Source organism: Mus musculus, chromosome 7, assembly GCF_000001635.26.
Source record: "Mus musculus strain C57BL/6J chromosome 7, GRCm38.p6 C57BL/6J".
NCBI lineage: Eukaryota > Metazoa > Chordata > Mammalia > Rodentia > Muridae > Mus > Mus musculus.
In genome coordinates, this window is record NC_000073.6 from 126780896 (window position 1) to 126837767 (window position 56872).

Below are 56872 nucleotides of genomic sequence, written 5' to 3' on the forward strand. Positions count from 1 at the left end.
TGAGACTTGGAGGCTTTTCAGACTATAAACCAGGGAGGACTCTAGGCTTTAGTCCTCTGCCTCGGTCTCTTGAAGATGCCCAGTGTCTGGCGTATCAGCTCAGACATCAACCCTGCACTTGTCCTCGCGTTCACTTCGCAAGGCTAGTCCTCCAAGTGAAAAAAAGGGAGGGGGTCACCTTCCAGAAAGTCTGGGGCTTTAGGGTCTAACCCGGGATCCTAGGCTCGGTGCCAGGATCCAGATCCCACCCCTGCCCCCTAGCCGGTCTGCCCCCACCGTGGGAACGGAGACCAGCTGGCCGGAAGCGCCAAACTGCGTCCCTGTCTTAGCCCTAGGGATCAATCAGACCGAGGAGTTAATTATGTAATGAGGGGGTAGGGGGTCGGGACTAGTGAAGCTGCGAGGGAGAGGGGAGGGTACCCAGGTATCCGGCCTCCTCTTGGACCCCTTCTAGGCCCCAGGGGTCTCCATTCCAGCCCACCTCCAGGGCCCCAAGGAGGGGAGGGGCTGTGATCTCTGGTTTGGAAGGGGCTGTGCTGTGAGCTATAAAGGGGGCATCCCTTAGACCCCGGATTCTAGCAACGGGACACAAGGCCAGAAGAAACTACAACATGTACCATCCACGAGAGTTGTACCCCTCCCTGGGGACTGGCTACCGTCTGGGACACCCCCAGCCTGGGGCAGACTCCACCTTCCCACCTGCCCTGACAGAGGGTTACCGCTACCCTGGTGAGCGGTTGGATTGGCTCTGGGTAAGGGGCAGGAAACTGGGAATATGTGGCCCTCCCCTGGATCCTCATTCTTCCCACATCTCCAGATTTGGATACTTCTAAACTGGATTGCTTCCTCTCTGGGATCGAGGCAGCTCCCCACACTCTGGCTGCAGCCGCTCCTTTGCCCCTTCTCCCATCTGCTCTGGGCCCCGAGACAGCACCGCCACCCCCAGAGGCCCTTCACTCGCTTCCTGGGGTCAGCCTGAGCTTGGAGAACCAGGAACTGTGGAAGGAATTCAGCGCTGTGGGGACAGAGATGATCATCACCAAGGCTGGCAGGTGAGGGACGGCCAAGTCAGCTTTTAGAAAAGAGAATTCCTGGGACAGAGCTAGGGTTAGGGGCCCCTTCAGGGCTAGGACAACCCAGACAGCAGAATCTAACTATGGCCTGACACTGTGACCCTGGACTAACAGGAGTTACACTGTGTCGAGGTTTAAGGATCAGGCTGGCGAGTTTGTGACTGGGTTTAGGAGCCATTCTATCAAGGGTCAGAAAGGTCAGCCTGGCTGGGTTGTAGATTGGCATGTGGCCTAACTCAGAAGCAGACAGCCTATGAGAAGGGTCAAGGACCAGTCAGTGACCAGTGTGGGAGAATCTGTCCAGGATCAGGGGCCGTGTGTGACTAAGTCCCAGCTCACCCTGAAGGAAGGTGATTGCCTACCGTGTGAGCTCTGGCAAGGTCTCTAAGGCCTGAACCCCAGGCTAAATCCTGTCCCCAGGGCCCAGCACCTATTATTTCTGAAGAAAGTTAGTCTTTGCTGCCACAGAGGTCAGTGCTGCACCAAGGTGGGGAGCAAGAGGCTCCTAAGGCTTCAGGAAGAAAATAGTTACCACTGTTTCTGCAAAGAGAGTTACAGGGGGCAGGGGGCAGGAGCCTGGACAGGATGTGGCAAGGGCTCGGAGACAGAATTGTACCATGTTGTAACTAGGATGGAGAGAGTGAAGGGGCAGGTGGGGAGATTAACCTGCTCCGGCCTGTCAGAACCCCTAACCTGTCTGTCCCCTTTGCCCATCTGTACAATGGCTCTTAGACTCTGCTGGAGAACCTAGTTACACCTCTCTGGCTTTACCGTGCCAAAACTGAGGTGCCTATTGCTAGTTCCTTCACTGATGCTGGGCTCACAGCTGTTAGAGGGTAGCTCCAGGCCTCTCCTCCTTCCCCTTTCCCTGCGCAGGCGCATGTTCCCTGCTTGCCGAGTATCAGTCACTGGCCTGGACCCAGAGGCCCGCTACTTGTTTCTTCTGGATGTGGTTCCAGTGGATGGGGCCCGATACCGCTGGCAGGGCCAGCACTGGGAGCCAAGTGGCAAGGCTGAACCCCGCCTACCCGACCGTGTCTACATTCACCCTGACTCTCCTGCCACTGGTGCCCACTGGATGCGGCAGCCCGTATCCTTCCATCGTGTTAAGCTCACCAACAGCACACTGGACCCCCATGGCCACGTGAGGCCCAGGCTGGGACTCCTTGGTGGGGTGTTAGGGTGGTAATGGGAGGAAGGTGACGGCTGGGAGTCACCTCGTTTCTTCCCTCCCAGCTGATCTTGCACTCGATGCACAAGTACCAGCCTCGCATCCACCTGGTGAGAGCCACCCAACTATGCAGCCAACACTGGGGGGGTGTGGCCTCCTTCCGATTTCCTGAGACCACATTCATCTCTGTGACAGCCTACCAGAACCCTAGGGTGAGTGGCCTTGCTTGAGGGAGGGTCAGTGACTGTCGCCCAGGCTACAGGGGCTTTGACCTGCGTGTGTGTCCTCAGATCACACAGCTGAAGATCGCAGCCAATCCCTTTGCCAAAGGTTTCCGAGAAAATGGCAGAAACTGTAAGAGGTGGGCATCATTCATTCAGGGAATGCTTACTAATTATTGTGTGCCGGGTACTGTGCCAGGGTACCAGGAACATGATGGTAAGTAAAAACATGTGTCCACTCTTTTTTTTTTTCCAAGACAGGGTTTCTCTGTGTAGCCCTGACTGTCCTAGAACTCACTCTGTAGACCAAGCTGGCCTCGAACTCAGAAATCCACCTGCCTCTGCCTCCCAAGTGCTGGGATTAAAGGTGTGTGCCACCACCACATGGCTCTATTCACTCGATTCAACAATTACTTAAGCTTGCTCAGTCCTCATACAATTGATAAGACTAGCCGGCAGAGCAGACAAAAATGAGAAACTATACAATTCTAGCAGCAATAAAGCCTGCAAAAGATGGCAAGGCCTGGAGGGAAACTGGAGAAAAGGCGCCGAAGGACATGGATAAAGACCTTTGGGAAGGGGAGGGAAAACTAAGTGTCTGGGAAAAAGACATGTGCAAAGGCCCTGAGGCAGACGTGTCCTACAGTGAGGCTGCAGAGTGAAGGGAGACCAGCCAATGCTTACCAAGGAAGGACTTGGGCATCTCTTCCAAGTACAGCCCCTGAGAGCTGACCTAGCCCTGCTAGTCTATCCCAACAGTGACTGGTTCACTAGCTCAAATACGGAGAGAGCTATGACATGCTGTGAGGAAGGTGTGTGATGCCACAGGTCAGGGAGGCCTTCCTGAAAGGAGTATAGATTGTCAGGTGCCAAAGGGCTGTGGGGCAGCTATGAAGTTGGGCGGATACTGGACTTTGCTGCCGGGAAGGGGCTTTCTCAGATTCTAAATACCCAACGAGGAAAGAAAGCACTAAAGAACCAAGTTACAAGTCTGAGAGGAACCTCCGCTCTGCTGCTTTTTAGTGGCTTCTCTGGTCTTCAGTTCCTTATCTGTAAAATGGGTATAATATAGCACCTGCCCACAGGGTGCCTGGGAGGGTGGAATGCCTGGCACCTGGTAAGTACTATTAGTGCCATCATCATCACATCATCATCGTCACCACCATCATTCCCCAGGGAGCGGGATGCCCGTGTGAAGAGGAAACTTCGGGGCCCAGAGCCAGTGGCCACAGAGGCCTGTGGGAGTGGGGGTGAGTGCTGTCCTGGTGGCATGGGGCCAAAACTGAGACATGGAACCTCCCCTAACCAATCTGTGCTTTTTTTCTCCTTAGATACACCAGGGGGTCCCTGTGACTCCACCCTGGGTGGGGACATTCGGGACTCAGATCCAGAGCAGGCCCCAACCCCCCAGGAAGCTGCTTCTGCCTCAGCTCCTCCATGTGGGGGCCCCAGTGCTGAGGCCTACCTTCTACACCCTGCCGCTTTTCATGGCGCCCCCAGTCACCTACCAGCCAGGTAAGGTGAAGGGTAGAGGGCTGGGTTGTCCAGGAGGGGGTGGCCTTCTTCCGTTCTCATACCTGTCTCCTGTGACTAGGACCCCCAGCTTCGCTGAGGCTCCAGACCCTGGGCGCCCAGCCCCCTACTCAGCTGCATTTCTGGACCTACAGCCTGGACCAGGGGGCTCTGCCTATCAGGCAGCTCCATCTGTACCATCCTTTGCCCCACACTTCATCCAAGGGGGTCCCTTCCCTCTACCGTACCCAGGACCTGGAGGTTATCTGGACATGGGATCCAAGCCAATGTACTGAGCCTCGGTGTAGTAACCCTATGCCATCTTCCCTTGATCCTCCAGCTCCCTTCCCCCAGCCTGGTAGCATCCGCATTGAAGTGGTATCCCCCTCCCCCCCACCAAATGGCTGGCTTGGGCCTCTCTTCCACCCTTTAGTTCACACCTTGATTTCACTCCACCCCCTCTGGCTTCAAAGCTCAGGCAAGGCAGCTCTGAGTCCAGCTGGGGCCTGCTTCCCCTCAGCTCTCACCTTAGTGCGAATGGAGGGAGCCTCTGCCTGGCCAAATGGGGCTCCCAGCCCAGTACCCCCACCTCCTGGGGGCCTTGTTACTAGTGCAAGCCATGCCAATTTGTTCTCAGGATCAGAGTATTTTTGTTAATAAAACTCCAAAGACATTAGTGCTCAGGAAACTTGAGCTAATGGTGTTGGCCCTGGGTGGGGCTGGGGGAGCCACAGCTTTAAGGTCCAGCTGCTTGCCCTGCCCTTGTGGCTAGGAAAGGGCCTGCTCTGGGCTGTCCCCTTCAAGATGGAAAAGCTTCCTCACAATGGTTGCTTTAAGAATCAAGGCTGTCCATGAACCTAGATTTCATGAAGCACTAAGGAAGCCTTTGGGAAAGATTAGAAGATTAGCAGATGGAGCCTCAAGGCTCCGGGCCCAACGGACAAGCAGAGCAGGTCTCCATGTCCACCCCAATCAAACCTGACAGAACCTAAGTCTATTTTTCTTCTTTTATTAGAATTTTTTTCTTTTTTTCTCAAAATGTTTTATCTAAAAACAAAAACAAAAAGAAAAAAGAAAGGAAAAAAAAGGAAAAAAGAAAAAAAAAATGACTGAAAACTTCATGGATCAAGTGGGAGAAAGGAGAGGAAGCCAGGAGCCAAGGCTCCACCTCTCCAGAGCAAGTCCGCACCCTGGGGCAAGCAAAGCCAGGCAGCCCCTCAGACCCAGCCTCCGACTGGGCAGAGGGCAGTCACAGTGGTCCAAGGGCCAGAGGGGCTGGGGCCAAGGAGTCACAGGAAATAGTCGGCCACTGGCTTTTTGGAGGGGATGCCACGTGTCTCTTGGGGTGCAGCCTCGAAGATGATGAAATCTTTCTGGAGGTGCTCATCCAGTTCTAAGATGGCTGCCACATTGCCACAGCTGGATTTAAGAAAAGTAGAGTTAACAATGGTTGGCGCAGATACCTACCCTCACCCGGGCTCCTGGCCTTGCCAGCTTACCGGTAGCAGTAATTAGGCGCTGACCACACAGTAAGCACGGTCTCATTGAAGTGCCACTTGTAGCCTTCCATCACTAATTGGTGGGCACGGCAGATCATATCAATGTCGTTGGCTGCATTGAACTGGGCGACCACGTCACTGCCAAACAGGTAACCTGCCCCGCGGGGGCTCACTCCCCAGCCTGTTGTGTCTGAGACAAGACAAGGACAGTGTGTGGGCTCCTCTGGTTGTCTATTATACCAAGGAATTAAAAGCCCGTGCATCTTTCCTCATTAAGCAGAGGCTTGTTCTAGGGGATCTGGGAGACAGGATAGCAAATGCTAGAACAGAGAAGCTCTAAGGAGAAAAAAATGCCCAGAGAACCATTATGATCAAGGTTTGTCCTGGCAGTAAGGTCATTTTCTGCCACATAGGGCAGTCTGGAAAAACACTGATGGGATTAGAGGGCATGCTTAGGACTGGTACTCAGAAAGCCTGGCTTTAAATCTCTATTCTGCCAGAACTAGAGGGGAACTTCCATACAAAGGAACCCTCAGGGCCATCATTCTAGGGGACCAGGCTCACCTGCAAAGAAGCTATTGTCAAGTCTATGACCTTTCCCACCCAGGGAGCCAATGACTTCACCCTGAACAGATCTTCTGAGCCACGAAAACTCATGAGCCAAGCTACTATAGGCCTGAGCACACCAGCATCCAGTCAGGCAGGAGGAAGGAAAAAGCCAGTGTGGACCAACTTTGCCCTCCTCTCCCCAAGCTATCCTGGCCTGACTCTTCTTTCTTCATACACTTGCTTAATTAAATCCCATCCCCACAAGCTAAAGGTAACACCAGCTCAGGTACTGCCCTCACCTTCAGGGTCAGACCACAGGAGGTCGCACATGGGTCCATCATGGGGTACCTCTTGCTTTCGGTCAATTGTCCGGATCTGGTCCAAGGTCTGGATGGAAGGGGAAAGACCTCCATGCACACAGAAGATCTACGAGGGAAAGTAGTATCAGAGAAAGGGAGGTGGAAGCCCAGAGACCCATTACTGCCCCACCCCTGAGGAGATCCACAGCCAACCTACCTTGCCATCAATGATGGCAGACAGGCTGAGGTAGTCAAAGATCTCAGTACAGTAGCGCCATACAGTCACTGAACCATATTTCCGTAAGCACTCATCATAGAACCCATAGACCTGGGTAATCTGGCGACTCTCATGATTGCCCCGGATCAAAGTGATTCTGTCAGGATAGCGAACCTAGGGGGTGCATCAAGCCAGGGCTGGTTCTAGTTTGTTTCCCACTTAACCCCTCCCAATTGTCTATCAGCCTCACTCAGCCCTCACCATGCTCTGTGTAGCCCAGACTCCTGCTGCCTCTGACATAATCAGGACATCCCTGCCTCACAGGCTCCTGGAGCTTTTTCTAGAGATGTACTCACTACAAGGCTAGTGATTCCTCACTGCTGGACTCAGGCTCCAAGCCTTGCACCCTATCCCCACCCCACTGTGGCCCCTCACCAATGAATTCTCCCAGTTTATTCAATTTCTGCTGCTTCCTGAACACAGCCTCTGTCTACTTCCCAGAACTCACATCACCAGCCTCTTCAAGGGCTCAGGAGATGGCCCCACTCATGGCAGCAGTCATGACCAGCCCCGCTAAGCACACAGTCCACAGCCACAGCAAAGTTCCAAGGTGACAGGAAAGGTGATGAGGGCAGCAAGTAGTGGCCAAGGCTCAGGCTCCAGGGGCCAAGGGTCCTCACCTTAAGAGCCAGCAGGAGGAGGAAGGTTTCAACACTGTAGAAACCACGGTCCACAAAGTCTCCCATGAAGAGGTAGTTGGTCTCAGGGACATCGCCACCTACCTGGGAGGAGGGATATGGCTCTGCTTGGCCCCAAACTATCTCCTCCCACTGCAAGGCCAAAGAACTGAGCCCCTCTGTCACCCAAAGCCCATGCAACCTAAGTCCTGTCAATGATCATATCTTCTACTCGTCCCCAGTTTCCAGCCGCAGTGCTCCCCAACTCACTCTGAACAGCTCCTTGAGGTCATAGAATTGTCCATGGATGTCACCGCATACCTGGAAAAGATGAATGTGGGTTGTCAGAGTAAACAAAGACATAAACCCTGTGTTCCTAGAGACCACTCTTCAAAACACCTGTTACTTTCCATGCCAGCCAAGGCTGTATCACTCCATCTCAGGACTAAAATTCCACCCTCTAGCCCCAAATGAGCCTGTTGTGGTGTCATCTATCATCCTACCCTGCTCTGGTGCAGGAGATGTGTGTTTCCTGGGAGACTCCCAGCTTCATAGGACTGACTTCATCTCTGTTTGCCCATATGCCCAGCAGATTTACCAGCACACAGCCATTGAGCCACAGACTAGAATCGTTTACCAAATCAAATTCTTCCTCCTTGGCCATGAGCATCCCCATGATAAATCAAAATTCCTTCAGCACCCTTTCTTTTCTTGTAGTCTTGAGGTTAAAGCCCAGGGTCTCTCTCATACACACTGGGAAAGCATCCAACTGCTAAGCTGCAAGCTCCGCTCACCATCTAATTCTTGTATCGAGGCTCACCTGAAGACTGAGGAGCAGCAGAGACCTGGAGGTTCTAGCCTCTCATAAACTTAGGACTAAGTCAGGCTCCAAAGGACACAGAGTACTCACTGTGACTGGCGAGTCCACCCTCTGCACGTTGCTCTCTTCTACCAAGATTTCTCTGGAGACAGGAGAAGACCAGGGTCACCACAGCCAGGCCAGCCCAGCCCAATTCCTGACCTTTTTTGGAGGGAGGGAGGACATGAGGTAGTCCTTGAACCTCCGTGGGACAGAAGTATGCACTGTCCCCATGATTTTGGTCAAAAGCACTGACTTCTACCACTCAACCCCTGCTCATGGCTCCTTGTTGCCAACTGGACAGAGTCCAAGTTCTCACCCCTACCCCCAGTTAAGCCCTTCCAAGCAGGCTGGGCCATTTTCAGCCTAGATGGTCCCCGTGGTCACTTCTCATGAGCACAGCACACAGTCCTGAGAGGGTCCCTCCCCTCAGAACACTGAGCCTGGCCTCACTCCCCATAGTGAGGGTGAGACCTCCGGCACAAGGATCCCAGATGACCTTCAAAGGTGTTCCTTCCCTGTCAGCATTGTATTCATTTGTTCTGGAGACGGAGCCTCATTATGTATCCTTGGCTTGCCTGGATATGTAACTTGATGTGTAAACCAGGCTAGTCTCAAGAAATCTGCCTGTCTGTGTCTGCCTCATGTGTGCTGGGATTAAAGGATTGTGGCACTGTAACAGGAATTTACATTTAAGAAATGGGCTGTGGTGTAGTTTTTTTCTTTTTGCTACTTTGTGGGTTCTTCTAACAATATCTTCCCTGGCTCAGCTCAGCATTGTCTTTTCTACCCTACTCCTGTGATGATTTCCACAAAGACCTCCTAGAATAGTGGCAGATCAAGCTGGAAACTTGCTGAGCCCGGGAATCCAATTTCCAGAGGAGCAACACCAGACTCTTCCACAGGCCTCAAATCAATACCAGGAACACACACGTGGAATGTCAGCACTTGGTAGGTAAGGCAGAAAGATCCAGGTTATACTTGGCTCTATAGCAAGTTCAAGGCTAGCCTAAGATGTGGGAGTACCTTTTACAGTCAGGCATGATGGCATGGTGGTAGAAGCAGAGGATTCCAGGCTCCAAACCAGCCTAAGAGACAGTGAGATCCTGTCTCCAAAACAAAGACTTCAAACCAAACAGGGCTAGAGATGTAGCTCAGCAAGAGAAAGCAAACCAGGACACCAGCTGCCACGTCCTCAGTGGGTAACCTGCATCAAGTCACTAGTACCTACAAGTCATGGCTTCCTACTCTGTAAAAAGAAGCCATCACTTGAGAGAGAGAGATGGATGGATCTCTTTGGGTTCAAGGCCAGCTAGGGCTACATGAGAGGACAGACAGGCACACACACATATTCTCCCGGCCTCACAGAACTCGTGGGGAAGGGGAAGGAGCAGGTTACTATCCATTAAACAGGGTGGAAGTCACACTGCAAGTTTCCGGCCTCAACTGTTACCTACCTACTCCCACCCTATCTGAATATTCCTTCTCACTGTGCTGTTGGCTGGTCAATGTATCTTTCAAGGTCTACCTTTTCTTTTTCTTTTCTTTTTCTTTTTTGTTTTTTCAAGATAGGGTTTCTCTATGTAGCCCTGGCTGTCCTGGAACTCACTTTGTAAACCAGGTTGGCCTGGAACTCAGAAATCCACCTGCCTCTGCCTCCCAAGTGCTGGGATTAAAGCCGTGTGCCACCACACCCGGCTGGTCTACCTTTTCTTAGAAGCACCTTGGTTACCAGAGGGTGGTATCACACGCCTTTAATCCCTGCACTGGAAAGGGGGGGGGGGCGGGGGCGGCGCAGGGATCTCTGAGTTTAAGGTCAGCCTGGTCTACAGTGAGTTAAAAGATAAGGCAGGAGGGCTACACAGAGAAACCCTGTCTCTGAAACAAAACAAAACCAAACACCCCCCCCCACAAAGTTTCAGCTAGCTTCAATCTTTGAATACCATCTCATAACTTTCAACATCATGCTAAACTCACTTCCTGCGCAGAATGGTCACAACTGTTTTACTCAACACAACTTGTTCCATTTTACTGACTCCTAAGACACTTCAAAATCAACACCACACAAAGTGGCAGAGCTCAGACTCAAATCCACAGTCACTGCACCCCAAACTGGGATCCTGACTTACAATTTCCTTCTACTTCCCAGAGAACTCTGCCTCTCTCCATATCCATATCATGCTTAGCTCTCATGTTGTGGCCTTGACCTAGCTTAGGATGACCCTAAACCCCTCATTCTCCTTTCTTGGCATCCCAAGGGCTTGGGAGGGGCTGTTGAGAGGGGCTGGAGATAGCTCAATGGTTAACAGCACCGACTGCTCTTCTGAAGGTTCTGAGTTCAAATCCCAGCAACCACATGGTGGCTCACAACCATCTGTAATGATATCTGATGCCCTCTTCTGGTGTGTCTGAGGACAGCTACAGTTTACTTACATAAAAATAATAAATAAATCTTTAAAAAAAATTGTGTTGAAGCTGTGAGTTTTTTCAAAAACTCTTCCTTTTTTGAAAAGACCTCAACTCAGTAAAATGAGCTAGTCTGAAACTCTTCTAGTGTGACCTATTTATTGTTTTTCTTAGGATCGTAATGGAACACGAAGGTGGCTCAACTCCGTCTTCCAGAATCATAACTAAAAGGATCCGTATTCACAAGATCTGGCTTCAGATTCCATTCCTTCCTTGCTGGTAATTTTGAACAATTGGAGTCCTTGTTTGTTAAACTAGACACAAAGTCATTTTCTCTTTTAAGGACTGACGGGATTGAGAGGCTTTCGCAAATCACGTTTTGTTTTCTTGCCTTGAACCATCTCCTCACTCTTTAAGAATCTGTCCGAGAACTCAGCCCCTCCAAGAAACTTTCACCCCAGCAGGGCAAGCCATTTTCCCTGAGTTCCCTAGAACTTCCTGCCACTCGCTCTTACTCCACTAGAAACCCATACACAGCCGCCCCGTGGTTCCTGGGGAGAAGTGGCTCTCCGGACCTCTCTCTGGCGACGTTTCCGGGCTTGGGCAAGCCCTAAGTTCTCGGCGGAGTTTGCCCGGCCGAGACCCCCGGGGCGACCGGCTGGAGTCCCTTCCGCGGGCTCACCTGGCCTTGGCGCACAGGGCCTTGACTTCGCTCTCTTTGATCAGCTCGCAGCGCCGTAGCTGCTCGATCTGCCGGTCCAGGTCGCTGATCTCCGCCATGGCCCACCCCCCCGGCGCGGGTCAGAGTCGGGGCCGCCGCCCCCTCCGGACCGCACAGGGGTCTCCTGGGAAAAGGGAAGGCGAGCCCGCCAATCAGAGGGTCCGTGCGGGAGGGGGGACTCGATTCTGGGACCGCCCCCCCCTCCCCTCACGGCGGCCCAGGACCCTCCGCGTCCCGCTGCCCTGGCCGCACCCCGCCAACTCCCGTCGAACCCCGCGGGCCCGCGCTAAGGACGGTGGCCTAGAGGGGCCTCGGACAATTACCGCCGCGGAGACTCCGGCTGAGTCTCTTCGACTCCCCACTTCCCTCCGCTTTGGGCCTCCGCCACCGCCGCTTCTACTTCCGGCCTCGCCGCGGAAGCAAAGGGAAACCAGTGCTCTCGCGCGCCGGAAGTGACGCACACGAGCCACGCCTCGCTGAGGCACCGGGAAGGAGAAGAGAAGTAGCCGGAAGTGGGCGGGCGAAGTTGGTTGGAGGCAAATACAGCAGTGCGCCTGGTGTACTTGTGTATGCCTGGTGAGGCGAGCCGCGGTAGGCTTCTCATCTCACATTACATTATTCCCTGGGCTGCTTCTATTACAGATCTCACGGATAAAACTGCCTTGTTCATCATTGCCTCTCCGGTGTTTAGAATAAGGCCAAGTATTGCAGATATGCATAAATAATTGTTCAATGAAAGAGCCTATCCTGGTCCACATTTCTTGCCACGGTCCCATGGAGGAGCTCCGAACCTGGGCCAGACATAGTGGCCTATTTGTAATCCCAGAACTCAGGAGGCTAAGGCTGATCGTGGATACTAGGCTGTCAAAGCTACAGAGCAAACACTTGGCGGGGGGCGGTCACCTCACGAAGATAGCATATCTGATAAAAGAACTTGTCACCAAACCTACTGACCTGATTTGGATCCCCAGAACCCATATGGTGATGAGAGAAAACACGGAGGCTTAAATCTAATTGAAAAAAAATTTTTTAAGTGTCCACTCTCTGGACACCAAGCTTTTCCAAAATAGTTCACTTTTTTTCTTGACAGGGTTGCACTGTAGCTTAGAATAGCCCAGATTTCACAGCGAATCTCAGCCCAGATATTAATCAACCACACCCAACAATGCTTCTTATTGCCTGAACATATTCCTTGAAGGTGGCAATGGGTTTGGAGGCTAGCTTGATCACAGTTGAATGCTGAAAGTCTGGAGTTTCAATCAAAGCTCAAATATGAATCCATAGCTGTACTTGGTGGTGCACGCCTTTAATCCCAGCACTCAGGAGGCAGAGGCAGGCAGATTTGGGAGTTCGAGGCCAGCCTGGTCTACAAAGTGAGTTCCAGGACAGCCAGGGCTATACAGAGAAACCCTGCCTCAAAAAGCAAAAAACAAAAATTAATCCAGAAAAAAGTGGTTTTCAGGTCTGGCTTTCACCTTTCATTTGCTGAAACTCAAAGCAACACAAACACTAAGCCAGCCCCTGGAGCTCCCCAAATTCGCAGTGCATGCAGTCTGCCTCCTTTCTCTTTGCCTTTTGCTGTAGGCAGAGCAGGTTATTGATCTTCTGCACACCATACTCCCTCTTTTTCAGTATTCTATTGTCCCTCTCAATTTTGAACAATTTTTATGTGCCTTAAGATTTTCTTATAGAGGGTGGGGAGATGGCTCAGTGGTTAACACTGACTGCTCTTCCAGCCTGCCAACCACCTGGGTTCAATTCCCAGCACCCACATGGCTGCTCACAACTGTTCCAGAGGATCCAACACTCACACATACACACATTTCAGTTAAAATACCAATGTATATAAAATAAAAAGGATCGCCTCATAGAAGCTAGGAGAATAGCACATGCCTTTCATCCCAGTACTTGGAAAGCAGATCTTGAGAGTTCAAGGCCAGTGTGGGCTACAGAATTCTAGAGAGCAAGGCTACAAGTACGTGATGAGCAGTAAAATGGGAGGCTGAAGTTTGGGGAAGCATAGGGATTTGAGTTTTCCCTTGCAGCACTGGGGAAGGAACCAGAGCTTTGAGTACTCAGCCACTGGGCTCTATCCACAGCCTGCGCATAGCTTTGACTATTGGCCAATACATGGGAATATTAGGACAGTGGAGACTATGCTTTGATACTCCTAGTAAGACAATTCTACGCAGATCACTGAAAACGAAAGTGTCAAAGAAAAAGATGCTTGGGAAGGAAAACAGAAAGCACAGGAAGGGCAGAGAAGGCAGGAAACAGGAAATGCTTAAGATCTAAGTCGTCCCCAGTTATACTTAGAGTCTCTAGCACTATAAATTACTAGAGGTATGATGGGGCTGGAGAGAGAACTCAGCAGTTTAGCACCCACATGGTGGCTCACAACCATGAGTAACCATGCAAGGACTCTGCTACTGAGTTATAGTCCGAAGCCCTCACTCCTTAAGGTTTCTTATCTTGCCAGAAGCTAGCACTTGATACACTCCTTTTGGCCTCCAAAGGCAGATACACTGTATCCATTCATTTAGGCAGAATTTTTTTTTTTCAAGACAGGGTTTCTCTGTATAGCCCTGGCTGTCCTGGAACTCACTTTGTAGTGAGTTCCAGGTTGGCCTCCTGCCTGCCTCTGCCTCCTGAGTGCTGGGATTAAAGGTGTGCACTAGCACACCGACTACACTCAATATAATGTGGCAAGAATACAGATGGCCCATGGTTTGATGTGCTTCTTATTCTATCACCAGGGAACATCAGCAGCTCTGAGGCTCCATTCTCAACCTGGAACCCAAGAGTTCTGCAGTTGAGCTGTATACCTATGTCACTGCAGGAGAGGATTCTGCGTTCTCCAAAAGGCTCCATAGTCCCCAAAAACGCATAAATGTGTTAGCCCTGATACAATCCTTGCCAAGTATTCATTAAGCCCTTGGTTGGCTTAAACTGAATATTAATTAGGTAAAAGTTACCTTCAATTAGATGTAGGCAAAGAACATCCCATAATACTATGCCTTTCTCAAAGCTCTGGTCAAAAAAACCCTTCCTTTTACTGTCCAAGAAGAAGAAACCCAAAGTAAGGCTCTTTCCTCAGGCCCTCCCCTATACCCTACAAGACATGAACAACAGACTCCCCCTTAAATAGTTGTTTATTGGCAGTGGGCTGGAAGGGATGGCAGATTTAGCATTCACAGACAACACCGCACACGAGGGCAGCAGCAAGAGTGATGGGAAAGAGCCTGAAGACCCCTCTTCAATAGCAAGTGGGTAGGCAGGGGCCTGGAGTGTTGATGGAGCAGCCTTAGTTCAGCTCTGGTTAGTAGGCATGGTTAGAGATGAAGAGAGATTCACTGGCTGCGGCTCCAGACTGGCCACTTGGGGTATACTTTCCTTGACAAGCGAGGCTGTTGGCCTAAAAGGGAAGAGGAATCAGAGGAATTCTCTTCTTGAGTCCCTCCCCACCCCGCCCAGGCACCTGTTCACACTTCCACGCCTGCCTGCCTGCCTTACCAGGGCGCGCTTGATGTACTCCTCCTGGGCTGCCTTCAGGTTCTCCTTCTTCCCACCCCAGGCCTTTAGAGCAGAGGCCTGCAGGGCTCGACCATAGGAGAAAGTCAAGGCCCATGGCTTCAGCAGGGGGCACTTGTTGATAGCATTGAGGTTGATGGATGCCTCTTCCTCACTCTGCCCTCCAGACAGGAAAGTGACCCCTGGAGAACAAGCACAGAAGGAAAGGGACCTGCATTAGAGATGCGGAGCAGGAAAAGCCATGAGGCGTCACCCTGGACAAAGTCAAATGTGATGGTGCATCCACCTCACCAGGCCAAGATGAGGGAGTGGGCCTCACCAGTGACAGCAGGGGGCACTGTGCGACGAAGTGCTGTGACCGTTGCCATGGCAATCTCCTCATTGGAAAATTTCTGGGTGCAAGCATGGCCAGGGGTGACCATGTTGGGCTTCAGCAATGTGCCTTCCAGATAGACATGGTGGTCGCTCAGAGCCTTGTAGACAGCCGCCAGGACCTGGAACACAGCAGGGAAAGGTGGAAAACAGGGATTACCTCAGCGGGGCCCAGCCCACCACATTATCCTAACCAAGCAGATGGGCAACCTACCTTCTCAGTAACATACTGGCAGCGCTTCAAGTCATGGTCCCCATCAGGGAGAATTTCAGGCTCCACAATGGGTACAATGCCATTCTGTGGGAGGGACAGGGTAATGAGGCAAGGCCTCCTGACTAGGAGCCTCCTCACCATTAACTTGATGACAGAGACCCAGGCTTCAAAGGCCTCAGCAGATTACAGGGGACAAGCAATCCTATCAATCTGCCTGTACACCTGTTGCCACCTCTACATTGCAGAGGGCCTCCACTCAAGAGCCTGACGCACAGCGGGTATTGAGAGCAGCTGCTCTGAGGGAGGCAGATATCCTGGCAGATAGACAGAAAGCTAGCCCACACTGCATCAATGTGTTAGGAAGTAGTCCAATCCCACCTGCTGGCAGATGCTGGCATAACGGGCCAGAACATTGGCATTTTCCATGATGGCCAGGGCCGAGGGAGTATGTTCCCCAATCTTTAGCACACAGCGCCACTTGGCAAAGTCGGCTCCATCCTTCTTATACTGGGCACAGCGTTCAGACAGCCCATCCAGCCCTGAAGGGGAAGAATAAAGAGAAGGCTTTTGATCAGACTCACTCTGGAACTCTGATGAGCTGGTGGAGAAGGGAAGGAGGCAGGCAGATCATTCTTACCCTGGGTAGTTGTCTCGCCATTGGTTCCTGCCAGGGGCACCACACCCTTATCTACCTGCCAGGGAGGAGACCAGCAGTCAGCTTTATGGCCCCTGTCTCCTCTACCCAGCCCAAACTTCACCTTTCACTGTAGCCTCTCATGGCTTGCAAATATTTATGAGAAAAGATGTGTATTATTTGAGAGAAATGTTAACTGGACTAGAGGGACCTGGTGCTACTGCACACTGAGAAAACCTTTTCACTTCTTCACCATGAAATCACCTTCTTGTATCACAGGGAAACCATTAAGTTGGCAACAGAGCGCTTGCCTAACATGCACAAGGACCTAAGTTCACCCCAAACACTGACAAAAAATTATGCTGAATACATCCACACCTGAGTCTCTAGGCCTGCTAGCCCAATATTCACCCCCTCCCTACCTATTAATCCCTTTCTCCAGATCCACCTCTAATCTTACCCCCCCCCCAGAGTCTGCCCTCTTACCTTAATGCCCACAACACCACCCTTGGACTTGATAACTTGGGGGAAGGGACGTCCATCATCTGCCTTCTGGTACAGTGTCTCGTGGAAGAGGATCACCCCCCCAATGCAGGGATTCACACGGTCGTCTGCAGTCAGCAGCAGCTGGCGGTAGAAGCGCCTGTTCTCCTCGGTGTTCTCGGTGCCAATGGACTGCAGGCGCTTGGCAATGCTTCCTGAAGGGAGGAGGGTCATGTGGGGAGATAAGGGGATCAGCCTGCTAGCTCCAACCTTGGGTCCCTCCTCCCCCTTTCTTCTGCCTGTACCGCACCGGTGGACTCATCTGCAGCCAGGATGCCCTTGCCCGGAGCCACAATGCGGTGAGCGATGTCAGACAGCTCCTTCTTCTGCTCCGGGGTCAGTGCTGGGTATGGGTGGGGCATGGTGCCGGTGGCAGTGCTTTCCTGGGTGAGGGAGGCAGACAGAGACCAGCGCTTAGTTGGACCATCCCATGGTCTCCCCGGTAACAAAGCTTCCCTGGAGGCCAGGGCACTAGCCCCCACCTCCCCTGCCCCACTCCCTGAGGGTCCTGGGATACTTCCTGTCCCAGAGCTCTCCCCTACTCCCGACTTCCCTATACTAGACCTGCCTCTTCCTGTACCTTTCCTAACTCTGTCTGTTGCTGGGTGTTGCCCAGCTCAGAGTGGGGTTGCTCACTGGCAACTGGGGGAAAGGAAAAAGCCAGAGCCAGGGACAGGCGGGTCATGTTGAAGCTGGACCCATCTGGCCTGCGCGTTGCCATGGGTCACCTTGCCTAGAAACAAAATTGAACCGGGAATATTTTAGAATTTAAGGATCACGAATAGGGCAGAGAGCCTAATACCCTCATCTGAAAGAGCCCAAGAAAGAAATGATCTGTGCTCAAAGCCACATAGCAACCCAAAGGCGAGAGTTAAGAGAGAACCAAGATTTCCCGACTGAGGTGGGGGGGCCCCTTCTAATCCACCCAGGGCCGGCCCAGGCTTCAAGGACACCCCAAGGTCAGGCTTCTCTCTTCGTGATGGTTGCGGGGGAGGAGCTCGAGGAAAAGGATTAATTATTAGGAAAAACACAGGGCCATCAGAAGCACAGAAAAGGGGCTATGGAGCCCAGGTAGAACGAAACCTTTGCCTCCATACTGTTAGAAGGGGAGGGAAAGGATGTACGAGGCACGTGCACTTCTACGCTACAGCGGTTCCAGACTCAGAATCAAGGTCACAGATAAGGAAAGATAGTAAAGTGTTAATGGGCAACAGAGTACTGCAGCTGAGGAGTTTAGCCTTCTCTCCTGGGGCTCCCCCGAAAGGAAACCAATTTCCTCCACCCCATCGCGTAAATCCTGAGACGGTGTAAGAGCCGATCGCCCCCGTCTCCCCATCGCTTCTTGAGATCTCTTGAATAGGAAATGGGACCCTGATGCTTTGCATAGCGGAGAGTTTTTGCAAAAATAAAGAGGGGTCTGTTTTTCCACCTCATCTTGCTTCCTCCCCCGGCATGACTCAGCGCGCTGAGTTGCTGCGTGGCGCAGCGAACCGCCAGGGCGCAGGCCGGAGAACCCGGGCTGGGGGCAAGCGTGGGGGTAGAAAAAGGAGAAGTGAGGGGCCGTGGGGAAGACGGCTCTGCACTGCCCGCCACCGGCCCAAGATCCTAACCCCATAGACCCTTCCCCGAGCACGTGTCAAATGGCGCTCACCTGGCACAGGACGGGGTGGGTCTGCCTGGTACGCCGGTGGGTAGGCGAAAGGACTAAGGAGCGAACGCGGCTAGGGTCACCAGAACCTCGTTCTGCTGCGCGTTCCAAGAGAACGCAGCCTATTCAGCTGGGTTGGGGGGGACGGGAGGCGGGGCCCCGGACATTTAAAGGCGCCGCTCCGCCCTCTGCAGGTTTTTTCCCTTGCAGGGACGGGAACCGTCCAATTGAAGGTGGGCACTGTGCGCAGCACCGCCCCAAGATGCTCCGATAGGAGGCGGCACTGGGGAGGAGACAAGCGGCTAGAACACGATCCCTCCTCCGCCCCGCTAGGACGTGACTCGAGCCACATCCCGCAGGTCACCAGGCCCCCCCCCCCAACACCCCCCCCCCCAACCCCTGCCTGGCGCGCGCGCGAACATCGTGACTCAGCCGGAATGTGGGTTGGCGAAGAGTAGGGAGGGGGTCAGAGTGAGATGGTGGCTGGCCTCTCCTCCAAGACCCCTGGCTTCCGGCTGTGTAGTTGCAGCCTGACGTCACTGCTAAGAACGCAGAGCTTCGGAGCCTCCCTGCCTGCCTGCTTCGTCGCTTGACTAAAATGCAGGGCGCGTTCCATCTCTCCCTGGCCAGAGCACGGCGCAGCTGACATGGTACGCAGGCAAAACCTCCCAGAACTAGTGTGCCGGCCACATCGGAACTGAGTGGCGTATCCAGGCCTGGCGTTGCCTAGCAGATTGGCGGGAGGCACCACCCGCGAGCTAAACACACCCAGTTTGAGGAAATGACCGACAAGGACTGGCCCAAGCCAGACAGGTCTTTCCCGAACCTGATTTCCTTCTCCAAAATAAAAAAATCCGTCTCGGAGCTCTCTTGTCACCCTGTAACTCTCAGAGCACTCAGTTTCCTCAGGTCCCAATCCGCAACCCCCATTCCCATCCTGCAATCCGGATAGCGGCCCACCTGTGGCGCAGTGACAGAAGCCGCAGAGCCCGGTCAGCAGAGAGTGAGCCCGGCAGTCCAGGGCTGGGTTTTAAGGCAGCTCCTACTCCCCACCCCTCCCCTACACACCCCCGCACCAGTGTCCCAGACCTTCTCGGTAACCCCTGCCCTTTCCCCACCACGAATCCCGCGGCCGGGACCTATATTTAGGGAAACCTGAGGCTCCTGACATTCATCCCTGCGTGGGGGGTGAAGAAGAGGCAGCTTTGGTTTGCCTTGAGAGGAGGAGGTGCCACTGCTCACTCACCGGTCTTTAGAGGAACCTCTTCCTTGGAAATACAGTGAAATTAGTCAAGAAATCAGTCTCAGGTCCAGGATCTGTAAGGCAGAACAAGAAGGGAAAACATCTAGATATTGCCTCCCACTGCCTCCTCTGGTTCCCTCCTCCCTTGACTCTGGTGCCTGCTGGTGGTTGTACTTTTTTTTTTTTTCCAAAGGAGAGCAGATGCAGGCAGGATACTCACCTCTTAAAATAACCAGGAGTCTAAAGGCAGGGTGTGGCTGGCCATCCCTTTATCCTGATAGTCCAGGTTGGCAGAAACCTCCCACACTGTTGCCTGGGTGAGCAATGTCCTGCATCCTCACCCTCACATACAATAGTTTATCAGGGAAGGGAGAGGAAGAAAGGCAGGGGCACTGGCCAGAGCATCAGGCCCTTTTCAGCGGTCCAAGGGCTCTCAGAATCCTGCCTTTCAGAGAACTCAAGGTTCCCAGGTAATTAGGCTGGGCCTGCCATCCATAGCTCCAGTGCAGTAGCTCCAGTAATGATGTCCTGAGGATCATAGAGGGGGCCCTGGGGACTGGCCACTCCCCAAAGAACAACGTCCCCAGCCCCATCTTTCATCTGAGCTTGATCTCGAAACAGAGGCAGTTGAGGCTCTGGCAGTCTGGGAGCTGGCAGGCACAGGCACAGTCACACAGTGGGCAGCAGCCAGGGCATCGAGGGGCCCAACCCTAAAGGAGAAGAGAGAGGTGGGTAAGCAGAGGGGCTGAGGAGCACCCACCCACCAGCCCAGTGGGACGGAGAGACAAAGCACTGGAAAGGAAGCACCCTCCATGCTGAACAGCAGCAGTGATAAAGTATCTGTCCCACTGGGTCCTGTGTGTGTGCGCGCGCGCGTGCGCGCGCGCGCGCGTGTGTGTATGCGCACATAGTAGGTATACTATACTCTCAAAGCCCTATGCAACCTAGAGGAAGTCAGGACCAGAAACATGTTTCAATCCTCATGAAGATAATTTCTGGGCTTTGGACTTTCTTGCTGGCATGAAACCAAACTATAATATCTCCTCCTAACGTTCCTCGTGAGACAGGCTCTCCCTCTACAGCTCAGACTAGTCAAGAGCCATGAAACCCAAGCTGGCCTCAAAAAAAATGACAATCCTTACTTCAACCTACTAAGTACTGGGGTTCCTCTTGTCCTGTTTTGAGACAGGGTTTCACTGTATGGCCTGGCTATCATGGAATTTACTCACTTCCTAGTGCTGACGCTGGCAGAGATAGATCTCTGTGAGTTTGGACCAGCCTGATCTACTATTTGAGTTCTAGGATAGCCAGGGCTACGCAGAGCAGTGGTTCCCAACCTTCCTAATGCTACCTTTTAATACAGTTCCCCATGTTGTGGTGACTCCCAACCAAAAAAGAATTTTTGTTGCTACTTTACACCTGTAATTTTGCTGTTATGAATCATAAATATCTGGGTTTTTATAACCTTAGGTCAGCCCTGTATAAGTTAATACCCACCTCCACCCCCACAAAGGGCCATAACCCACAGGTTGAGAACCACTGACAGAAAGGGACCCTGTCTAAGCCAGGTGTCCGGACCATGGCTCAGTGGTTAAGAGCAATGGCTGTTCTTCCAGAGGACCTGAGTTCAGCTCCCAGCACATATATACAGTGACTCACAGCCATCACGACTCCAGATCCCAAGATCCTGGGGATCTGACATTTTCTTCTGACTTCCTCAGATACATACGAGTCATACAATCGGGCAAAACGTTCAGAGATAAGATAAATCTTAAAGGGAGGGGTTTCCTCAGTGATGAATTGAACTTGGGATGTCACAAACACAAGGCAAGCACTCTGCTTCTGAGCCACCTTGAATGGGGGTCACACTCGTGGGGGGCTCATCACAAAATAATGAGATAGAAACTCAGTGGTTTGCCCAAAAGACTACAACCAGCAAGAGAAACTGGTTTGGACTAGAGTTGCTTTCCCCAGGCCTTGGAGTCTCCCGTGCCTGCCCTCCCAAGGCCAGGAATGCTGGCTTCATTCTAAGGCTTCAAAAGCAAGGATCATTGGCCTAGTGCTCTGTTTAGTATGAGATTTATGCTCAGCAGGTGCCTGAGACACAGAGAGTGTGACCACATGAACTAACCTAAGCATATCACTTTACTCTCCTTAGGCAAAGGCAGAAGAAGGCCTCTTCTGTCTGTCTGTCTGTCTGTCTGTCTCATGGACATAATGTCCTGAGACATAGGAGCATTCACCCCTGTAGCCCACGGCTCCTCTAACCCGAGACAGAAATGATCTACAGCTGCCCCAGACATGGATGGGAGGCAGGCCAAGGCCCTGGAGTGGACATACCCGGCGTGGCTGTGTGACAGACACTGGCTCCTTAAGGCCACGAGCAAAGCTAGTGACAGCCACAGTTGCACAGTTCAATCAGAGACCAGGGCCAAGCCAGGAATAGGGAAATGACCTTTCCAACAGCTGAGGTTTCGGGGTACGGTGTCAGATGGCCAGTGAGATCAGCTGTCAGCAAGTGGGGGAGGGGGAGACCAGCCAGGGAAAGGGGTCTAACCTGGGCCGAGTTACCACCAACGGGGGAGAAGGCTGTAGGCATAATGGTGGAAGGGAGAGAGAAGTGTTTTTCTTGTGTGTGAGAAAGAGTGGTTTGGGGGCATCTCTGGAGATCAAGTCGGGTGTGTGGGTTTCTAGAAGACCACACCATCACTCTGTGTACAGAGCCACTAGCCAGAACACTTCACAGCCCTTACCTCAGAAAAGAGGGTATTAAAAGCATTTCTTGGCTCCATTCACGGAAGGGTTTAGTCCAGCCATTAATAACTGGCTAATGGATTTCTTGACTTTCACAAGCAAAGGTTTCTGGAAGAACTCCACTGTTTAAGTACATTAAACAAGGACTCTGTAGCGGGCTAACCTTGTGTTTCTATAGGCTCTTAAGTGAGGTTTATCTTTGGACCAGGGGAGGACCAGACGTTTTTACTGGCTGGTTAGTGCTTAAGCCCTAGAGTCAAAAATGCCTGCATGCGAATTCCGCCTGATAAAATCATGTTTTGAGCTTCAGTTTCCTCATCTCTGAGACAGACACAGACAGGGCTTACTCATCAGTGTGTCAGGGGCAGATTTGGTGCGCAGTGACAGGAGCCATTGGACATCACAGTTCTGGTTTCCCTCTGCAGTCTGTTTCTCTCCCCTCAGTGTGTATCCCTGGCTGGCCTGGCGCTCACTATATAAACCATGCTGCCCTTGAACTCACAGAAATGCATTTGCTTCTCCCTCCTGAGTGTTGGGATCAAAGGCATGAGCTATGCCCAGCTTCAGCTGCAGTTCTTAATTCTAATGTGCATCTGAATTACAAGAGCTTATTAAAAAGTACAAGCTACAGTCCTAGCCCAGGCCGACTGGGGACTGGCCTTGGAGGCAGTGACAGGCAAGGCTTCCTTCTGATCACTAGTTGGATCGGACTCCTGTAATTGTCTGCTTATTTACCTCTGCCCTCCACCACAATATAAGTTCTAGAATCAGAGGGGTATTGTCTGGTTTATTACTGCTGAGCCCCCAGGGTCAGCACAGCCTCACACAGAGGCTCTGTGTCTCTGTGTACTTACTGTACACAGAAGGTAGGGGAAAAAAGGAAGCAAGCCCATCCTCCTAACAGTGCAGTTCAGCAAGCAGGTCTCTCCCACAGAGGAAAACCCTGGGCTTGTGGTCTGGCTGGCATATCTATCTGACCCCAGGCAAGAGTCTCTCCAGCCTCTATGGGCCTCAGTGTCTACACTGGCCAAACAGACAAGCTCTGTGACCTTTCTGCTGTCATTGTTACTGTAAGGAACCTGGAGAACAAAGGCACCTCAATGTGCTTTGAGAAAAGACAAACTTCCTACCCTTGGTCACTCTACATTTCTTCCTGAATCCAGCAGAAACTGGACAGGATCAGATGCACACAGTTCTGAAGCCCTGGGCCAACAGACCGGAGACCTGATCTTCCCAGTCAGCCTCGACCATCCTTTCCCCTACGAAGTCAGGTCCCTGTCTTCTCACTCCAGGTAGGCACAGGAAAGGAGACAGGGGCTGAGGACCGTAAACCATTCTTAGACCCTACGGCCTCCTTCTTCCCTAACTTCAGCCCGAGAGCCTACTTCCCGGCCAGTCGGGGAACCAGAAGCAGATTACTTGAAAGAAGGCGGCTCCTCACCCTCTCTCGCACTGTGCAGCTGCAGCTGGCCTTGACTTTGCACTTGCCTCTGCCTCGGGAGGCTAGAAGTAAAGGTATACACCACCAGCCTGGCCATACTTACTATAATCATTTTCCCACATAGATTCCCATTCATTTTAAATTGATCTTGTGTGTAAGGATGTATTTGCATGACTGTGGAAGACAGAAAAGGGCTTCAGATCCCTTTGGAGTTACAAACAGTTCTGGTTTAGAAAAATGGGTGTTGGGAATCAAACCAGAGTCCTCTGGAGGAGCAGCCAGTGCTCTTAATTACTGGGCCATCTCTCCAGCCCCCATACTTATTTTTAAGGTAGGGAAGCTAACCTAGACTGGCCTTGAATTTTCTATGTAGCTTCACTTTGAACCTATGATTTAATATATATATATTGCATGTGGATGAGTGTTTTGACTGTGTGTATGTTCGTATACCACATGTATCCTATTGCCTGTGGACCAGAAGGCCGCATCCATACGTAGTTTATGTGGTGCTGGGAACTAACCCACTGCCACCAGCACACCAGGCAAACATTCTACCAACTAAGCTTCATTCCCAGCCCTCATCGTTTATTTTGAAACTCAAAAGATCTGCCAGGGATTTGAACCAAGTACAGCCAATCCGAGTTATGAATTTGCTTCGGCTCAGTCTGTTAGCCCCCCCCCCCCCCCCATGCTAAGGAAGGTCACCGCTCCAAGGACAGGAACTCTGCTGTCTAAATCTGTACACCCAAAATAATCACCCAAGGTGGTTGATCACATTGAACATTTTTAAACCCACAAATGTAAAAACTGTTGTCTCCTGTGGTTCAGCTCCCCCCCCCCCAAGATTCTGTTGCAGCTTAAACTGTGGAGCAATTTGCTAGCCAAGGCTTTGCTATGTACCACTGGCATTACCCAGCGAAGCTACAACCATCCCTAAGCCATCTCATTCCCCTGCTAGACGGGCAAAATAGTATATATACATCTCCATGTCCAGGCATGGATACCTGGCCAAGGTGCAATATATGGTGGTGAAGAAGCAGACTATGTGACAGGGTCCATCTTTGCCAGGGAGGTGGAAATGCATGGTGGTAACAGCAATGCTTGGTGGTAACAGCACACAAGACAACTTTGCAAAGCTTATCTAAAACAATGGTACCTTCCTCGCCTCTCTCTGCTCCCCCTCCCTCTCCTGGCATCATCTGACAATAGCCAGGAGCTCTGCTGCTTTGCCCTGCTAAATGAATATTTTGGAAACAATACTTTTTGTAATAAAAATGTAGGTTTCTGTTGCAAAACCCACCTGCAATCCCAGCACCAAAGAGGCAGAGGCAGGAGAATCTTTGTGAGTTTGAGGCCAGCCTAATTTGCACAGAAAATTCTAGGCCAGCCAGGTATACATAGTGAGACCCTGTCTCAAAAAAAGCAAAGCAAAACCAAAGAAAAAAACAACCAAACCAGCAAAAATCCAGCTTGCTTAATAATTAGTATAACTTAATTTAAAAAAAAAGCCAGGCGGTGGTAGCGCACGCCTTTGATCCCAGCACTTGGGAGGCAGAGGCAGGCGGATTTCTGAGTTCGAGGCCAGCCTGGTCTACAAAGTGAGTTCCAAGACAGCCAGGGCTATACAGAGAAACCCTATCTTGGAAAAAAAAAAAAGAAGAAGAAGAAGAAGAAGAAGAAGAAGAAGAAGAAAAAAGGAAAAAAAGAAAAGAAACTACATTTTCTGCCATCTTGGAACCTGTGGATGCTTGCTGGGAATAGGACCTCTAAAGAGCAAATGTGTCAGAAAGGCTGTGGTCCAAGGCCATTTTTCTGGCTAGAACCGAGGTTGCCAGAACCAAAGAGAACACATGGCTCTTCTTAATACTGAAGGTGGTTATGGCTGAGATGAAATTTAATTCTACTTGGGCAAGAGATGTGTTTATGTGTTCAAAGCAAAAACAGCACAGTTGACTCCTAGGAGCAGACTGAACAAAGCCAAAGCGATCTGGAAAAAGGTAACTCAGCCCCATGGGAATGGTGGCAGGGCCACAGCAAAGTCCAAGGCCACGTTCTGGCAAGGCCATTGGACACAGATTCCTCTCACAAACTCATTTTATTTATTTGTTTGTTTTCTCAAGACTGAGTTTCTCTGGGTAGTCCCATTTGTCCTGGAAGTATTTTGTAGACCAGGCTGGCCCAAATCTCTGAGATCTGCCTGCCTCTGCTCCCAAGTGCTAGGATCAAAGGCGTGTGCTGCCGCCGCCACCACCACCACCACCACCACCACTACCACCACCACCTTGCTTTCCTCTTACAGGTTTAAACTAGCCAAACAGGATAATAAAATAATAAAAGAAACAAAACAGAAAAGAAAAACTTTTTTAAAAAGTGAAAAAAAAAATTAAAATTACGCCAGGTATGTTTTGGCGGACACCTACAATCTCAGCACTTGGGAGACAGAAGCAAGATGAGGAATTTAAGGCCAGCCTAGTATACAAAGCCCTGTTGCAAAACAAAACTTTAAAAGTTAAGTAATGTTAGATTTAAACAAATCCTCAGCTCTGTTGGCGAGCGCAATGGAGCTGTTCTCTGGAACAGAACACTTGCCTATGGACAGAGGGTGTTTTCTTGGGATCAGAGCCAGGTCCGGCCCACATTTGGCCATGTTACACCCAGTCTTAACTACCTTGTACAGAAGTCCAGACTACCGACTGGGCTGGGTGTGGTGAAGTCCTGACTCTGGGCTGGGCATGGTGGCGTGCACTTTTAGTACCAGTACTCCAGAAACAGAGGAGCTTTGTGAGTTCAAAGACAGCCTAGTGTGCACAGCAAGTTAGTTCCCAGACAACCAGAGCTACGTAATGAAGGAACTCTTGTCTCAAAGACAGAGAGAGAGAGAGAGAGAGAGAGAGAGAGAGAGAGAGAGAGAGAGAAAGGAAGCAGGCCCTGATTATGTACTGGGCTTATGGGCTTGTCACACAAATCATCTTTCTCCCGCCTATTCACTTATTTCACCCTATATTCACTTATCTTTCAAGTACCTTTCATCACCAGAAACAATCTGATACTATGTTGCTTTTAGTTGTCTGCCTATGACTCAGTACCTGGGACAGTGCCTGGCCTAGGGTTACTGCTCAGTAATGAATGTGCTGACTGAAGAAAATGAAGGCCCAGATCAGACGGAGGTCGGAGGGAGCAATCTGGGGTAAGAATGGAACTCACAGCTTCACTGAGATGAGGACAGCAGGCATCCAGGCAGTGGGTGGGACTGGGCAGAGGGAAGTCACAGGCTTCTGCACAGCTCCAGCAACAGTCTTGGGTCTCGGAGGCACCTTGTTTCCTGCAAGGGGAGCTGCAGTCTGTGCAGCAGCCCTGGGCCTAGGAGATGACAAGACTCAGGATCTGGGCCAGACATCGGGGAGGGGACAACTCTCCACTTTAATTTCTGGAGACGGGCAAGACAATGGTTAACCGGAGTCCAAGAGGAAGACTCCCCTGCTCCCACGGAAAGGACAGCTGCTCTGACTAAATGACAAAGGTGTCCCAAGATAAAGACCTGCAGGTGAGGGGCCCCACTAATCACCAGGTTCCTCTTCCCCAAGGCCTACCCTCTCTTCCACACCAGGCGCCTCACCAGCAGACAGTGCCTAGTCAGCAGCACTAGGCCCAGCAGCAACAAATAGATGCCCACCGCGATGAAGACGATAGCAGGGGTGGGAAGTTGCAAGGAAGGGCCGATGGAAGCCGGGGCTGGATTCCACGGGCCAGGGGAGGCCTGGAGAAGCACAGAGGAAGCCGTGAGCAGGAGATGAGATGCCAGGAGGGATGCAGAACTAGATGAGAAGGCAATAGAGCAACACCCTGACTCCCCAGCCTGTCCCCCTGACATCCTCACTCACGATCCTGGACCTGCCATCACTTTAGAGTCATCTGGGAAACACTGCTCTTTGGGGAATACTTCTCTACACAGAGTTTTGAATCTGACTCCAGCATAACAACCTTCCAATCCTTCAGCTCTCAGCCTTGGCCCCTCTTCCAATTTGCTTCTTTCTGCACCAGCTGCCCGGGCATCTCCACTCAGAACAACGTTTATTTCAGGGGCAAAGCTTCCCCACCCCAGCCCCTGGCTACGCCTCTACCCCCACCCCTTATCCCGCAATCACGATGAAATCTAAGCAGTTCCCAGAGGTTCCCTCCTCGCTCTGGCTCCTGGGCCTCTGTACTGCTGTCTGAGTGCTAGTAAAAACTGTCTTGCTAGGAATCCCAGAAACGTGCCACCTCAGGGGGGAAGTCCATCCTGGGCACTGTCTCCCAGCTCTTGTCCTAAGCCAGAAGACTTTTTATTGGATAGAAAGCCCCCCCCCTGGTCCGAGCTCAGAGGCGGATGAGCACAGAGCACTGGACTCACGTCCATGGGGCTGGGCAACGCCAGTCTGTCCAGGAGCTGCAGAAGAGAGAAGATTCTGGGCTCAAAGATCGAGTACCCTTAATCCGGGGTACCCAATCTCTTTCTCTCGTTCTGCGTGGGAAACCTGAGGCCCACGGATGGAGACTGGACAGGCGAGGATCAGGAGAGCCAGCGCCTTCCCCTCCGGCCGGGCCACGCCCTCCCTCCACGGCCCCCAGGTTCCTGCTCCCTCGGACCACGCGGCCACAGCACATACAACCATCGACGGCGGGCAGTTTACAGATCCCGCGCCGCCTAAGGTCCGAACCGCCAAGGCGCCAGCACCGCCCAGAAGGTTGGCGCTGCTTCTTGCAGTTGCCATGGGGACCGCAGTACTGCGACTACGGCAGCCGCAGAGATCCAAACACTGTATTCCCGCCTCATTGGACTGGCCCTGCCTTCTTCGACCCTAGGTAATCGCCAGCTCCCAGCTTTCCCTCCGTAACTAGACAGAAATAGCACGCTTCTCGCCACCGCTGGCCCTGGAGAGATGCTGGTCGAATGCTGAAGGTCGTAGGAGACAGGCTGGGTCCACTCCCTCTTCTGCAAAGGAAGAACTGCCTGCCTCAGACATACTGTGTTTTTAAACTTTACTTTCCAGAGAGGAACCAGAGAAGAATTAACTGGAGACAAGGAGGACAACTCCCCTGCTCCCTCGAAAAGGACAGATGCTCTAAATGGCTTGCAAGTGAGGGGACACACTATGCACCACGTTCCTCTTACCCAAAGCCTACCGTTTCTTCCCTCGTTAATTGTATGGAAAGAATCAATATTTTTCAACCCGTCTCACTTCAACAGCATTACTCTCTGCTCCCCTCAACCCCCGCTTTTTGCAGTTTTCTTTAAAAAAAAAGATTTATTTATTATATTTATATGAGTACACTGTAGTTGTTTTTAGACATACCAGAAAAGGGCATCAGAACCTATTACAGATGGTTGTGAGCCACCATGTGGTTGCTGGGAATTGAACTCAGGATCTTCTGAAGAGCAGTCAGTGCTCTTAACCGCTGAGTCATCATCTCTCCAGCCCTTGCATTATTTTCAAAGTGATTTCTGTTAGGGAGTAGTTTCCTGAGCTCAGCCATCTCAGGACTGAGTTCCACCTGGATGGCAGAATCAGAACTTAACTCATGTTCCCAGGCCCCAGAACTCAACTCCTACCCTGCTTCCTCAGATGTTTTGTGTTTGTCTGTTAAGCAGTGAAGGATGCAGAGAAGGAAGATACTGTTATCTCCATTATCTAAACTAAGGCACACAAGCCATAAGGCACACAAGTAAGACATGTGTTACTAGTCTTAACTGACTAGTTCAACTTGCCCACTCCTTTGTTCCCTTATCATTTCAAGATTCCAGACCAGAGTCCAGGAGGAGACCAGGCTGCAAAAGCTGACGCGAGGATCTGAAACCAGATGACCCGGGAAAGGCCCAGTCACCAAAAGTGACCTCCTTTTTTAACCCTTTATGTCAAAATATAATTGGTCAATGCAAGAGTCTACCCTGTTACCCGTCACTTTTTGTTCCCATCCTATAAAAATATTGTAGAAATATTGGACAGTCTCCCTTCAGGAATTCGGATCAGATCCGGAGCTGCCCACCTCCCTCAGCGCTAAGAAAATAAAACTTCCATTTTTAAGCTTCCGTTCTCTAAAGTGAGTTTTCTCAGCTTCCGTTCTGAACCCAACAATTTTTTTTCCTTCTTTTTTGTTTGTATTTTGCTTGCTGAGACAAGATCTCATTCTGTAACTCAGGCTGTCCTGAAAGTCACGCTATAGTGTAGCTTGGTCTGGGCCTCACCCTGAGTGCCGGATGGCAGGCATGAACAGCCGGGTCCTGTTCACACCCGATCACACCACCGACTGCAGGAGAAAACTGCTTTCCAGACTTGGCACCATCCACCCTGACCATCCTGTGGTTTCACTCCAGAGCTCCAAGAGTAAATCGAGGGCTGGTGAGATGGCTCAGTGGGTAAGAGCACCCGACTGCTCTTCCGAAGGTCTGGAGTTCAAATCCCAGCAACCACATGGTGGCTCACAACCATCTGTAACAAGATCTGACGCCCTCTTCTGGAGTGTCTGAAGACAGCTACAGTGTACTTACATATAATAAATAAATAAATCTTTAAAAAAAAAAAAAAGAGTAAAGCGAATTTCTTTCCCTCCTGCTACCATCCTATGGAAGGCCAGGACATATATGCGAATATAAACAGGGTTAGGGTTAGGGTTCTCGTCCCTCCAGCCTGTGCTCGGCTCCGCCCTTTCAGACTGGTTGCATACTCCAGACCATCGGTGCTGAGTTGGGTTCTGCGCTCCCCGGCCTCATCACAGGGTATGGACTTCTCTGTGTCTGCCTGGCCCCTCCTCGGTCAGACTGCTAGTGCTGGGCTGTTTCTGATTTCTTTCCACAGCCCAAGCCTTTGACACCACCTAGAAGACAATGCTCACTGATTTGATGAACCACTCAAATCCAAATCCGACTCTGCTGGCCGATGAAGACATTCTGTTCCCTTGGTGTCTTCCAATATCCTCAGCTTTCCTAACCTTTCTGGCTGTCCACGTGTGCTTGTGCATGCATGTACATGCACACACAGAAACACAAGTGCAGAGGAGGCCTGGGACACAGTGTCACCACCACTCGCCTCCTCCTCTCCCAGGATACACTTACCATGGCTGGGTCCCCAGAGCTTCTTTTTTGTTTGTTTGTTGTTGTTTTATCTTTTTTTTTTTTTCAGGACAGGGTCTCATTATGCTGCTCTAACTGTCTTGGAACTCACTCTGTATACCAGGCTGGCCTTGAGATCTGCATGCCCGAGTGATGAGACTCTCAAGTGATGAGACTAAAGGCATAGGTTGCCACCACCAGGCCCCATGGGCTTTCTGTTACTGAAAAGAAAGCTAGAGAGATTGTCAGGGTCTGTGCCTGAAGGGTCCAAAGCTGTCCACCCTGCAAGGAAGCTCTTTAAACAGGAAGATAAGCAACTTACAACAGCTTCAGGAAGTCCCTGAATCTGACCAGACTCACTGGGTCCCTCCCTCCCAGAGTAAGGAGTAAGAGCTGAGGATCTCTCTCAGAGCAGACAAGCTGTAAAGAAGACTCCTGAGACCAATAGGTTTAGACCAACTGAGTCATTTAGAAAGAACGCTTTCCAACTGACTGAGCTGTGTGCAGGCTGTGCAATGCGATCCAGGTTCTCAGCTTTTGTGAGCTGTCACCTATCCTGGGGTGGGCTTTGGTGATATCTGTACTTTGGTCTATCCTGGGCTCCTTCTCTGAGATGTGTTTTCCTAGCAAAAGTTGTGCCACACAACAGCCCCTGGGTCCTGTATGCCCCTTCAGCCTTCAATCATACTGACAGGGTCCCAGCCATTCCTTTTGCCACCTCCAGCCTTCTCAGGGATGCCTGAGCACGGAGAGCAAGTGCTCACTCAGCTCCTCCCCAGGGTCGCCTTGTTCATGGGAAGCATTACCAGATTGCCTCCTTGAGATTCTTTTTTTTTCTGAGTCTCAAGGACCAGGATGAGGTTTCCGTCTCTACTGTAAGAAAGACCTCTAATGATACAAGCTTCCTCCCTGCCTGCCTTCAGCCCCTTCCAACAGAAAGATGCAAGCCTTGGCAAGGGCCCCAGGCACACCCATGGTCTGCAGTGGCCAGACGCACTGCTGATGGTGTTCTGTTCCTGCCATTGGTTCCTCCAGTGTGTAGGAGGGCAGGCATCAGACAAGCCAATAAGAGAGATGATATATGCACCTCACTTTGCCAAGGCCCCACTTCTACCCACATTATCCCATTAGTAGGAGGTAGGGAGACACTGACTTTACCATAGCCAATAGCTGCCATGACTCCTTCTACCTGAAGTTCAAAGCTGGGGATGTCAGAGAGCACCATGGGGAGTGTTGAACTGACCCAGAAAAGTGAGACAAGGATGACACCATGTTCTGTTCCCAGTCATCATGGCCTGGGTAAGAGATGGGACACGTAGAGGGACCAGCAGGTGAAAGAAGCTTCGGCAGGCTTGGATGTGACCTTGAGAAGAGAGCCAAGCAAGTATCATTCTGATCTCATAATTTCAACCTTTGGCTATTAGATAACATTGTCTTAGCCGGCGCATGCCTTTAATCCCAGCACTCCGGAGGCAGAGGCAGTCGGATTTCTGAGTTCGAGGCAGCCACACACACACAGAGACAGACAGACAGACAGACACACACACACACAGGCTGTAGCATGAGTGCATCTACATGCAAACACACATACACACACACACAAACACACATGACACAGGCACACATGCACACACACACATACATACTGCACACATATATACCATTCCTAAAATGAAAGCCCTTTGCCCTTGTCTAAGACCTACATTCCTTAGGAGGAATGAAGAAAGCACACTTGCACTGGGGCCAAGTTAGCTGGCTCTCATACCTGTGGTCCCAGCACATGGGAGGAAAAGACGGGAGGGCCCTTAGTTTGGGAATAGTCTGGGCTGCTCAGTAAAACCCTGTCTCACAGGCTGGGGGCAGGGTGGCTCAATGGTAGAGTATTTTCAAAGCATTCACGGGTCTCTTTGGCTTTAACCCCAAGTCCCATAGAAAACAAGCAGTCAGACACTGCTGGTGACCACCCAGTGAGCTCTCACCCAGAGCTCTGCTTTGCATCTACCTTGCTGAATCATTCCCAGAAGCCCTTTGTAGAGCTGCTGCTCCTGCCTCTATTTGCACACAAGCATTCCAAGACCCGGGGGAACTGAGTAACATGGGTACTCCTGGCACGAGAGTGGCAAAGCCAGGATTCAGACCCAGGCCACATGACAGAGGCTCAGAAAGGTTCTGAAACTTAGCCAAGATCACATAGACAAACTACGGAAGAGCAGACTAGTAAATCCACGGTTGTCTGTCTCCATCTCACCGCACCTCAGACTTTTCTGGTGTGAGGAGAAAGGGGAAGACAGTTCCTTTCTTGCTTGGAACTGTACTAACTCAGGACAGGTAAAAACAAACAAACAAACAAAAAAAACCCCTAAATAATGAATACTCTGGCCCCGGGCCACAGTGTCAGGTGGGAAACGGACACCACAGGCTGCTTGCTGTTCGGTGTTACTTATTCACAGCCTCGGTGACACCACAGCTGCATGCTCCCTGATCTGCCATCTGCCTAGGTCCTGACGATGATCCTGGGAGCCTTTGGACAAGGGAACCCAAAGCAAAAGGAAATGGTAACCCCCGGGCCCAGAGGAACCTTCTGGCAAGGTCTACAAGGATAGTAGAGTTTCCGGTGAGTTAGGCTGGGGGAGGGGAGCGAGGTACTGAAGTCGCCTGAGAGGAGTACTCCCCACTGCCTCTTCATAGGCTAGGCTGAGGGGACAGAAAGCTTCCCGGTTATATCCCCAGGCTGGTGGCTACTCTCTTCCTTTACAAGCAAGCATGGCCAAAGATGCCTGGAACACTTGGGCTGTGCAGTGGGTGGTCGGTACCTCATCTTGAATTTGTTTGAGGTGGCATACCAGTTCAGTAAGAACACACACATAGACTCAAACACACACACACACACACACACACACCACATACTCAAGGATACACACTCAAAGAGACACACAGTCACACATACTCAAAGACACACATACTCAAAACACACAGACACATTCACACACATACACACACACACACACACACCAGCTCAAATACACTATCTTCCTCCTAGTTTTCTTTCTATACTTTTGCTTTTTCTGCCCCTTAAAAAAAAAAGGTATTGTTGTTGTGTAAGTGAGTGATTTGTGTGTGTGAGTGCAGGTGTCTATGTGTGTGCCACGGTGCAGTGTGGAAGGCAGAGGATTACTCCGTGGAATTGATTCTTTCACCTCTGTGAGAGATCAGCTCAGCAGCTTGAAAAGCAAGCACACTTTGCTCAAGAACATCTCCATCCCCTCCTTTTTTGTGAGGCAGGGTCTTGCTGTGCACCCATGCTGGCTTAGAATTAGCAATGACCTTGCTCACTCAGCCTGAGAAATGCTTGGGTTACAGGGATGAGCTGCTGGGCCCCTGTCTATACTTCTCTAGTAGCCATCTTCTCTCTCTCTCTCTCTTTCTCTTTTTCTCTCTCTCCTCTCTCCCTCCCCCTCCCTCTCTCCAGGGTTTCTCTGTGTAGCCCTGGCTGTCCTGGAACACAATCTGTAGACCAGGCTGGCCTCGAACTTGGAGATCTGCCTGAGTGTTGGGACTAAAGGTGTGCGCTACTATGCCTGACCAGATTTACAATGTTTTCCACAAATTATGCTGGCTTTACACTTAAAACATATGTGTCATTTTAGTCATTTTACTTTTATGATATGGGTATTCTGTTCACATGTATGAGTCCTGCTTGGTGCCCGGACCCCATGGAATCCAGAAAGGGGATGGGAGCTCCTAGAACTGGAGTTCTAGATGGTTGTGAGCTGCCATGTGGGTGCTGGGAATTGAACCCTTGTCCTCTGGAAGAGTAGCCAGTGCTTTAACTACAAAGCTTCTCTCCAGCCCTGTCGTTTTCAACAGCATTACAGTTTTCCATTTGGAGGTTACAAGATTGTACTCTGGAATTCACATCACGAGGCTCAAATTCCAGCTGTAAGAACAGACCTGTTGGCACACATAAGAGATCTGGAATTTACTGAATAGCAAGTTCAAGGCCAGTCTGAAACACTTGAAACTTTGTCTCAAAAGAATAAAATGGGAGGTTCAATTCCCAGCAGCAACATACTGTTACAACCACTTGTGAGGGCATCCCAAGGGTCTGTGTTATCATGCCTGGCTCATACTGTTATCTATCTATCTATCTATCTATCTATCTATCTATCTATCTATCTATCTATCTATCTATCTATCATCTGTTAATGTTATAGGAGGACAGAGTCTCACTCTGTAGCCGATTGACCCGGACTCACTATGTCTTAAACAATAACCTGAAAGTTATGACAATCCTCTTCCCTTAACCTTCCCTGAACTGGGGCTATAACCGATTCTGTCTGATTGGCTGGCAGACCATGTATGACTCAGATCCTGAGTGTCACGGTGCTGTCCTGTGTATTTCTAATGGGCAGCACTGACCCTGTGAAAATACATTGTTTTTATTGGCATGTGCTCACTGTAGGCAACGATGGATTCCAAGGAGATCTTCACACCAGTTATCCTGACCTTTGACTACATCCACCCTCTGCTACGAGTCCCCTTCTCCCCTCCCCCTCCCTCTCTGTCTACTTTTTAGAATTTATTCTTCATTATTATGGAGTGGAGCTCTCGGGCTGCAGGGGCATCAGAGGCAACCTTGTGGAGTCGCTTCTTTTCATCTATTTTACACGGGTTCTGAGGACCAGACGAGGTCACTAGGCTCTCACAGCAAGAACAGTTTACCCACTGAGCCACCTTACAGGCCTTTGTGTTTCTGAAACAAGTTCTCACCATGTAGCCTAGGCTAGCGCGAACCTCTCAGTCCTCCCGTCTCCATCTTCTGACAGTTCCAGATTACAGTGGTGAACCACCACACTCGGTGAAAAACTTTTTTGTTTTGTTTTGTTTTTTTTTTTTTTTTCATTTAAAGACCTATTTAAAAATGTGTTTGACGCACTCACACATACACACAAATGGAACTACAGTATTTATATGTATTATTAAAAATTTCCTTATAGGCAGTGATTTGGAGAAAGTAACGAAAGCTTCCTTAGGGATGTAGTTATGAAAAAAAGTTGATTGCAATAAGCCCAGATTTTCCTAAGTGGGTCGTTACCCACTGGTAGGTTGCGAAATCACCCGAACTACATTTGGCAGGGGATGTAGGAAAAATCCCAGGACACTGCATGGAAGGGACAGTCAGTACTGGGAGAAAGTTAACTGGGCTGGGGGTAATTCAGTGGTGGATCCAGCACACGGGCACTACGTCATAAACGTATTTCTGTGGCTCCCTGAAATTGTAGTGAGCTATTATTGTGTTGCCATCTTTTCTATCTCAGACAAAGCTGTGTAGCTGTGGACCTGGCTGGTGACAGGACCCAGGCAATGAAAGCATACAGAAGGTTCCAGTGACAATCGGATCTTACCCTTCCCAGCTCCTGGCCACACACTTCAGGGTAAGCTACATGTCCAAAGAAAACAGCTGTCGTAGGGCATGGAGACGCCTGTCATGGTCTCAATCACCAGGAGTAAACAATAATAAAAACAGCAAACCATCAAAACTCTTTTCAGTTCCTATAGGGTTTTGTCTTCTACATCTGCATAACATAACAACCAACAAATGTAACTCACCTTTAACCCCAGCACTTGGGAGGCAGAGGTGGATCTCTGAGAGTTCCAGGCCAGCCAGAGCTACATAGTGAGATCCAGACTCAAAAAATCAAAACCACAAAGAAAATGCTTAGACACATCTAATCCTCCACGCAGGTAAGCATGGGTGCGCATCCCGAGCTTCAGAATGCTCTCTGGGTCACGTTTTTGTTCCTTTCCTGAAGCCACACGCTCTACTGGGCTTTACTCCCAATTATTTGCTTGGATTTATGGTGATGAAGCCACGTTGCAGGCTGGTCATTGGCCTACCCTCCCACGGCCATTGGTTTGGTTTGGTTTGGTTTGTGGTTTTTTGAAGTAGGGTTTCTGTGTAGCACAGGCTAGCCCAGACTTTGTGATCTGTTGCTTCAGTTCTCAAGTTCTGCAGCTCCGGGCAGGTGCTGAGGAGAGAACACGGGGCCTTATGAATGCTAGGACAGGCTCTACCACTGAGCCACAGTCCCAGCCTCACCCCTGAAATGTAGCTGTCCATCGAATCAATGAATTCTGGGTGGTCCGTTCTACCTAAAGGCACCAGAATGTCTTTCCACAAGAATACAAACAAATGATTGGACATGTGTCATGTGTCAGGAGATTGGCCAATGGGAGGCTGAGAGTCCGGCCTGTCCAAGCCCCTATGGAGGGAGCAGTTTTAACACCTTCCTTCTATGGTAGAACGGAAGCCACTTAAAGGATGCAAAATGGCAGGCTCCATCTTCTTCCTCTGCTCCTGGAACTCCGACTCTCTCTCTCCTTTGAGTGGATGGGAGGAGAGGCTTTTCCGAGCAAAAAATAATATATAAGAGTGTGTATTCTGCCGGGCATGGTGTCGCACGCCTTTAATCCCAGCACTCGGGAGGCAGAGGCAGGCGATTTTCTGAGTTCGAGGCCAGCCTGGAATACAGAGTGAGTTCCAGGACAGCCAGGGTGATACAGAAAAACCCTGTCGGGGGGGGGGGGGGTGGAGTATGCATTCCGGGGTTTCTGCTTTCTTTTTTATTTTTATGGGATAATAGTCTTTTACAATTCCTTTTAATGTTGTTTTAAAATTTCAAGTATTTTGACAATTTGAACACCCCCTCCCTTCATCTTTTGCAAGTTTGGTTGCTGAGGAGAAACATCAACCTCTCCCCTGCCCTCCCACCTTTGTCCCAGAGAGGTGAGGCCTGTGACAAGTCTAAGAGACGACACAGAACTGGGTGTGTATCTGCAGGGACTGTGGTCAGGTGGAGTAGCAACGAACATACATCAGGAGTGTGACAGGAGAGAGGAATTTGGTCTCGGAGCTTTGCTCTTCTCTCTTCTCTCTCTCTTCTCTTCTCTTCTCTTCTCTTCTCTTCTCTTCTCTTCTCTTCTCTTCTCTTCTCTTCTCTTCTCTTCTCTTCTCCCCTCCCCTCCCCTCCCCTCTCCTTCCCTCCCCTCTCCTCCCTCCTCCTCCTCTCCTCCCCTCCCTCCTCCTCCTCTTCTTCTTCTTTTTCTCTTTCTCTCTCTCTCTCTGTCTCTGTCCTCCTCCCCCACCCCGTGTCTATTTCTGTCTCCCCTCTCTCTCTCTGTCTTAAAGATTGAACCCAGGGCCTCCTAACCCCTGAGCTCCAGCTCAGATTTATTAGCCAGTTGTGGTGGTGTACACCTTTGATCCCATATGTAGGAGTCAGAGGCAGGCAGATCTCTGTAATTTCAAGGCCAGCCTGGTTCACAAAACAAATTACAAATTTCAGGAGAGCCAGGCTTCACAGAGACCCTGTCTCCAAAAAAAAAAAAAAAAAAAAGTTATTTTATTTGAGTGTTTTGCTGGTAAGTACATGCAATACCCAAAGAAGCCAGAAGAGGACGCCAGATCCCTTGGAACTGGAGTTACAGATGGTTGTGAGCCACTATATGGGTGCTGGGAATCAAACCCAGACCCTCTGCAAGAGCCCTCAGTACTCTTGATCACTGAGCAATCTTTCCAGCCTTCTCTTTTGTTAATTTTAAGACAGGGTCTTGCTATATAGACCATGATGGTCTCCAACTTGTGACCTTTCTTCCTCAGCCTCCAGAGTTCTGGGATTGCTGTTCTGTGCCACCATAAAACACTAAAATATTATGTTTTGGAAATATGGACCAGCTCCAGGGGCTATAGGGAAAACTGAAATAATCTGACCTGGGTCTAAAACAAAGTGATAGGGTGTGTGGCTATACATCTGCAACCCCAGCCTCGAGGAGGTAGACGTGGGACACAAGGAGTTCAAGAGCAGCTTGGGTCATGTAGACATTTCAGGGTTAGCCTGAGGTACATAAAACCCTAACTCAAAGGAAACAACACACAAATGGTATGTCCGCTTATCTCGGATAAACGTGAAAGTAAATCAGTTAGGCATGGCACACAGGTCTGCACCCTTAGACCTTAGGTAGCTGAGATGGATGGTCAGGAGTTCAAAGCCAGCCTGGCAGACACATGGCAAGACCTTGTCTTAGACCAAACAAAAAGTACACCAAGGATCCAAGAGAGATTAGACCGCAGGCATGCCTGGTGACTTACAGTGACTATGAGGAGTGGGGCTCGTGGGCCTTTGTGTCTTTGCAGTGACTGGGGTGCGGGTGGGGGTCTGAAGAGCACTGTTTTCATGGCCCTCTTTCTCTTCTGCAGACAGGCATGGCCCTGCTCTTCCTGCTGGGGTGTGTCTTCTTCCCACTGTGCTTTGTGGTATTACGCTGGGGGCTGCAGAATCGAACCAGCTTACGGATGGAGAGGCAAGAGGCTGTCTTGGTGGCATCCAAGTAAGATGGGAAGGTGGGGCCAGAGCTGGTGGTGAGTCTAAAGAGCAGCTGGAGTGGACTCAGGATGCAGGACAGTGTGGGTGGGGCCCTGGTAGCTGAGTCTTTTGCAAAGGTGAAGTCACTGAAGTTCAGGTCCCTCATTTGGAAATGGGGACATGTGAGAATCATGTGTCTAAGGGCTGTGGACACCCTTAGGAGGTGCATGGCGATCCCTGGGGAAGCAGAAGGGGTTTGGCTCCAGCCAGGCATCACAGAGAGAGCATGTGAATCCAAGCCAGGGCCTGTAAGCCAGGCAGGCGCTCTCCCACCCAGCTGCATCTCAGGCTTTCCCCAGAGATAGAGCTTTACTTTATGATCCAACCTGGCCTTGGGCAGGGATGTTTGTGCTGACAATTGAACCTTTATTTACTTTTTTAGATTTTTTTTTTTTTTTTGGTTTTTTGAGACAGGGTTTCTCTGTGCAGTCCTAGCTGTCCTGGAACTCACTCTGTACACCAGGCTGGCCTTGAACTCAGAAATCCACCTGCCTCTGCCTCCCAAGTGCTGGGATTAAAGGCGTGTGCCACCACTGCCCGGCTTAGAATTCTTAACATTTATTCGGAGGGGGTGCACATGGCGCGGCTCACATGTGGAGGTCAGAGGACACTTGTGGATGGTTCTCTTCCACGTGTTCAAGGGATTGAACTCAGATTGGCAACAGGCGCCTTTAACGTGCTGAGTCCTCCCACTGGCCTGAAAGTGGTTTTTTGGTTGTTGTTGTTGTTATTTGGTTTAGTTTTTGGTTTTTGGTTTTTTGAGACAGGGTTTTTCTGTAACCCTGGCTGTCCTGGAACTCACTTTGTAGACCAGGCTGGCCTTGAACTCAGAAATCCGCCTGCCTCTGCCTCCCAAGTGCTGGGATTAAAGGTGTGCTCCACCACGCCCGGCTAAGTGGTTGCTTTTTAACCGACAACTCAGACGAGAATTTAAGGAGATACTATCTTCTGCTGGCAACATCATACTGGGGAAAAAATGTATTTGTGGGAGAGGTTGGGCCCTCGGGCTGTTACTATAAAGGTGAACAATGCCGGGGTGGAGCTGGGACTGGGGTGTGCAGAAAGCAGTGCTTCAGGGTTGTTTTTGTTTTTGTTTTTCTTTCTTTTCAATGCTGGGTATGGAGCCCCGAGCCCCTGATGTGCTAGGTAGCTCCTGAGCCCTCAAAGGCAGAATTTACCGAGGAGACTCTGTAAATCCCCAGAAAAGAAAAACGAAAATCAAAAGCACAAACCCGAAACCTGTCTTGTTCTGCTGCAGCCTGTGCTATCCACAGTCAGCTCTGGATCCCCTGACCACGTCTGTGTTCACAGACACGTTCTGATCCATGTCACCGCCCCAGCTTAGAGCCTTGGTGCTTTTGTTCCTTGCTGTTTTGTTTTTGTGTGTGTTATTTTTTGTTTTGTTTTTTAGGTAGGGTCTCTCTCTGTAGCCCAGGTTACATCTTCTAACTTTTGAAAGGTTTTGTATTTTGTTTTATCCCGTTACTCTTAGTGAGCCTCCTGCCTCAGCCTTCTGAGTGCTGGAATTTCAGGCCTGTCCCTTCATCTAGTAGCTCAAGCTAGGCTAAGTGCATCTATTTTTTGACAGGGTCTCCTATGTATTCCTGACTAGCCTGGGATTTTTGCCGGGATTTTGCTGTATAGACCTGGTTGTCCTGGAAGCCCCAGGGCTCTGCCTCCTCTGTCTCCTGTGCACCCCAGGGCTCTGCCTCCTCTGCCTCCTGTCACCACTGTCTTTGGATTTTCCTGAAGTGAAGCAAACATAAGCTTGAAATCCTACTTTACTAATAATGAACATAGCTATGTTATCTTGACACTTTAATAAACCCTCTAAGCCTTGGTTTCTCCTTCCTCAACCCCTAGAAGACTTAAGAAGCATTGACATAAACCATGCTCAGTCTGTAGTAAGACCTGGGAAAGTGGACCTCTTCCCCTGTGGTTTCCAGGTCTACGAAGGTCTCTAATAGTAGCCCCAACTCCTGCGGGTGTCAAGACTTCCCTCAGCCACTCCCACAGACTGCCACTAGAGGGCAGCACAAAATAGCGAATTGGCCCCTTCCTCTAGGGCGCAGAGGGAGTAGGCTGTGGGCTGGAAAGGTCAGTTGTCAGTAGATAAGTAGGCTCATCTCAGGGTCAGTGAGAAACTCAAGCTACAGTGAGGTGTCAGTCCCCATGATATACAAGTCTGAAGGACAGATGGGTTTGGGAAAGGCCAGGCTCTAAGAGGCCATGTGAGAGTGAGCATTAGTAGTTGTGTGCTAGGCCTAAATTACCCTGGCCAAAGCACGGGGCTGCTCTTCCCCTTGGATTAAAGGAGGAAGTTGAGTCAGCCAGCCACCAGGCTCTTCTGTGTAAGCAGGACTGTTCTGAGGAGTGGCCGAGGACAGGGAACCAAGGCAACAAGGAAAAGGGGACTCCAGGAGGCCATTGGCCTGAGGGAGGGGCCCCGGCTTCCATAACTCCACTGGGTTTTCCAGGCAGCAAGCACCCTCTGCTCTTCAAGCCCACCTTCTAACCCTCTCTCCCAGGCGAGCACTTCCTCTGTCGCCCAAGCTGGCTACCAGGAGTGATCCTCCTGCTCCTGGAGTGCCACCAGGTCTACATGACTGCTTCCTGTCTCCCAGTGCCCTGGTGCTAGCCATCAAAGCCATGCTGGAGGGCTCTGACAGCCAGCCATCTCTTCCCACTTAGCTCTGTTCCTGTCACATCTTAACTTTCTGATCTTGGGGAACCTTGGCTCCCACCTCAGGGCTATCCCCTGACCTCTGAAGAGCATAGGAGCATAGATTTCCCCCTGGGCTGTCACAATAGTGAGCCACACTCCTGAGGGAGTGACTCGTTGTGGTGCGAGTCGGAGTGCAAGCGAGGTGACTGATGTAGTTTCCACTCCCTCTGACTGGAGAGGCGGACGGGCGGGGTGGAGGGGGCTGTGGGTCTGAAGGACACCGTGAAATGGCTTGTTCCTATCTGTGCCTTCAGGGAACACACCATCTACTCAGGCTGCTTTCTTCAGGAAATCTTCTTGGCTGGAGTGAGCACCCCTAAGCTGAGATCCCTGCAGGCCACTGAGGGACACCCATTTATGTTTATAAGCACCAGCAGAAGGAAATGCCAGACATTTTTAAAGTGCTGACAGGAAAGGCGGCTCAGTACTCCTGCTAGGTGGAGGTGTCCGGGGGGGGGGGGGGGTTTAAGAGAAGAGCCATCCTTTCCCTAAGCCCTTGTCCCCAGCAGCCCCCTGCACTGCAGCTCCTGTCTCTTTAAGGGCCTCCCCCTCCCTCTTTCCTTGTCCCCCCCCATCTCTGTCGCAGCCGCTGCTGTGGCTCAGAGCTGCATGGGAGACAACGCTGCTGCAGGTCCGGTTTCTTGGTGTCTGGTCGGTGCCATCATTTCCCTCCCCCTCTCCCACCCTCCCCAAGCTGGTGGCTTCCCCTCCCCCTCCCCCTCCTCACAGAGGGGGCAGGGGGCTGGGCACCAACTCTATAATGCCATGTGCGGTGTCTGCACAGGGCAGCGGGGCTCTAGCGGCAGCAGCAGGAGGAGGTGGTAGCCTGTGGTGGCGGGAGAGCGGTGTTGACTGGTGACCGCTTGCCCAGCTGCGCCTCCGCTCCGCTCCGCTCCGTCCTTTCCTCCCTCCCTTTTTTCAGGGCTGGCACCACCGTCCCCCACCCCGCCTCCTTGGGCCCTCCCAGCCTCTCCACGTAAGCCCCCCCCCCACCTGCCGCGGTTCTCCCTCCCCTCCCCCACTGCATCTTCCTCCTCCTGTCCCCTCTCCCTCTTGGTCCTCTCATCAAGTCCTCCCTTGGTAGTCTCTCCCCATCCTCTCACCAGCGCTCTGTCGTCCCCCCCCCCCCCCCGCCACCTAGCTAGCCCTTTCTTTCTGTGTCCCCAATCTCATTGAAGTCCCTTTCTCCCTTGCCCTGAACTGGTCCTCTTGTCCCATCCTGTCCCCGCCCTGGCCCCTTTGTGCCTCCCCCTCCCTCTTTCTCTCTCCCTTTCTGGCTTGGCAATCCCTTCTTCACCTCCAACTCCCTCCCTCAATTTGGCCTTCCTGTCCCTTCTGGACCCTCTGGTCTCCCTGCCCGGGTTCAAGTCACCATGCTTACCCCAATGGTGGCTGGGGGGGTGGTGTTCCCCGGACTCTTCCTCCTATCCAAGAACACGCTCCAGAGGCTGCCCCAGCTGCGCTGGGAGGAGGCCGACGCAGTCATTGTCTCCGCCAGGTAAATGGCATGCCTTCCCCGAGAGTTCAGCCCCTCTCTCTCCAACAGGCTTCATGGGGAAGGGACCCCAGCACGCCCCTGGGCTCAGTAGTGGTGGGTAGGTTACATCCAAGCTTCCTTCCCTCCTTGGACCTCATTGAAACCCAGCCATCTGGACTACTATTGAGCTTGAGCTTGCTTCCCTTAGCACCTTCCTATCCTCCCTCTAAAGCAGGGCAGCATGTGACTAAACAGTCCCACAAGACACCCAGGAGCAAGCCAAGGGGCAAGACTGTGTTTTTCAGGGCTAGTGTTTGGGGGTCAAGGTGTAGAAAAGTAGACAGTGAAACTTGTATATCTCTAGAATAGGGCCGCCAGGAAGAGGGCCATGGTAAGAATCAGGAAAATAGTGGGAAAGTGTGTGTGTGGGGGGGGGGGGGGCTGGGGTCACTGGGGCCAGTGACTCTAAGTATGAGCCTCATGGTGTCTGGGTGCAGGGACAACTGGGACTCCCTTAGCCCTCATGGGTCCCTTCCCTCCCTCCCCAGGGAGAGAGAGCTCACTGTTAGGCACTGGCTCACCTCAGGACGCCTCCCTGGTGTCCTGGGAAGAAGATGATTCCACTGGCACAAACTAGGAATGAAGAAGGCTGGGAGAGGCGGGAACTGAGGATGGAAGCTAAGCGCAGCTTGGCTGAAAGTGATGGTGGGAAAGCCTGGCTTAGGTGGAGGCTGATGTGGAATCCTGAGGGGTAGGGTTTCCACAACACAGAGACGGGAGACGCACACCTGATTGTCACTCCTTCCTCTGTCTTCCTAGGTTGGTGTCCTCTGTCCAAGCCATCATGGCCTCCACAGCTGGCTACATAGTCTCCACTTCCTGCAAGCACATCATAGATGACCAGTGAGTGCCTCAGGACCACCCCGCCCAGGTCCCAGCGGTCTGTATGTGGGACCTGGGATCCCCCAGATCTGTAGTGGTCCCTAAACTCGGGATCAAGAAAGTTCATGTGATTGCTGCAACTCAATACCAAGGATAAATTTATCCTGTCCTGTCTTAAAGGTCAGGAGCAAGGAAGCAGGGGTAGGAGATCAAAGGAAATCCTCAGAGCAGTTCCTGGTCAGCTTCCTGGCTCTTGTCTTAGGTTCTGAACGCCAGCCATGTCTTCTCCAACTCTTGCATCGCTCCTACTCTGTTCCTATCCAGCCCCTTACTGTCTCCTCACCATGTCGGCTCACCCCTCCACTCCTTCTGGAATCCATGACGAGCCTCAGCACGGGTCCAGGGCAGAAGAGAAAGGGATGACACAGCAAGGCCACAGAGGGTCAGGCCGTGGGGGTTGGGGGTGAAGAGGCCAAAAATTGGCACTAGCAGCTACTGCAGTATTTGGTGCTGCCAAAAAGGCCCAGGCCTGAGCAGTGGCTCCGAGGAGGGTGAAGGGGACACGGGCCCTGTCCGTGGTGCTGATCTGCACTTTTTTTTTTCCCCTGCTCACCGTGGGCAAATTTGCTGTGAGCCCAGGATGCCCTTCCTCAACTCATGACTTCTGGCTCTAATGCCCTTCTGTAGTGTCCTTTGGGCCTCAGGGGACATCATCTGGGTGACCCTGGTCTCCATCCACCTTCTGGTGTATGTTTGTCTCTTCTTTTCCTATGGGAGAATTCTCTCCTCCTAGGACTTATAGTGAGATCACACTCCTCCCCAGAACAGCTCTGCAGGGAGGAGCTGAGTGTGTTAAGTGCCTAGAACAATTCTTGGCTCCATCGTATTGAGGCTCACCTCTTAGGATCCTTTGCCATGTGACTTCCCCTTGCTCTCTCCCAACCACTTCCCCAGCTAAAGGGTCCCAGAGAAGCTTGGTGCCGGACACCTCCTTCTCACCTATTCTTAGCTAGAGGTCACCTTTTGGCTCTTGCATTCCCAACCTCAAGTCCGTTCTTGGCCTTGTTCCACCTTTAATCCTTAGGTAGGTGGGAGGATCAGGGTTAATCCAGGGGCAACAGCTGTCCTTCCTTCTGAGCACCTAACTGCTGAGAGAGCAGGCATGGAATCTAACCCCTCACTTGTCAACCAAGGGCTGAGTCCCTTCTAGTTCTTCACATCCCAGAGTCCTATGGCTTCCATCCCTCAACGCATCCCTAGGCACGCTCTGAGCCTTCCCTGAGCACGGTTGGGTCCTGTCTGTATTTCTGCTGTCTCTAGCTAGCTGCTTCTTCCCTGCCACCTGACTCTGGCTCCTGGTCACATCCCTCTACAACACTGCAGTATGGGTCCCTTTGAGAGAGGGCTGTCCCCTGCTCCAGGTCAGCCCACCTGAGTAAGCCACTGCTGGCTCTGTTCTCACCACACCCTCTCACCAGCATTCACTTGGTGTATGGTGGCTAGCTGGATAGCTCTTTGCTCTGTTCCCTCTGGGCCTTTCTGTCTCCCATCCCCACCCCAGGCCTGACTGAGGATTCCTGGACTTGAGAAAGCTTCTGTGCTGACTCAAGAGAAAAAAAAAAAAAGCGCAGAGTTGCGTATCTGTGTGCTTCCCGTATTTGTTTACTCCAAAGTCTGTAGAACTCTCTCTGTTCTTGGCATCTTTGCTCGGCAGTTTCTCTTTACTGCTGGCCATACCTGAACTAACAATAGACTTGCCACCTTGGAGCAAAGGCAGGCTGCACTGACAGCCCCTCTGGTGCCCTGGGGACCGGCTCCAACTCTCTGACCTTCTCGAGACAGTGGGGCCGAGCAAGGACTCCTGTGGTTATCTCTTGGCTACAGTACTTAACCTCTCCATAACACAGGGTTTCGTGAGAGGTGAACAAGCTGCTGCTGGGTAAATATTTAAGTGCCAGCGTAGTGCCTGGTATGTGAGAGCCGCTATGTCATCTGGTGCTGGGCCACAGGGTGGCTATAGGAGTTGGGCCTTCCTCATTGGTTCCTAACTGGGGATGTCTTTGTATCTTGCCTCCGCTCATTTCTGTCCTTACCCTCGATCTGCAGTGTTCTGGTCTCCTCTCCTCATGATACTGCAGAGGAAAAGGGTGGATGAAGGAGAGAGACAGAGACACTGGGAGAAAGACAGACACCCTGGGGATTGTGAGGTCCATCTGAGAGACCGTCTGACCTTGGACGGTTTCTCATATACCATCCCTCAGTTCTGGCATCTGAAACTCAAAACTCAGAGTTATTATGAGAGCCCTTATGGACCTGACTCGCCCCCATTGAGCATCCTGCCCTGGGGGTTGCTGAGACCCTGCCCACCCGCTTCTCTCTCCCCTCCCTGCAGGCACTGGCTGTCCTCGGCCTATACACAGTTTGCAGTTCCCTACTTCATCTATGACATCTATGCCATGTTCCTCTGCCACTGGCACAAGCACCAGGTTAAAGGGCACGGAGGGGAAGACGGGACGCCCAGAGCCCTGGGCAGCACCTGGGCTGTGGTACGCGGCTACCTGCACAAGGAGTTCCTCATGGTGCTCCACCACGCGGCCATGGTACTGGTGTGCTTCCCACTCTCAGTGGTGAGTCCTTCCTTCTGGAGCCAGGAGACTTGGGTGGGGGATGAAAAGCCCCAGCACGCCAGCACAGCAGAGTGGGCGTCCCTGGTGGCAGGACTTGGGGTGGGGCTTCTGGTGCAGCATTCCTCCCAGAGTCTTTAAGAGGTAGAAGTCAGAGTGGGCACCTTAGAGCATTGGCTACCTGTATGTGAGACCCATCCTTCCTCTGTAAGGCATGCTTTCTTAGTCCTCAGGGTTGTAGGCAGGAGAAAAGAGTGTACTGAGTGTCTATAATCCAGGACTAAGTGTCTGTCTGGGCCGAGGATATAGTTCAGCTGATAGAGTGTTTCTTTAGCATGTGTGAAACCTGGGTTTAATTTCTAGCACTTTGTAAAGCCAGCACATTTATAATCCTAGCACTTGAGAGTGTAAGCAAGAAGATATGAAGTTTAAAGTTATCCTTTGTTACATAGTGGGTTTGAGGCCAGTATGGGGGACATGAGACTCTCGTCCAAAGGAGGAAAAAAACAAAAAAACAAAAAACCACACATTTTAAATCTTAGCACTCAGGAGGCAGAAGCAGGTGGATCTCTGAGTTTGAGGCTAGCTTGGTCTACAGAGTGAGTTCTAGGACAGCCAAGGCTACACAGAGAAACCCTGACACAGGAGAAAGAAAACAAACAAACAATCAAACAAAAAGGAATATTGGGGGGTGGGAGGAATAGGGCTATGGAGATGTCTTAGTCAGTGGTTGCTATGCAAACACAAGAACCAGAGTCTTGAAAAGCTAGTGTGTGCTTAAATCCCAGGTCTGGGGTAGTGAAAACAGACCCGTCCCTGGGCTTGGTGGCCAGCCAGTGCAGCCAGATGAGTGAGTTACAGGTTCAGTGGAAGATGAGTCTTCAAAAAAATAAAATCGAGAGCAATTGAGGAAACTGACTTCTGGCCTTCATATGCATGTACACGCACGAGCGCGTGCGCGTGCACGCACACACACACACACACACACACACGCACACGTGCACAGAGAGATGGGAGGGGCACAAGCGAGAGAGCACAGAGAATCTCTGTGGGGAGAGATACAGGTAGGCGCGGCTCCTCAGGCTTTTTGCCTTTTCCCCTAGGTGTGGCGACAAGGCAAGGGAGATTTCTTTCTAGGCTGCATGTTGATGGCCGAGGTCAGCACTCCTTTCGTCTGCCTGGGCAAGATCCTCATTCAGGTGAGAGTGAAATCTGAGGGGCATGTGGGGGTGGACACTGGCCGGGGACTTTGAGGGATTCCTTAAAGACCCTGCAGCCTTTCTGCGTGGTGGTGTGTTCCTTTAACACTAGCACTGGGGAGGCTGAGGCAGGAAGATCGTGAGCTTGAGACTAGCCTGAGCTACATAGTGAAACTCTGTCTTAAAAAAAGCAAGAATAAGAACAAGAACATTGGTCCCGTGCAGGGGGCGGCTGTGGGGAGGAGCCAGAGGCAGAGGGGTGGGTGGGGAGGGAACCCGGCTCTCCGGACCCTACCTCCTTGCTCTCGTCCACAGTACAAGCAGCAGCACACGTTGCTGCACAAGGTGAACGGAGCCCTGATGCTACTCAGCTTCCTGTGCTGCCGGGTGCTGCTCTTCCCCTACCTGTACTGGGCCTACGGGCGCCACGCTGGCCTGCCCCTGCTCTCAGTGCCCATGGCCATCCCGGCCCACGTCAACCTGGGCGCCGCACTGCTCCTCGCACCCCAGCTCTACTGGTTCTTCCTCATTTGCCGCGGGGCCTGCCGCCTCTTCCGACCCCGAGGCTCCCCACCACCCTCTCCTTGTCAGACCCAGGACTGAGGCTAGGCCCTGGAAACCCTCCCCCCCCTCCAGCCCCTGTGGAGACAGTGCATTGGGGTAATCAGTGTGTGAGTTGGGGGGGGGGGGACGAGAGCCAGAAGTCCCTTTCCTTGACAGCCCCAAGACAGATGGACTTAGAATAAGGAGAAGCTATATTCCCTCGGGAGCTGAGGTCAGATTGGCAGGCAGGAAGAGAGGGGACCGGGGTAACGAACCCCTTCTTGCCTCTGTGTTAACAAAATGAAAGGGGAAGGGAGGAGATGGGGCTCACTTGGACCAAGGAGTCAAGGGACATAAGGGTGGCCCCGCTGCCAAGGACATCCTAGCCCTGCTGCTGCAAATCCTTCTCTGCTCCCCATCACCCGGGAGAGAGAAGACATCCTAACTCCCCCCACCTGGGCCCTGACAGGGCAGTTACCCCCACAGCCCCTTCCTGTGGAGACCAGTCCGAGGAACCATTTTATTTATTCACCCATATCAAACTAATTTGTTGGGGTGAGGGGAGGAAGGCAGTTGCTCCCCTACAACCTTTCCAGCGCTGAGCAGCCCTGGGGACAGGCGCCAGGCCAGTCCCTTCTGTCAGGGGCACATTTAGCCCTCGGCCCCGGCTTGTCCCTGGTGCTACAGGCCAATCGCGGCTTCCTCCAGTCTGGGGGCCACAGACCCCGGGAGGTGCTTTTACAGACCGCTAATAAAGACGATCTTCCTGAACGCCAGCAAGACCCTTTGGTCCAGTTTTGGGGGCTGGGAAGTGGGGAGGAAGAAGGAGGGGTCACTACATAACTACTGAGGAGGAAGGGGGAAAGTGTGTGTGTGTGTGTGTGTGTGTGTGTGTGTGTGTGTATGTGTGTGTGTGTGTGTGCGCGCGCCTGCAGCCTGGGAGGAATGGGGTGTGTGAATGGCCACTTCGAAGTCAGGGAGAAGGAGGAGGTGGGGGATGGGTGGCTACATAGAGGGCTACTGCAGTCTAGGAGGAAGGAGGCACCACCTTTATTTCTCAACAGAAGGCAGGGTAGATGTGTGTGGCTCACAGCTGGGTCCAGGGCTCCGTCTCTGGCTCACCTGCTCACCTCAGCTGGCTCTGGCTGGATATCTCATTAGGCCCCTTTCTGGAAGTTCCTGAGGAGTATGGAGATCAGATGAGGAGGGACACATAGGAGACTTGGGTCCTCTGGAAGGGGTAGGGCGAGGACACAGAGACACAACTCACACATGCAAGCAGAACTGGAAAAGCAGGAAGAAGAAGGCCACCACTAATGTCCCCACCAGGATGTTCTGGAAGAGCCCAGGACTGGAATCTGCCAGACAATGAACAACAGCGTCCTTCCAGACCCCGCCAGGAGGAAGACCCCTCTATCAAGCTGATTCATACCTGTCTTAACGAACGTTATAGGCTTCTCTCCAATAAACCGGGCCACAGCAAGAAGGCTAGCTCGGTCTGAGTCTGGATAATCAAAGAAAAGCCTGTTTACAACTTGCTGGGGTCTGGCTCCTGAAACCGAGGGCCGGGTTCCATCTCTTCTGGGGGCTAAAAACCAAAGCAGAGTCTGTGACAAGAGCCCAAGGGCCATCATGCCCACCAATGAGGCCAGGCAAACCCAGAGCTCTGATTGTTTTGTCCCAGGGCTGGCTGAGCTCCCATCAGAAGCCCACCATGTCTGAGATGGGGGGGAAAGGTTTGGACTGAAGGTTTGGGCTATAGAGCAACACTTTGTCTCAAGACAAAGTAAAATGAGACAAAAGGGAGGAAGAAGGAAAAAAGAGAAAAGGAAGAAAGAAGGGGAAAGGAAGGGGGGGGTGGGGAAACTAAGGCCTGGGGCTGGGCCATCCTCCTCCCTCCTGCCCACAATGAAGTTTACTCCCTTTCTCTAGCCTCCCTTATTCCTACTATTCCTGAACTCAGTTCCCCACCTGTTTCTATGGTCCCCAGCTCAGCCATCAACATCCACACCCCTACGGCTACCCACAGCCACAGCTTCATAACCCCCCACGACTATGAATGAGTAGGATTCTATGATGTCACAGCCCAGAGCCATTCCGCTAGCCCGACTATGAGGTGCTTCTAGCTCCTGATGCAGAAGAGCCCCCATTGAGCCCCAAGGATGACACTGACCATAACAGCAACAGTGGTGAGGGGTCTTGGGGTGTAGGCCAGGGGTACAGCTTTTGCTCAGAGTGCACAAGGCCTTCAGTTCTATTACAGAACCAGTCAGTTCTGTGGTGTTCCAGAACTTAGCTAGGTCTAGGAGACATGTGTTTGCATAACCGCTCTACTGGGGAGGTGAGGAGGGCTACACATCTCCAGTTGTTCTTCGGATCAAATAAAACTCCTTTACTGATTGCTTAGTAAAATGCCAAGCAAGTTACACAGATTGGCTCGTGGCATTGGCAGAAGCCCTAAGAGGGAGGCCCAAACCAGTGTGCAGGGGGACGAGGAACGCTGACACAACGCTTCCCAAGGCTGTGCATTCTTCTATGGGGGGAGGGTCCTCTTCCCTTTCTGAACCCCAGGTTCGTGGGTTTGCACCCATCCATCTCCAGGCTTGGTTTTAGCGCTCAGTAGAGATGGAAGCGCACGGTGAGGCACAAGAGAAATAGCCAACTTTTCCACCAGGTGGCAGCAGTGTTGGTCCGACGGTGCCACCATCTCTTCTACAGGTTACAGGCAGGCAGGCAGGCTCCTCTCTTGGGACTGGCTGTCACCGGGAGGCGGGGAGGCGAAGAGGGCTGAGGGTGTTGTCAACAGACGAACTCCCCAGGCTCATTCCAAGGCTAATCTCTCGGCCATTCAAAGATCCTAGTCTACTCGCCTCACCGTGACTCAGTTTCCCTTTTGGTGGTATTGGTGGCATGTGAACCTCACCGTCCACCACCCGACCCCTGTTTCTTTTCTCTAGTTCCCTCAGTCCTCCCCGTGTCACTTCCTAATTGCGACCTGCACTCCGGAGGCCCCACCTCGAGTTGGAAGAGACAGCTTGCCTCTGATTGGCAGTTAGGCCTGTCTATCACAAACGAACTCCAGCCCACCCGGGCCAAGGACATTTCAGGGTCTCCTTGATTCTATCCGTGCTTGTTTTACAGCCTCTTGGCTACTCTGTTACTCCACTTGCCCTGAAGGTGGCTCCTCATTAAAGGATCCTCTCTCGGGCCAGGAGATCACAGAGACCTGCCTCTGTCTCCCAAATGATGCTGGGATTAAAGGAGTGTGCTTCTACATCAGAATTAGCTTTCTCCTCCTCCTCCTCCTCCTCCTCCTCCTCCTCCTCCTCCTCCTCCTCTTCAGTTAATCACAGCTATTGAGAATCTAAGAGTGCCACAGCTATGCCTGGAAGACATTTCCACAACATTCCAACCCTTCCGCCTGATCTTTTCTGTCCTCTCTCTCTAGCTTCACTCTCACACATTACATCCTGACCATTTCTCCTCCCTTCACTCCTCCCAGTCCCCCTGCTACTGTGTCTCATCTCCCCCAGAAGAACTCCAACTGTATCCCCTTAAAAGAGAGAGAGAGAGAGAGAGAGAGAGAGAGAGAGAGAGAGAGAGGAGCTGGCCTCCCAGGGATACTCATCGAACATGGCCTAACAAGATACAATAAGCCTCCTATCAAGGTTGGATGAAGCAGCCCAGTAGGAGGAAAAGAGTCCCAAGTGCAGGCAAGAGAGTCAGAGGCAGCTGCCACAGTGGTGCGAATCCCATAAGAACATCAAGTGACACAACCATAACACCCATGCAGAGGACCTAGCACAGACCTATGGAGGCTCCCTAATTTTCGTCACAGTCTCTGTGAGCTCCTATGTGCCCTGATTGTCATCTCAGTCTCTGTGAGCTCCTATGTGCCCTGATTGTCATCGCAGTCTCTGTGACTTCCTATGTGCCCTGCTTAGCTGATGGGCTGTGGCTGTGTTCTGTGGGCTGTGTTCTTGTGGTATCCTTGAGCACACTGGCTCCTACAATCCTTCCTCCCCCTCTTCTGCAGGGTTCCCCTGGCTCTGCCTAGTGTTTGGCTGAGGGTCTCTGCACCTGTTCCCATCAATTGCTGGATGAAGCCTCTCTGATGACAGTTGGGCTAGGCACCAATTTATGAGTACAGCAGAATATCATTAGGAATCATTTCACACACACACACACACACACACACACACACACACACACACACACACACACAGTGCTTGGTTCTATCCTGAGTCTCTGGGCTGTCATGCCCCTGGTTCCTAGTCATTCACATAGCGTCAGGCATGGGCTCTGTCTTGTAGCATGGGCCATAAATCGGACCAGTCATGGGTTGGCCACTCCCACAAGTTCTGCACCACAATTACGCCAGCTTGTCTTGCAGGCAGGACAGATTGTAGGTTGAAGGTTTTGTGATTGGGTTGGTGCCCCAGCCCCACTGCTGGGAGCCTTGCCTGGTTATAGTCAGTTTAGATTCCATATCCCCCACTACTAGGAGACCACTCTTAGAGATTCAGAGGAGTTTCCATTGCACGTTCCCCATTCCAGTCATTTCTCTCAGTACTCTCCCCTTCCGTCTCCTCCCTCCTCACGCCTGATCACTCCTGTTCCCATCCCCACCTGCCCCCACAAAAGTCTATTTCCCTTTCCCAGGGAGATCCTTGCATCCCCCTTAAGCCCTTCCTAGTCCTTAGCCTCTCTGGGTCTGTGACCTGTAGGATGACAAAAACACCTAGAGAGGTAAGCAGGGTGATACATGCCTTGTAATCCCAGTGCTCTGGAGACTAAAGCAGGAGAAACACAAAGCAAGAGCCCATCTGAAATAAACGAGCATGAGAGGCCCTGCTTCGACAAATCCAGGCATAGGCTACCCGCTGGATGGACAGCGCCCACACCTGGGCTTCTTTTCCCTTCGAGATGCTGCTTTGAGAAGCTCATGTACTCAGATATGAGTTTCTGAATTATATTAAAACAGCTTTACCACCCCCCCCAACTCTGCTTAAGAAAGACAAAAAAGAAGCCAAAGTGGAAAGTCCTGAGGAAATACACCTGCAGCCTCTGCAAACTTGTCTCCACAAATAGGTACACCTGAAGTGGAAACTTCCTGTTCTTTGGAAAGTCAGTTATACCAAATGATGGTTTGCTGGGGTGCACAGGTGAAGAATGTCTTGCTAAATCAAACACATGAAAGACTGCTTTCCTGAAGCAGACACGGGTGAAAGAGTATCTGGATACAGCAGACATGTGAAAGGACTCTTGGTGAAGGGGTAGAAATATGACCCCACAGACAGTGGGAGACAGACACTGAGCTTTGGTTTGGTTTGCTCCGCCTTGATATTCTTTGCTAAAGACAGGCATGTATTGGTTCGCCTTACATAGTGTTGTTGAGCTCACCTTGTGATAATATGTCACTGAGGGAAACTCATCCAAGAACTGCTTGTGAGGTTCCTGTGGCAGTTTGCCCCTTCTGTGAGCCTGGCGGTTTCTTCAGGATTGAACTACAGCTAGCTGCCTGGTGTCTGCTTGCTGAAAGGATTGGACTGTATGTAGCTGCTGGTTCAGGCCTGGTGTCTGCCTGCCTAGAGGAATGGTCTGAAGCTGCTGAGTCTTATTTGGTGTTTGCTACAGGACTGAACTGCTGCCCAAGAAAATTGAGCTCACCCCCAAAGAAGTATTGCTGAACATGTCCACTCCCCCCATATCCTAATAACTTTTCTCTTCCACTACCTCTGCTGGGTGGTGGGCTAGAGGAGCGGTTGGACCCTTATTAAAACTAGGTTGCAAGTATTTGTGTCTACAGATGGCACCCAACATGGCTTAGGCATAATGGGTAATTCTGCTGCTTCTTGTGGCAGAGGAAACTGCAGATTATGAGGGGTTAGCAATGTTGCTTAAGGAAATTGGCAAAATGGCAGCTACTGCTGCTGAGTGGGTCTCCTATGTGTTCCCGGGGGGGTTTTCTGGTTTGCAGTGTTTACATATACTATTCTGAAAAAGTTTGGAGGGAAGGTTGAAAACTTGGAAGGTTCACTCAATTCTCTGTTAGAAAACACTGCAGACTTGGCTATGCACATCGAAGTGCTTAGAAAGCAAGAAGACCAAGGGGAGAAGATAGTTCAGGCTTGGGGAATGAGACCGGGAATGGATGAACGATGAAAAGGGGAAAGAAAAGAGGCTGTGAGGTAAAGTGCTGCCCCACCGTGCTCCACACACTTTCACTACCAGGTGCCCAAAGGACTCAGTTAGACAAGGGGTCAGGAAGAGCACGAGGTGGGACAGGCACAAAGGGTTAATGTGCAACCAGTGCATCTCCAGAGGGTTTGCAGAGAGTGCACCTACACAGGCCCCTTCAGCCTTCCCAGTCTTTGTGTAGCATATGCCTGCTAATGATGCTATTCCTGCCTATAAGGAACTGATCTAAAGCATTTTAAAGAATCTGTTGTTTTGTATGGCTTACATTCTTCTTTTGTCAAAGAAATGCTAAATAACTGGGCTACACAGCATAGGGTGATCCCTCAAGATTGGAAGGGATTGGTGTCAGCTGTTCTAGAAGCTGGTTAACAATTGCACAACGGTTGTTGTGGTGGAGGTAGGACAAGTTAGCACAACGTAATTTAGCAAGGGGAATAAACATTACTAAAGACCAGCTGCTGGGTGAAGGGCGTTATGCAGATTTACAGCCAGATGTCGGATCTGATGACAGTGTAACTGAGCAATGCCGTGGTGTTGCCTCTTTAAGAGTTTGGGATTTGGTTGAGGAACCTGGGAAAAAGACCCACCTCATTTACTAAAATCACACCGGAGAAGCTTTTACAGAATTCTTACAGAGGTAGAGTTCAGCTGTGATATATAACAGGCCCTGAAACCAGTCATTGATAGAAATACTGGCCTTTGCAAATGCAAACCCAAAATGTAAGAGAGCAACAGACTATTGAAAGCTGTGGAGTCCCAGTAGATGAATGGATAAGAGAAACATCTGGTATGGGTTCTCAGGGCAAATTGTGGCTAAAATATCAGAGATCAAAATGCTTGAAGTTTTAACTGTGGTCAATTTGATCTTTCCAAAGATATTATAAGGCAGAGTTCAAAATAACAGGTACACTGATTCTAGAGGATACGGTAATCGTAGAGGAGACCAAGCAGGTTCTGGTTATTAAGAGCTACAAAGGCTTCCCAGCAATGGCAGGTGCTGTGGAAAGGGCAGACATCGGTCACAGGACTGCTAGCCTAAAAGAGAGAGAGGCAGTGACCTCTTGACATCAGGAAAGGAACTGAGGGGCCATTAACCTGAAGCTCTGCAGCAAACAATATGAGTCGTTTTCCTTTGGTAAGACAGGAAGTACCAACCAAGCAAGGAAGTTAGGCATTTCTGACCTTACACACGCTACAGATGCAAGTGCAGCCTTGGGTCTGTTCACAGATGCCTCTCTCGCATTATCCCCAAAAGGTGAACGTTATAAGTTACCCACTGGGGTATATGGTCCTTTTCCTTCAGGGACAGTGGGAATCATCTCGGGAAGAAGTGGATTAACTTCTCAGGATTTATTGTGCATCCAGGTGTGGATACACAATAGAGATGGGGATAGCAAGGAAGACATAAAAACCATGGCAGATGAGGAAAAGGAGATGCAAATTGAAGCAGGGGATAAAATTGCTCAGTTGCTATTTCCTTACATCAAGGGCAATGCCATTCCAGTTGAATGAACAGGGGCTTTTGGAAGCACTGGAAAATGTGTGTTCTGGAAAACAGTGGTTAATGATTAGGGATCCAAACGAATGGAGTGGACATAGATCGGTTGGTGGATACAGGACCTGATGTTGGTATACTTTTCCAACAGTTTTGGAATCCAGATCTGCTACCTCAGAAGGTATACACACAATTTATAGGAACTGGTAAATTATCACAAATAAGACAAAGTGTCCAGTGGATAACCTGCGTGGGACCAGGAGGGGAAACAGGGAAGGTGAGACCTTATGTGGCTGATGTACCCATAAACTTATGGGGAAGGGATCTTTTACAACAGTGGGGTATGTTAATTAGTTTCCTGCAATCTTAGGGACAGCAAATGAGGAAATTAGAGGGGATATGGTAGAAGCTCCTAGAGAAGGTATTGATATAGGCGATAGAGATCAATCACAGGCTGTGCCCGTGGTCAATAAACAGGACGTCACAGGGATTGAGTTCCCAAATTTGTAAAAGGGGCCACTGCTGACACATATCAACAGCTTTGCCCTAAAATGGTTATCAAACCAGCCTCCCTGGCAAGAGGAGTGGCCCATAACAGAAGAAAAATTGCAGGCATTTGAACAACTGGTACA

At 51.2% G+C, this 56872-nt stretch overlaps 5 protein-coding genes across 17 annotated transcripts; 2 read left to right on the forward strand and 3 right to left on the reverse strand.

Annotated features, from left to right (window-relative positions):
* Positions 1–587: 587 nt before the first annotated feature.
* Positions 588–4653, forward strand: Tbx6 (T-box 6). Its single transcript, NM_011538.2, has 8 exons — positions 588–729; positions 818–1052; positions 1950–2217; positions 2310–2456; positions 2535–2605; positions 3642–3715; positions 3797–3980; positions 4060–4653. The coding sequence occupies exons 1-8, from the start codon at positions 612–614 to the stop codon at positions 4271–4273; spliced, it is 1311 nt and encodes a 436-aa protein (NP_035668.2). The 5' UTR covers positions 588–611; the 3' UTR covers positions 4274–4653.
* Positions 4654–4970: 317 nt separating this feature from the next.
* On the reverse strand, positions 4971–11662 carry Ppp4c (protein phosphatase 4, catalytic subunit). 3 transcript variants are annotated; one of them, XM_006508049.2, is made up of 9 exons: positions 11528–11662; positions 11166–11328; positions 8129–8239; positions 7489–7539; positions 7222–7323; positions 6542–6715; positions 6325–6451; positions 5477–5666; positions 4971–5396 (listed from the first exon to the last, which is right to left on the reverse strand). In XM_006508049.2, the coding sequence occupies exons 5-9, from the start codon at positions 7285–7287 to the stop codon at positions 5267–5269; spliced, it is 687 nt and encodes a 228-aa protein (XP_006508112.1). In that variant the 5' UTR covers positions 7288–7323; positions 7489–7539; positions 8129–8239; positions 11166–11328; positions 11528–11662; the 3' UTR covers positions 4971–5266. The 3 variants fall into 3 exon arrangements, with proteins under 3 accessions (XP_006508112.1, NP_062648.1, NP_001347393.1); NM_019674.4 differs by having other exon boundaries at positions 8129–8180; positions 11528–11652; NM_001360464.1 differs by lacking the exon at positions 11528–11662 and having other exon boundaries at positions 8129–8180; positions 11166–11469.
* A 2676-nt stretch (positions 11663–14338) lies between these two features.
* Positions 14339–20099, reverse strand: Aldoa (aldolase A, fructose-bisphosphate). Of its 6 annotated transcripts, none has more exons than XM_030242001.1 (10): positions 19610–20099; positions 19393–19463; positions 16749–16881; positions 16442–16653; positions 15959–16013; positions 15700–15860; positions 15322–15405; positions 15055–15229; positions 14718–14917; positions 14339–14619 (listed from the first exon to the last, which is right to left on the reverse strand). In XM_030242001.1, exons 3-10 carry the CDS (start codon positions 16858–16860, stop codon positions 14524–14526), a joined length of 1095 nt encoding a protein of 364 aa, XP_030097861.1. In that variant the 5' UTR covers positions 16861–16881; positions 19393–19463; positions 19610–20099; the 3' UTR covers positions 14339–14523. The 6 variants fall into 6 exon arrangements, with proteins under 6 accessions (XP_030097861.1, XP_006507272.1, NP_001170778.1 ...); XM_006507209.2 differs by lacking the exons at positions 19393–19463; positions 19610–20099 and adding exons at positions 17079–17231; positions 19107–19173; NM_001177307.1 differs by lacking the exons at positions 19393–19463; positions 19610–20099 and adding exons at positions 17079–17231; positions 18150–18283.
* A 13046-nt stretch (positions 20100–33145) lies between these two features.
* Positions 33146–49324, forward strand: Tlcd3b (TLC domain containing 3B). 5 transcript variants are annotated; one of them, XM_006508164.2, is made up of 9 exons: positions 33146–33285; positions 35990–36106; positions 36222–36416; positions 37399–37498; positions 38929–39059; positions 44116–44199; positions 46571–46805; positions 47906–48001; positions 48317–49320. In XM_006508164.2, exons 5-9 carry the CDS (start codon positions 38935–38937, stop codon positions 48602–48604), a joined length of 828 nt encoding a protein of 275 aa, XP_006508227.1. In that variant the 5' UTR covers positions 33146–33285; positions 35990–36106; positions 36222–36416; positions 37399–37498; positions 38929–38934; the 3' UTR covers positions 48605–49320. The 5 variants fall into 5 exon arrangements, with proteins under 5 accessions (XP_006508227.1, NP_081160.1, XP_006508229.1 ...); NM_026884.1 differs by lacking the exon at positions 33146–33285 and having other exon boundaries at positions 36294–36416; positions 48317–49324; XM_006508166.2 differs by lacking the exons at positions 33146–33285; positions 35990–36106; positions 36222–36416; positions 37399–37498; positions 38929–39059 and adding an exon at positions 42406–42450.
* A 248-nt stretch (positions 49325–49572) lies between these two features.
* Positions 49573–50645, reverse strand: 4930451I11Rik (RIKEN cDNA 4930451I11 gene). 2 transcript variants are annotated; one of them, XM_006508347.3, is made up of 4 exons: positions 50516–50645; positions 49977–50132; positions 49815–49902; positions 49573–49713 (listed from the first exon to the last, which is right to left on the reverse strand). In XM_006508347.3, the coding sequence occupies exons 1-4, from the start codon at positions 50583–50585 to the stop codon at positions 49671–49673; spliced, it is 357 nt and encodes a 118-aa protein (XP_006508410.1). In that variant the 5' UTR covers positions 50586–50645; the 3' UTR covers positions 49573–49670. The 2 variants fall into 2 exon arrangements, with proteins under 2 accessions (XP_006508410.1, NP_898954.2); NM_183131.3 differs by having other exon boundaries at positions 49579–49723; positions 50516–50601.
* Between the last annotated feature and the right edge of the window lie 6227 nt (positions 50646–56872).

Bases quoted from the DNA above. Each gene is read 5' to 3' on its own strand.
- Tbx6 (NM_011538.2), top strand. From the start codon at position 612: ATGTACCATCCACGAGAGTTGTACCCCTCCCTGGGGACTGGCTACCGT. The intron at 2,457-2,534 runs GTGAGTGGCCTT...GTGTGTCCTCAG, and splicing joins CAGCCTACCAGAACCCTAGG to ATCACACAGCTGAAGATCGC. The intron at 3,716-3,796 runs GTGAGTGCTGTC...TTTTCTCCTTAG, and splicing joins AGAGGCCTGTGGGAGTGGGG to ATACACCAGGGGGTCCCTGT.
- Ppp4c (NM_019674.4), bottom strand. From the start codon at position 11,263: ATGGCGGAGATCAGCGACCTGGACCGGCAGATCGAGCAGCTACGGCGC. The intron at 8,181-11,165 runs GTGAGCCCGCGG...TCCTGTCTCCAG, and splicing joins GCCCTGTGCGCCAAGGCCAG to AGAAATCTTGGTAGAAGAGA. The intron at 7,540-8,128 runs GTGAGTACTCTG...CATCTTTTCCAG, and splicing joins GGGTGGACTCGCCAGTCACA to GTATGCGGTGACATCCATGG.
- Aldoa (XM_006507209.2), bottom strand. From the start codon at position 17,219: ATGGCAACGCGCAGGCCAGATGGGTCCAGCTTCAACATGACCCGCCTG. The intron at 15,230-15,321 runs GTAGGTTGCCCA...GCTGTGTTCCAG, and splicing joins GCCAGTATGTTACTGAGAAG to GTCCTGGCGGCTGTCTACAA. The intron at 14,918-15,054 runs GTGAGGCCCACT...CTTGTTCTCCAG, and splicing joins AGTGCCCCCTGCTGTCACTG to GGGTCACTTTCCTGTCTGGA.
- Tlcd3b (XM_006508164.2), top strand. From the start codon at position 38,935: ATGGCCCTGCTCTTCCTGCTGGGGTGTGTCTTCTTCCCACTGTGCTTT. The intron at 44,200-46,570 runs GTGAGTGCCTCA...CCCTCCCTGCAG, and splicing joins AAGCACATCATAGATGACCA to GCACTGGCTGTCCTCGGCCT. The intron at 46,806-47,905 runs GTGAGTCCTTCC...CTTTTCCCCTAG, and splicing joins TGTGCTTCCCACTCTCAGTG to GTGTGGCGACAAGGCAAGGG.
- 4930451I11Rik (XM_006508347.3), bottom strand. From the start codon at position 50,585: ATGAAGCTGTGGCTGTGGGTAGCCGTAGGGGTGTGGATGTTGATGGCT. The intron at 49,903-49,976 runs GTATGAATCAGC...ATTGTCTGGCAG, and splicing joins TATAACGTTCGTTAAGACAG to ATTCCAGTCCTGGGCTCTTC. The intron at 49,714-49,814 runs GTGAGTTGTGTC...AGGAACTTCCAG, and splicing joins TTCCAGTTCTGCTTGCATGT to AAAGGGGCCTAATGAGATAT.